Below are 72,089 nucleotides of genomic sequence, written 5' to 3'. Positions count from 1 at the left end.
ACACGATGTGATTTCAAAGGTGTTCTCGAAATTTTAGATTAAATGTTTTTTATCACGATCGATCGGCTGAAAATAATCAATAACAACACGCTACGACACAGGAAGGAAAATCTAACCGTAACTGAGAAATTAACTGGGTTAAAGCCTATCATCATGTTTAGCTAAAACTAATTTTGCAAGATAATTTTTTTTGTTAATATTTTGCCAAATTTTATTGGATTTCGCTTTTTTTCGTAACTAAAATCAATAGTTTTGAATCCTGCGAAATTTAGCATCGTGAGTTTTTCTCATAATAAAAAACTAATAGTGCGATGAGTCAGTGTTTAAGATCAAACTGGCTGGTATAATTTTAGAGAATAATAACACCTCGAAAATGTTTTATTAATACACAGAGGTGTCATGAATAATTAAACATGAGGGGAAACGCTTGTCATAAATACTCAGTCTGCCCTTTGTTGGTGAATTGAAAAGATTAAAAATTAATCTACACGGTAATAAAAAAATTTAGTAACGAGATAAAATTTTGAATTAAACTGTTTTTATCATTTAATGTTGACAGATTTACTCTTAAAAATGAATAATTTCTTCTAAACTGGACTTTTAACAAACAGTAATCAATAAAATGCTCTAATGTAAAATTAAAATTAAAGTAATAATTCTAAAAAAGTATTCAGTAAATTTTGAAAACTTGAACGATTAGTAAAAACTCTTATTTCATGTAACAAATAATACTGCGATCATTACTTAAATTTTTAGTCAAATTGAACTATTTCGTTGTAATTTGACTAGCTATAATAACATACGATTAAAATTTTATTGTATTTGACTCAAACTTATTGGCTTTGTTTACTTTTTTTGGGAAAAAAAAAGTATATTAAAAAGCATTATACCAAGATTTGCAAGTTAGCTTTAATTTTTTGCAGAATACTGTAACTTTATTTTGAAAAAACTTTTTTTTTAAATTTCTTTATACACATCTTGGAAATAACTTAAAAAAAACAAATATTTTAACTTTAAAGTTTTTTACATTCACATATAAACTTTTTTTTTAACTTACTTACTATGTTTTGTTGCTAATACTTGGCTAAAATTTAGTTTTTATAATCCATATAACTTGGCATTTAAGTTTTTGTAAGTTAGTTGTTACATGATATTTTTTTCTATTCTCAAGACTAGATGCACAATTTTCGATTTTCAATCATAATCTTGAAAAAGAAACATATAACTTTATTTAACTCATATGTATGGATATAATTAAGCCAATATTTAAAAAAAATAAAACATATTGTTCACAACTACTTTATAATAAAATAATAAAACATTCATACGACTAAAATTTAAAACTTTTAGAAAAACAAGCTTTGTTGGTAGCGTGCTAAAGAACTTTGAAATAATTTCTATAGCTCTTTTAATGAAACAAAATGTTATGTAATTTAATTAAGCTTAACTTTCTTTATTAATAACTCTACTTAGACACTGTGTATAGACTCTATTTTCCCATCAAAATGTCTATAGTAAAACATTAATTAGCTACCCAAAATATTACGAAAGCATGTTATAACTCTAAAACTCGTTAAAAGCTAAAAAAATTCAATCATTTTAGTAAAAATATTCGTGTCAAAAACACCATAGCTTGGCAGCTAATGTTTTTTTCAGAAAAATAGTACAGTTTAATAAAACTAAAACAGTTAAAATTGTATATTAAGTTTTAAAGCAATTTTTTGAATGTTCTATACTACAGCTATATGATCTTTTCTAAAAATGTAAATCCTTTAACAAAACGTTTATATACCTTTTTTTCTAAATCTTTCGACTCAATTTTGTTATCTATTTTGTGCCAAACGCACTTTTGTACTTAAACCTAGTTTACCTCAAAAGCCTCTTAGAACAAACTAAACCGTTTTTCTTACAACACTTAACCCACATAACTAGACAAAAAGCAATATTTGTCATTTGGAAACAAGACACTTTAGTCAAATGAGACGGCAGAGCTGCTAAAAATAGCTGAATAATTCATAAGCTGGGCTGAAGTGAATAGTTCTGTTTTCATTGTTGTCCAAACTCAATGCTATTTAGGTGAGGAATCAATTTATACAAGCATGTATAATTTAACAAGTACTTTTTGTTTTTTTCGTGAAATTTTTTTCTAAGGTTTAAGAGTTACTCAGAACCTCATTTTGCTCTACTTCTCTTAATTTTAACACTAAAGTTGTGGTTTTTTAGATCTTAGTTTTGATTGTTGTGTTGCACTTACATATCAAGAGAAACAAGTGTGTATTTGTTCATTTTTTTTTTTTTTATTATATCAATAAAGTATTTGCTTTTAAAAATAGTATTAATGCATGTCATTCGTAAACCCTGCAATTAGCATCTAAAAATCTTAGAAAACACACTAAAATTTACACTTCTTCAAAATTCTAAAATTACGAAAGCTCACTAAGTGGTTAAAGTAGCATAAGCGTCGATGTCTTTATTAGAAAACGTTTAATCATTTTTACGATGATAAAATTAAGCAAAGTTAGTAAATATGTTTATATAAACATCTAATTAAAAAAAATTCCAATAATCATACACGTATACAACTTTTGTTTTCTAAACATACAAACATTTTGGAGCGAATTTTTTTTCAATGTGTTTTACTGAAAACATAACTTCAATGAAATTAACACTAAAAAAATAGATTCTGAAAGGTTACAACTACAAACTAAAACTTGACACTTGAAGTTCATAAAATTTTAAACTTTGGCTAACCACTGCACTATAAACTTTAAGCTAAGTAGCAATGTAACACTGCATCATAAATAATAAACTTATATACTTTCCAACAAAAGCAAAAACTTTACGCTATATTAAAACGGTCATAGAAATTTGCAGTTGCGTTTGAAAACTTTAGCCAAATGCGTTCTACTGCTTTCATTTTGCATTTTTGAGCTTTTAAATGTTGTAATTGTTAAGTTTTTTTTACATATAAAAACACTAAACTGTTCTATAAATCAATTATAATAAAAGTTGCAGCAAATTAAAATTGAATTTGGATTTTTTGCTCATAAATCTGAAATTATTTTCGTATTTAGAAAAAAAGATGATTTATACGCTTGCTAGCTTTGTTTTTATATTATAATTTAAAGTCTTAATTTTTTCTTAGTATTTTTCTCACGATTCTTGCCCAACTTATTGATGTGGTAAAGTTTTATATTTTCGAGGAACCATATCTTTTTAGTTTTAGGTGTTTTATGCTAGTTGCTTTGACGCTTTGCTTAAGTTAAACAAAAAGCTTATATATTAAAAAAATCATTTTCGTGATACTCGAGTATCGATTAGTTTGCTGGAATACGTTTTCTGTTAAATGTTTTATGAATAAAGCTAATACAAAATAAGGATTCTTAAAACAAATTGTTATCAGTTCAAGTTTTCAAACAAACTTTTTGCTATTTAAGTTTCAATGATTTAAACAATGTAACAATCACCTAAAACATAAGTTTTAGAAATATAAACTTAATTAAGCAGTGCGGCACAATAATAGTTCGTTATTAACAAGAATAAATTCAACTTTAATGTATATTATCAAGAATTTTTTTGTTGTTGTTTAATCCAAACTGTTGAAATATCAAGCTTGTTTCTGTTCTAAAAAATGTTAATAACAATTTTTTTTGTCAGAATGTTGTAATCTATTGTAGTTGTGTCTCCATATTTTTTATCCAAATTTTGTACTCTGAAATACTTTTCATTCTATCGTAGTTTATGTTTTATAAAATCCAATCAAACTTCAGGATTAGGCATTAATGTTAGTTAAACTTTAAAAGATTCAAACTGATAACTCAAAGACTATTTAAAGAATCTATAACTAAAACATTATTCTTCATTAAAAAGAAACATTAGAACACTAAAATATAAACAATAATATAGCTATAATCGCAAAAAAAAACTAAAGGAACTAATTTTTTTTTTCTTTATGCTTATATTAATTAAGAATAAATAAATATGTGTTGTTTCCTTTTTATACATGGTTTTATGCTGAGTTAATAGTTATTATATTCAATAATTTAAACTTAAACTAGTAAAGCTAGAGATTTTGATATAAATAATGTCTAAGGTGTACTGGCTAGCTTTTTCCACGGATTGTAGTATTTAGAAAAAAAAATAATAAAAACTAAAGAAGATTTGTTATCAAATAAAAACATTTTTCATAAAAAAAAACTTTATAGCTTATAATTAAGCTTCCAACACTTATAACTACTATTTTTGTAAAGTCTAGACAACTGGAATTTTACGAGAGACTGTTTCAAGTTTTTTATTCAAGTATAAATTTATTTTGATATAAAATTTAAGCTTCATCTGTTTTGATTCGTTGATTAACATTTTTTAAGAAAGTAGCAAGCGTTAAGGAAAGCTTAATAAAACTCTTAGCTAAAATATGACTTTTCTTTGAAAAAACTCATAACTCAAGGTATTGCATTGAACTTGGATAATTTTAATTATTAATGCAAATTAAATTTCATCTGTTTACTCTAACATTTTCAAACTTTATAAGCTCTATCGTAAAACTTTGCTTAAGCTTTATTACCTCTCCGTTCATTTTTAATGAAACTTTTAAAATTTTAGTATAGGCAACAGGCTTGGTAAAAGTTTCTAAGATGTTATGAAAAAGCAACCTTATTTTTTAAATAAAAGCCATAAGTAAAAAATAATTTGTGTTGAACTTCAACTGTTTTATTCGAAATTAATTTATAACTGACTTATGATCATAAACTTTGGTAAATTGTTTTAAGTTTTTAACTTATAAGACTCATCATGTCTAATAATATAGAGTCAGCAACATACTTTTTATTTGAAAAACTTGATTTTGTTTTTTTAATTAATATTAAGTTTGTTCAAAATCCTAGTATGATTTTAAAAGCAAGTGAAAAGGTGATAGCTTGTTGAATCAATTAAAGTTTAATAAAGTCTTGAAACCGTTAGAAAATATAGTTGAAATTATTTAATAATTATATAATTGTTCTAATTTTATAATTATTCTAAAGTTAAGTATACTTGTTTTTATTTTACTTTTTGAAGTTTTTACAAACTAGTATAACTGTTCAAGTAACTATCATAAACATATTCATAAACAAACTTTATTACTACTATTCTTGAACCTTTCATAAAGTTTATTTAATAGCTTAGTAATTTCAAAACTAAATTTAGAGCTACTTATTTCTTAAACAACCAAATTGTAAACTGTTTTTATGATTTTTTGTAATAATTTTACATAGTTGTGACAATAAACAAAGTTGTAGTTAATCAATGATTTTTAGTTGTAATATTTTTTGTAAACCACTTGCAAATAATTTTTTGTTAAGAAAATTATTTAACACGTCTAACACTACTATCTGTGGCAAAAAAAAAAATTCTTTAAATTTTACATCACAGCTTGAATCTAAAATTAATTTGCTTCACTGTTGAAAATTTTAACTAAAACATAACTAGGTTCTTTATTCGAGTTATTGTGAAACATAACTACTAAAAACTAAACATTCTAACAAACCTTTAATTTTGTTTTAATTTAATGATATAAAACTGGATTTTAAACAATATAAATAAACATTTTGCACTTCAACTATTCAGTTTAAGATTAAAAATATTTTTTCTTGATACGGACTATTATTTTAAATTTAAAAAATAATGGAATAGTTAAAAATTTGTTCTAAAAAGGCAAATTATATCAATTATTGTAATACATGTTAACATTAGCTTTTTTTTAAATCACTGACAAAAACTTAAAAAAAGAAACTCAGAAAAATATTTTTAACTTTTGTGTTTGCAAAAATAGAATTGAAAGCATTGTAGCAAACATCAGCTACTGATAAAACTATCGATAGATTTTTCTAGATAACTTCTAGACTGTTATAAAGTCGGAAGACGCCCCGGAAGCATTAAAACTTTCAGAATATGACAGTTGCATTGTGACTAATTAGCATTGTGACTAAAAGTATAAGCTAATGATTTACTAATTGATAGGTTTTTCTAAACAGCTACTGAACTGTTAAAAATTGGAATAAGTCCCTGGAAGCGTTAGAATTTCATAAATACGTATGGCAGTGGCATATTGATCATTCAAACAATGGTTTATTTATTCTTATGATTTAAAACAATAGTTCAAACTATCAACGTTCACTGAATAAATGAAAAATACTTTTTTGTATCCCTTCAAAAAGTTGTTTTATTAGCTAACTAATTTAAACTAAAAGTTTAAATTTTCTAAGCAACCGAGTTGTAAAATATTTTTACAAGTTTCTTAATAACTTTACATAGTTGTGACAATAAACAAAGTTGTAGTGAATCCAACTATTTTGAACTAAAAAAAGAATTTTTATAAATCAGTAGCAAATAAAATTTTGTTATCAAGTACATTAGTTACAGCTAACACTTTTATCTGTGGAAGCATAAAAAATATGTTTCATGAAAATTTTTATTACAGCTTTAATTCCTACACTGTTTAAAGTTTTATTTTAACTAAAATGAATCTAATTTTTTTTAAACTAGTTTTGGGAAACATAGTTTGAGTTTTAGTTTAATGATATAAAACTCGGTTTTTGAATAATAAAATAAAATCATTTAGCAACTCTACTATTTAATTTAAGATAAAAAATACTTTTACTACATATCACTACTATTTCAAGAAAAAAAATGTTATACGTAAAAAAAATTGTTTCAAGAAAAAAAGTTTAGTTATTGTAACACATCTTAATATTAGTTTTGGAAAAAAACACTAAAAAAAGCTTGAGAAAACTGAAACTCAGAACAATATAACTTTTATGCAAAATTAGCATTGTGTCTGAAAGTATAAGCTACTGATTTAAAATTTTATAGATTTTTCTAGATAATTTCTGAACTGTTATAAAATTGGAAGACGGCCCGGATGCATTAGGATTTCATAAAGTTTTTGAAAGTATGATATATTGATCATTAATTCAATGGTTTGTTTGTTTCAATGATTTAAAACACTAGCTTAAACTTTAAATTGTTGAAGTTCAGACAATAAGCAATTTTTTTTTTGTTTCGAGTTCAAAAAACCATCAATAATAAATCCGCATTGTCAATAATGAAAATAGATAATTGAACCATAAATATATTTAAACTTTTTAAAACCAAGCTATTAAGATATTTACCACTATTGTTCTGAATTTTATTAATTCGGAAGCAGGTTGTTTGCAAATTTTACTTAAGCTTTTATTGTAGAGACCAGATTAAGCAAAAACTATTAACGACAAAAATTTAAGTCGAAAAACTAAAAAGTGTGGTGTACGTTGTTCAAAGTAATGTTTTTGGTACTGCTAAGTTTTGTTCTGGATTAACAATCAGAAAACCTCCTTCAATGGCTTTTATCACTGCATTTTTTGAAACTAGCAATTTAAAAGAGTACTAAAAATGTTTGATATCAGACTTTTTTATGTACTTGTGTATGATGCGAAGTTGTTCTTTGTACACTTAAACAAAAACTAGCTTTGTTTTACATTCATGAAAATTTTCTTTTAGTTGCTTTTCAAAATACTTTTTAAATTGTAAAACTTAATAATGCATACTGGCTAAACAATATTTTAATAGTTATTTTTAAAGTTCAGTAAATATGTCTTGTTATTTGAGCCTACTTTCAAAAACTACTTCCAATATAATCAATAGCTTTTAAACTTTATTGTTCGTTGAACAACAACGACATAAGTGCTAAAAGAGTTTGGTTCAAGGATCTGTAATACAAAAAACTTTTTGTTTATTTAGTCATGCACCACGGATACACTTCAAAGTTTTGTCCAGGACAAAAAAGATTGGAAAGTCAAGTTTTTAGATAAAAGATTTTGGATTCAATGTCTTATTTGAGAAGTATATATATATATATATATATAAAACCACTTTAAATAAGTTATACTCAATTACTAACATAAAATCATTTAATGCAATTTGTTCTATTTAGTTTTTAAATAATAGTTTTAGACTGATATGTAGCTAAACTAAATTTTAAACTTTATTATTACAAAAAAATTCTTACCATGTAACTAAAAGTTTCTTGAAAGTTTGTTCCAGGTTTTCTAATTTATTACTATGATGTTTCATAGATTCCAAAATATAAAATTTCTTGTCCTCTTTTTAAATAAATTTAAACTCAAGGCAAAAATTTAGTTTTAGTGCTTTAAATTTACTAAAGTATTGCTATTTTAAATTTTTTATTCATTTGCAGCCCGTTTTAATTATTTAATCAGCTGCTTTAACATCCTTAACAAAAGATTTTTTTTTTAACTCAGCATCGTTACAACATAAACAATTTCAATATTTTACCACAGTTTAAAGTTGATTTTAAAATGTTTGTTTTTTATTTTTGAATATTGATTTACCATTTTAAGCAGTTCGAATATTTATTAAGTTTATGATATTCAATCATCATCAACTCAAACATGTAACATTGCTATCATCGTTTAAAAGCTTTAAAATAGCAATCCAAGTTTTAAGAGGGTTTCATTCGAGTATATAGCTAGTTTTCACATATTTTGTCAGTTTCTCAATGATCAGCAATTCGTTAAGACAGATGAAAATTGCTTCTTATATTAGGAGATGTAAATCGACAGAGCAAGCGGGTATGTTTATGGCATTTGGTTTAATGTTAAAACATTTGAAATTTTTTTTACTAGTGTACAATAATCTAACTACTACATTGTATAAAAAAATGTATATATGATTCGTTTTTGAAGCCTAAATGAACGATTACTTAAGCAAAATATCTTAATAAAACAAAAAATTACTAAAATTGATTTTATTCTTTTCGTTTAAATTAAATATTTTACTAACGGTTTTTTAAAGTAATAAAAATTGATTATTGTAAAACTTTTTGCATGTTAATTTTTGTTAGGTGGAAAACTTTAAAAAAATAGATAACAAAACAGGAGCATTTTTATACACACTGTAAGTTGTTACATTACTAATTGTAAAAAACCTTTTACAATAAAATCCTTATTTTTCGCCTTTTTATACTTATTTACAAAAAACAAAAAGTTTTTGTTTATATTTTTTATGAAATAACTTGACTGAAACTGTATTAAGTTTCTGTTTTAAGACAGATATTTTTCCTTTGTTTTGTTAGTGATAAAATTAAAAAAGACAGTGTAATCAAAAATTAAAATTGTTTTGTGTAGGATAAGATTTTTTAAAGTCAAACCATGAAAAAGTTGTTTAAGGAAAACTTTTTGAAAATACTAACATGTTCCTTAACTATAAAACAATGTAACATTACTTTCGGCCATCATATTTCTTTATAAAATATTAGTTAATACCAACTATTTTTAGTAAAGCCTTTTGAGCCAAGCTTAAATAAAAACAAAGTTGACAGGTCTTAGTTTTTGTAAGGCCAAAACTAAAACATAAAGCTTTAATGATAGTTTCCAGAATGCTAGTTCAAATTAGCATACTTAGGAAATAGTATTTTATAGAGATACATTTGAAATTATTTAGTTACTACAGCAACAAGTATATAAGCTGTTTTTAACAATGCTAAGACAAGTAAACCATAATTCAAAGAACATACTAGTACAAATAACCTTTGCTATAATTACTTGTAGCAACAACTAATATTTTGAACAGCACCCTTTCCAAACGCTCGGGCAAGTTTTCAATTTCCTAAATATCGGGCGAGCCTTTACGGCTGAAAGTACATGCTAGTAGTTTTATATAGATTTGTTGTTTTGTTATTATCTGTCCTGGACAAAACTTTTAAAGGTATTTAAGTAGTGAGCGACTCGATAACCGAAAAGTTTTTTCGTACACCAGTTCTTAGAACCAAGTATCTTGACTTAAATTTATGTCATTCATTAAACAATATAGATTTCAGTTTTTTTCTATTGCCTACTCATTGTGTTGGTAAGGATTATATTCATTTAAAAAACAATTTTAAATCTAAATGTTCACTATCAGGCTATATTTGTTGCTATAACCTGCTGTTTACCGTAAAAACTTGTAAACCAAGACTGGCATGTGTGGGGTATATAGCGGGGTTTCCGTAATTAGCAAAATGTCCCCTCAAAAAATAACAGCCGTTAATTACGCCAAAGACCGATTTTTTTTGCTTTGCAACATCAACTTCCAGAATATCAGAATTCAAATCACCTCATGGCCCCCCTCAATTTTTGTAATGGCAATAACAAGGGGCCACTTGCCTTGCAAACCCTGTTCTGTAGTCATTATATAAAAAATACTTGCCAATAAATTGGAAAGCTGAGTTTTTTGCTCATGGTTAAAGTTTGGCCTTAGCGTTTGTAGATTTGTACAGCCTGCCTATGATATCCCAAATTAAAAAAGCGGTTTAATAAAGTCATAGTTTGTTTTCTTGACTTCAGATGACCGCAGAACTTAGATAGCGTTATAGAAATCAGGGTTGCCACTCTTTGAGTAAAAAATCATCCTTAAGTGACCAGAAACTTCCCTGCGTTTTAAGTCATTAGAAATTTTATTCATTGAAAAGTTACAATGTTATTTCGTAGAATATTTAAGAACTAGCCAGAAGACTAGAAAACTTCTTTACAAGCACTTAACATTTTAAAATCAAATATTGAAACTTGATTAGCCAAATCTTAATCTAGATCCAGAAAAAAATTTACAATAATTTATTAAAAATCTTAAAATTTCCCAGAGTGTGTGGCGACCCTGAGGATTGGTTTACTAATTATAGATTAATTGGATTAACATTAGTGTTTTAGGACTCGCCAAAAATCTACTTTTGGTCATTCTGCCAACAAATATACGATACTAATGTAGTTTACCTGGGCACGCGGACATAATTTTTTTATCTACCAATTTCTAAACTTTAATTATGATAGAAGTCTATAGAAGAATATGAACAACTTCTCTGGTCGACCAGAGGGCTGACCTCAATTTATTATTTTTGTATGAACTGCTGGAGTGAAAATTTGGAAAAGTTATAAATGACAAGCACTGTAAGTCAATATACTTCAAAAAAGGAATACTTTAAATTTCTTGATAAGGATTATTTTATTTAGATATAATTTACTAGCCAAATAAAACCTTTTCTGTTGGTAGACTTATGTTGAAAGATTGTTCTTAAGGTGCTATTTACTTAAGAGAAATTTTAAAAATTAATTTTTGAATTAGGTGTAGTAATACACTAACACCCTAATTAACGGTATATGATCATCATTCAGTGCTAGTATAATTATGTATCTATCAATTAATTTAATTTGACCATAGAATTTAAAGTGACCTTCGTTAATGTTATAACTTTATTGATCCTAAATTCTATTTCTAACTATATATGCTTTAATCTGTCAACCCAAACACTTATGTTCAACTAAATGTAAGATTAACTCAATTTATTATTAGATCGCTAAGTGAGTGTAATTATCAATTAGGAGACAATAACTTTTATGAGCACAAATTTATTTTGAACGACAAACAAAAACAATTAATTTAAGAACAATGGAATACAGGACTCAAGTGGTTGTTTTCTTTTGTCCGGTGACTGAACTGAATCTGAAAATAATTGAATTTAGTACAAGGTCAATTAAATTTTGTTGCGTTCTGCTAAATATATATAGCAAAAATACAAGTGATCTTTAAATGTTATTGTTTTTTTCAAAATTACTTATTTACATTTAGTATGTTAGCAAAACATTAGTTCTTTGAAAAAATTATCTATATTTCAAAGAGTGGAGAACTGCTTTTAATTTTCCTCCCCTTGCTGACACAAATTTAATTGAAAGAAAAATGTGTCATTAAAAGAGGTCTGAATTTTAAAATAATAATATAACTTTCAAAATAGCTTACTTGGGTCAGGTGAGTGGTAGGTGACTAGGTTGGGACGGAAAGATTGGAAGATTTCTGTGAAAATTATGAATGTGAATTTAAAAAAGTTAAGTGTATTGCAAAATTTATTTTTTATTAAATTGTATCAGGTTGTCATAAAACTAACATCAAAATTTATATCAGACATATGCTTGTCAAGAATCATCATTACAACTATTTTTAATACTATTGGAAATAAAAATACTGAATATAATTGAAACAAGTTACAAACCTCTCGCAGGCTTTAGAAGTGTCGATAGATTCCCAATTGAAAAGTGGTGCCATCACAATTTTTTTTACAACCTGAAAAATAAATTACTAGTTATACATTATATAGAAACTACTGTTTGTTAACGTAAAAAGATATTTTTTTTATATCAGAGAGTAAGCCGCAATTTTTAATCATTAGAAGAACTTTATACGGTAATTCCTGTTATCATCATTTATTAAAACAAAAATTTCAGCTAGATTAAGATTATTTAAAATACTTACCTCGATCATTTCAAATTATGGTCTTCATATTCGTAGTTGCTTGGCACTCTCTTACCTGTAAAAGGATAAAATTTTAAACATGTATAATATTCGATTTTAGATTTAACAATAATATAGTAATTTTAAGCAGCTATAAGATAGGGGCGAAATCTAGTAATCATTCAAATTAGTAATAAAGACTAATCCAATCATCATTTAGCAGAAAACAGACATTAGTTGACTTATCTAAATTCTTATTTACCTTAATAATCTTATCCAATTGTGAATTTGATTCTGTATCACATGGTCTTCTTTTCATTCTGAAAAATTATGATATTCATTAATTTTAAATTTAATATTGTTTGGTCTTTCGACAAAACATTATATTATCTCAGAGAGTAAGCCGCAATTTTTAATCATTAGTAAAACTTTATACGGTAATTCCTGTTATCATCATTGATAGTAATGATTTTTTAATATTAAAATATTTTTTAAATTTGCTCACATTTAATTCCAAGTGATTTCATAGTCCAACCAGATTAAATGGTGTAAATCCTTCTGTTAGTGTGGGTTCTAAAATTGTATATTAAATTTAGTTTATATTCTTGAATAAATAAAGAGATTTAGGTAAAAATAATTAAAACAAAGCTTCTAATAATTAATTCAGTTCACTGGAATATAATTAACATATATTATTAGTTATTCAATAGTTTTTAACAGAAGAATGTTGTAGTTAATTTTGTAAAACAAATGTCAGCTTATCATTAGTTCTTTGAAAAAACAAAAATTTGATTCAAAGAGTGGAGAAATGCTTTTTAATTTTCCTCCCCTTGCGTTACACATTTCTCAATTGAAGCAAGAATATGTCCTTGAAAGAGGTTATCAATATTTTTTTTTTCAACATGTTTTGAACTTTTTTATTAAGTTAAGATATAACTCAACTTACTTTTAATTTCCGGATGAATATTGTTCACTGATGTGGAATGAGAACAGTGCCTGAAACAATGGGTTATTTCAGTAAAATGAATTCAATAGTATTGATTATCTTATATACAAACCATTAATTTTTAGTTGTATCAGGTTGTCATAAAATTGGCATCAAAATTTATCAGACATATGCTTGTCAAGATTCATCATCACAACACAAAATTCAGTTTTCTAAACAAAAAACTAATAACCTTCTTAAAATTGAGTTCTTCTTCGGATAAGAGACTAATTGATGTAAACTCCATGAAAGACCTGTGAAATTAAACTTATTATTTTTTAACAAATGGATACAATGGTTTACTTAATTGTTTTTATAATATCAGAGAGTAAGCCGCAATTTTTAATCATTAGAATGAACTTTATACGGTAATTCCTGTTATCATCATTTATTAAAAAAGAATAGTTTTATATAAACAATATCTAACTAATTACTTACCTATACTACGCATCAATAAGCTTATTGTGTTCATTGGTTTGACTTCTAAATCTGTAAATGTATATCAAATTATTTTTTGTATCAACGTATAGCATTATTAATGGTTTAGAAATAATAATTTTAATTAGCTATAAGATAGGGGCGAAATCTAGTAATCAATCAAAATAGTAATAAAGACTAATCCAATCATCATTTAGCTCATGTACATAAGAAATCAACTATAAATAAAACTTACTTTTACAAATTACTCCACATTTTTGTCCTAGAACCACTACTTCAGAATTCCTTTTCGATTGCTATAGAATAAAAGCATGGGTTATTAAACAATTTATACAATAAGAAATATGATTTATTTTTTATTTACTTATCTCAGAGAGTAAGCCGCAAATTTTAATCATTAGAAAAACTTTATACGGTAATTTCTGTTATCATCATTGATAAAATAGCTAAAAACCAAAAATAAAATATTCAAAATAACTCACTTCACTGTTATTTCCTTACGACTGGACTTCAATTTCAATGATCATTTAACTTAGTTTTGGTCGTGTTTCTGAAAATAGATGATACATTTATTTAAATACTTGGTAGATTAATTATATCTCAGCAAATTTTCAAGACATAAAATTATTTGAAGTTAAACAAAAACTTTCGGCATTTAATTTATAAATACTTAAAATTGTTCATACTACTATTTAAGTACATAATAATACTGGTAGAATCTACTTCAATCACACAGAATAAAAAAAACTTAGTTTAAGCATTTTAAAACCAAAGAAAATTGAAAAATTGTAACTAATTTAATGTCAGCTTATCATTAGTTCTTTGAAACAACAAAAATTTGATTCAAAGAGTGGAGAAATGCTTTTTAATTTTCCTCCCCTTGCGTTACATATTTCTCAATTGAAATAAGAATATGTCCTTGAAAGAGGTTTATTTAACTACTTTAAATTATTTCTTTTTTAAATACTAGAACTTACTCTCATTTGAAAATGGTCGAGTTGGTCCATATTCAAGATGTTCTCAGTGTAAACCTGAAATTTAACACTTAATTAGAAATGATTTTACCCAGGCATTGTTAACAAATGGCTACCGAATTGTATCAGGTTGTCATGAAATTAACATCAAAATTTTATCAGACATATGCTTGTCAAGATTCATCATTACAATTAATCAAATTTTTTAAGTTCTCTTAAAAATAAACAATTACTTACCAATAGATGTCTATATTTTTGAAGGCAGATGCGTTCAGTTCCACAGTTCAATCTGAAAATTAAAGCATTTTAATGATTTAAATTACACAAAAAAATTGTTCATAAGGCTTATTAAAGATCAGAGGTTTCGCTTCGTTTTTATTTTCATTGAACTCCGGAAACTTACAGTCACCAAACAACTCAGGCTTAACAAACATTTTTAATTTTAATTAATAAAGAAAAAAGCCAGTTGCTTGAAATGAAAGCTTGCTTCCGGGCACACATCGAATTCGGCACATTGTTTTGTCCTCATTTCTTATTTCAATTCATTAACTATTTGAGTAGTTTTATAAATAACTTTATTTAAACACTACTGTATTATTTCAAAGTTTCAAATAACCTTGTTAGTCCAATGTGGTTGTCAGGAGTTATGTCAAGGATGACCAATGATGATCTGAAAGTTAAAAATAAATTTTTTAATCAAGTTTATAGAATTTAAAATATGTAGTTTTAAAACTGTTATCAGAGAGTAAGCCGCAATTTTTAATCATTAGAATGAACTTTATACGGTAATTCCTGTTATCATCATTTAACCATGACACAAAATAAACATGACATTTATTTGTAACATACCTGACACAATCATTCTTATGTGATTTGATTCTGATTCTACGAAAAGATGAACTGAACTGTTCAAGCTGTTGAATAAATAAATAATTAGTATTTAATTATTTATAAGGTATTTTTATGTTATAAAACAATATGCAGCTATAAGATAGGGGCGAAATCTAGTAATCATTCAAATTAGTAATAAAGACTAATCCAATCATCATCTAGCCTAGATATTTAACTTAAAAAAAGTAAGAACTTAACTAACTTTTTCTTTTCTTGATCTTTTGAATGTAATCAGGACGAAATAATCTGTAATAACAAAAATTATATTATTGTAGATAGTTAACATAAGGATATAATCAATCAACTAACCTTATAGATTAAGATTAATAAATAGTATATATTTAATCCTTAAAGTATTAAGCAATTTCCTTGAGCTTTTTTATTTTTAAGAAATGAAATTTTCAAGACTCAAAAATAATCAAATGCATTATCATTATCATAATCATTAACAATATATAATTATTTTATACAATAATTAAATCTGAAGTTATTATAAGTTTAGTTTAGGAATTTAATAATAATTTAAGATATTGAATGTAAGCAAAACATTAGTTCTTTGAAAAAATATTGTTTGATTCAAAGAGTGGAGAACTGCTTTTAATTTTCCTCCCCTTGCTGACACAAATTTAATTGAAAGAAAAATGTGTCATTAAAAGAGGTTAAAGTATTTGACAAAATCAGATATCAATTAACAAATTAATTCTTAATAGATTGAAAGTAAATTTACATATTTTTAAATATTATTGAACTGTTATTAATATACTTTCAAGTTGGTAGTTAATCTGCTCTTCCACTTACAGATCTTTTTGTTAGATATAATTTTCATTCAAGTATAAAAGTATTAAATTACTTAAAACTTGATATTCAAAAATTTTGTTTTAATTTTTTTTTTACTGTTTAAGTAGATGGGTTATGGATAAGGGAATAAATATAAAAAAAAATAAAATAAAAACTTTCAGAATATTTTGCTGACTCAGTAAATAAGCAAATTATTTGCATAATTTTCAAGCAATTTAAAAACAGTAGTGAAAATCTGAAGCAACCCTAAATGACACTGCTTCAAGTTCATGTTAAGTTTCAGTTTTTAAGACTGCTACTGTATAGTGTTATTTACACATCAATTCTATAAGCATTTAATCAAGGTAAGTATTTAACTATCCACTGAAATTTGTATGATTAAGGTACTGACTAAATAAGGAAAAGGTTTTATTTTATTTATGTAAATATCTGGAGTAAAAAGTACTTGAAAAAAAAATTTGGTTCAAACAAGCACTTACCAACTGTGGGCCACTATTGTGTGTGGATGGTATTTCTTTATGGTTTTGTTCTTATGATCTGTAAATAGTTATTTCATTTAAATATCAATCAATAATATTGTTTGTTAATTTATATTATATTATAGCAACTTCAGGCAGACATTTTCAACATAAAAATCTGAATTACGTCCCTGTCTGGGGATAACATCAGGAGTTGCAATTTTTTTTAATTTAGGTTAAAGTTAAATGGATGAATTTTACATGTTAGATTATTATTCTAGTCTATCATTTTATTTGTACTTTCAGATTTTTACAGCATATAAATTAAATAGATATTGAGTAAAACAGTTAGTAATAATGCAATGTTATATTTAGAAACTATATTAAATTGGTATAATTTAAGTGAGTTCAAATTTAATTACATTAAACAAAACTTAGTCAGTGGAATTAGATATATAAAAAAATAAATAATTTTAAAGCCTGCAATACATTAAATATTACAATTTTATATATCTATTCAAGTATTATATTATAAATTACATGGCTTGTATTGAACTAATAAATAAAATAGTAAAGTAATTCAATGTTTTAGAGTGCATGCAGTAGGTATTTATAAATTTTGTATTTATATAAGAAAACTACTTACCGTTTCACTGAAAAGACATTCTTATAGGTACATTTGGATTCTAAATTTGAACTCATACTCTGAAAATGTTAAATATGGTTATCAAATAGTATTATTTAAGTTAACATTTTTTAATTTCATATTAGCAACTTCAGGCAGACATTGTCAACATAAAAAATCTGAATTACGTCCCTGTCTGGGAATAACATCATAAGTTACTTTTATTTCATATAATACTTTAACTTTTTTTTATTTATTAAATACTCAATCTTACCTTGCATTGGCTGAGGTTCTGAGTGAAGAATTAGCTTTTTGAAAATAAAATAGAATATTTACCAGCTTGAACAGCAAATAATGGCATAAAAAGATTAAGAATATGTTTGAAATCAGGGTACTCAACAATATTAGTCTACAAGGGTTTAAAAAAATTAAGAAAAATAAGAATTTCTATAAAACTGTATTAGCAACCTAAAAATACTACTCCTAGGACTAAAACAAATTGTCTTTTTTTTATTACTCACCACTAAAAAAAACTATTAAGAAAATCAATAAATAGCTAACCATGTAGCAAAGTTGCCAAAACTAAAAAAATAAATAGTTCTGAATACTGAAATAATGATAGTTTGCCTTAGCTTAAAATTTCATGCTCGAGTTATTGTGTAACGATATACTGATAAAATTTTGGCAATTATGCTATGTACAGTAACATGTCTATTCAAATAACGACAATTAAAATTCTCAATGTTTTAATTTCTTGAAAAAAAAATTAGAGAACTACATCTAAAAATTAACTAATGTTTTTCTAATTTTCATGAAGTTTTGATTAGAAAGAACAAAAAGTAAAAAAAGCTAAAAACATATAAAAATATAAATTTAAATAAATAGTTTACATTCACAATAACTAAGAATTATTAGAACATGAATTGTCAAAATTTGAATAGTCGTGCTCGTGCACCTGCCAGGTAGGTAGATTAGACATTTTAAACAAAAAACTACATACAATTGATTTTAACTAGTTTTTTGCTATAAATTTAAAGTTAAAGAATAAGTATGTTTAAAAAATAAACCACTATTTTTTTTTCTTTTATGTTAAGTCATAAAAATATGTAGACTAACTTTTAAAGTCGCACAGTGCAGTTTTAAGACTTCAAAAGCTAATACAGTGCATTAAAGTATTTTCTACAATCTAGACTAAAATGAAAATATATAAGAAAAAATATTACTAAACCTTTTATTTAAATATCAGTACTATAAAAATTAAGGAAATCTGATTTGACCTTTCACTCTGTAATAGTGTTGTCATTTTTAATTTACTTGATTAACAAAAATATCTCGAGCATGAAATTTTGGCAACCCTGCTCTGTAAAATTTTATTATTTTCTTTAAAAAGATGCAAACAAAGTGTAACTATTTAATCAGATGCAGTAGTTGTGTAATTAATTACATGTAAAGACTTTTATTGAAAATGTTTTAAGTTTTTTATTTGAACACTTCTTGTAGTTTTTAAAGACTTAGTTCAATTTAGAAAGACACAAATATCGTACAAAGATATTAGTTTTCGAATAAGCAGTTTCGTTTATAACAACATAGCTAAAAAAATAACCCATAGTTATGATTCATTTACTAAAAATTATTTTTTTTAGTTAAATGTTAAATTTCAAACAAGTATAAATGCTTTGTTACAACTATATCACATTAATGAAAGTTTTTTGAAATATATGCGTGTTGAACAAAATAGTTTCTTTGTTTTAAAATATACTATTTGTTTATTGAACGAAAAAAAAGAGTACTCCAAATATTTTGTCCCAAGACCTGGTGCACAAAATACCTTTCGGTTATCGAGTTGCACATAACTTGGATACCTTTTAGCGTCTTGTCCAGGACTACAAACGGTATAAACTATTATACTCTGTTTCAAAGTTTTACCAGTACAGCTGTCTTTCAGTTGTATGTTTACTGTTATAATTATTATGGCTAAAATCAAATATATCTGTTACTGTTATTAGACAAGTTATACTTTAGGACTTTTAAAATTGGATGCTATATACACAAATTTTAAAACTTACTTTAAAATTAAGTTTAGGTATCTACTCTATAATTTTAGGAGCAAACTGTTTTGTATCCTTAATTATTTTAAAACTAAGCTCTTGCATAACTAATTTGAGTTTTTCAAACACCTTTGAAATACTTTTTTTAAATTATTGCTATTTCTAAATTTAAAAATTTGAATACTTAGCTTATGTTTATAAAGTAAAACTTTTGCTCTCTAATAAAATCTGTAGGAAATTCTATGACAACAAATGCTTAAATTTTTAGTAGATTGTAGATTAATGCAAATAGTATAAATTGTAAAGCATACATAAGTAAAAAATTTACAGTAACTATGAATAAAATTTAATCATAACGTAATAGTTTTTAGTTGTTTATTAGTAGTAAAAAAAATTCAAAAACTTATATATGCTATATTCTTAAAAACAATAAAAGTTAAATGTTAGGTTAACTATGAATAAATAAAAACAATCTAAAACAGAAAATGATTTTAAAGTTATGCGCTTGGTTTAACTTCAAACTAGTTCAAAAATATCTAATACTAAAGTTGGTGAACATAGCAAAAAAACTGTTTTTCAAATTACTTATTTTTTCCAGTCTGCCTTAAAAATTCTTATTTTCTTCAAATTTATATCGTGCTTTTTTCAGTTTTTTCTTAAATAACAATCTTTGTTTTGTCTTAGCTAATTTATTATTGTATAATAGTTTACGGTCTTTAGAACTAAAAAAAATATAATAAACATAAAAGATTTACTAAAGTTTACACATTTTATCAAAAGAAACGAAAAACCTAAAAAAACTAGTGAAAAGCTTAAACATATTTTGGATAATGTTGTAAAAAATCTGTTTATAAACAATATTCAAAGCTCGTACTTAAAAAAATAAATATTTAAAAATGGAATATAAAATTTACTAAGTTATCTTACTAAAGGAGATCAGAAACACTTTTTAGTAAATTCTAACAGACATTTTTATATACTTTAATAAAAGGTAAACTATAACTTTGTGTTTCAAAAGATATTGACTTAAATTTGCAAACTGTAATTAAATAACTAATAAAGACTAGTAGCAATTTCAAATCTATAAAACAAATTTGTTAAAATAATTCTAATTAATTGCTATCAATTTTTTTTTCTTCTAAACTAAATTGTATATTTAAACTTCGTATTTGAAAAAAACTAATGATTATGATAAGTCTATTTTTAACAAAGTTTTAAAAGAAAAATTACTGTATTGAAAAATTAATTAAAAGAAACTTTAGTATAACTAAATACATTACTTATGTTTTAAGTTTGATTAAAATTAGAAAAAACCAAGTAGTTGAACGTTTATTGGTTTATCAAAAAAAACCACAACTAAATAAATTTTTATTGTTGAAAATATCTGAATATTAAACAAAAAAACTTGGTAGCAAACAGAATTCAGTGGTTTTATTTATAAAGCACATACAGTTTACAAGTTAAAAAAATAAATAAATAGACATTTAGTGATTTGCTTTAAAAATTTAGCATTTGAAAAAGTTGATTTAATAGTTGAAACAACTGAACGACTTATAAACGCCGTATGCTGACAAAATTGTCAGCAAGAAAAAGTTGAAGAAGCCCTCCATGCCCATTTTGTGGAAAGTCTTGTTGGTTTTCGCCAGGTCCTCCCACAAGGAGGCCTTCTTGTTGTTGTGGGGAAAGGGGATTTCCGGAACGGGGAGATCAAGGAACTCGCAGATCGGTCCCCAACCGTCGCCAAGTTTCCAAATAAGAAGTTTGTCTTTAGGCGCGTGCTGTATGTATTAAAAACTTAATAATTTTTTTAAAAATTTAGTCTAAACATATTACAAGTATATACAGTAAGTTAAATGATTTCTAGTAAAGTTTGTAAAAACTAGTGCCTTTTTATATAATACATATGAAGTAGATTATATCATACATATGAATTTATTCTTTCAAGAATTTATTTTACAAATTAAGTTTCGGTGAAAGATTTTGCAGTGATAGATTCTATTTGAATAAGATTTATTTAAGCACTGACGAGGTCTTTGACCGAAATTTAGTTTGTAAAATAAATTTTTAAAAGAATAAATTCATTATTTCTCCTCTAGTAGTTGAGATCTTTTTATTTGTGTTCTTAAAACCAAAACATATAATAATCATACATATGAAGTAAATTATATCATACATATGTGATAAGTCATTTCTAATTAGTTTGTTGTCTGTTTTCAAACTAAAAATAATCAAAAAAAATTGCAAACATTCAACTATGTTGAAAATATTTTAGCAATTTCTACTTATGCCTAAAGTAAATATAAACACTATAAGCTATATAATTTTGTTAATTATACTAAATATACATTGTTTTTATTGTGAATAAAAGTAACAAATAAATTTAATATAAGAAAATAAAAACTTATACCTAAACATTTGTTTTAAATTAAACTGTTTATAAATATTTTCTTTGCGTAAAGCATTTTGCATAATTTTATTAGCTTAAAACATTAAATTAAGTCTAACAAGTTTATTCCTAAATACCATAAAAATACACAAAATTAATGTTAAAAACATATTACATATACAGTAATAAATCTTTTAATAATTTCATTATAAAAGTTGTAGGAAAAGTACATTTAAGGTATAATTTTCAGCTTAATAAGGACAACCAACAGTTTATAAATACTAAAAATATCGTCAAAACTAAAAGTCAGTGACTTATTGAACTCGTACTTAAAGTTTTACTGTCTTAGATCAAGTGTAAAATCTAGCCGTTAAACATTTTTTACCTTAAAAAATTTAATAAATTAAATTGTTGCAGTAAAACCAACTTTACTTCACTAGAATAACTAATTTATAACTAACATTTCTGACATAAGAGTTGTGTTTTCTGTACATCAATCTTGAAACTGGCTCATTGACCACTGCCTTCCTTGACCACAAACTATCTTTGACTTGAAATCCAATTGTTGGCATCACTGTTAATGACGAATGTACAGTATTTTTACAAGTAAAGTGAAAAACAATCGACTTAATATTAGACACTTGAAAAATTGTAACCTACAGAAAACTGCAAAACATATACCTTTTTTAGAATAATTTATTTACGACAAACTTTACTAATGACGGTTTAAAAAACACTTTTAAGTCCTAAAATAAAAAAGTAAGAATATAAATACTATTTGATATATAAAACACAATTATAATTTGTAATTTATAAGTTGAATATAAAGCATTGCACAGTATAATTTAATAGTTTTTACTTAACTTATTTAATTTAGATTTTTAATTATGCGTTCTTGTCTTTGTTCTTTCAATAGTTCAAAAACTCAAGTTTTAACATTTTTTTTGACGTATATAGCATAACTTATGTTACATTAAAATTTTATGTTCATATTTATTTATCTATCACTAGTATTTATTATAGCTAAAACTTTAAAAGAAAAAACTTGTTATATTTTAAATATTTCTCATTTAAACATAACAAAAGCATCAACTTACTAATTTGATTGCAGTATTGAACGAAGGGTCTGGCGTATACAAACGACAGTCTTCCAATCAGCTTGTTGATGAAGGGGACGTCGGTTCCGGACCTCATCTGTCTGTCGTAACTTTTGTACCACTCGTCCTCACTGTCCCGTTCACAATGTATTATCTGATGAAAAATAATTCATGCTTAGTATAAAAGTTTAGAGTTAAAACAATCAAGACATTCAGGTGCGTTTGATATTTTTAAACTTGTTTGCTGTTTTTAAACTTTCATCAACGGCTGTGAAGAGAATTAAAACTAAAAGATAAAAGAGTAACCATATTTAAATTTATTCAACTAAAATGTGTTACTCAGTAATGAATCTATGCTCAAAGTAGATAACCCCAACATTTTTTAGCGCTTGTTTTTTTTCGTTCAACAAAAAATAACATCAGCAAACACTGTTTATACAACTCAGCTTTTTGTAAAACATTACAGTTTTACACATTCAAAAGTTGTGTTTGGTTGTTTTTCTTAAAATTAAAAAAAAAAGCTTACTAGTACTATTTGTTTTAGATGTTTTATATGATTACAAAAATGTTATTAACAAACTTTAGCGTCAGGAAACGCTTCCAATATCTGTTCCCAGAAAGCGTATGCGGGCATGTCAGTCACAGCGTCCACCCCATCCAACATCTCTCTAATTTCATCCGCTTGGAGTCCCTCTCTGCACAATTTCAGCCAATCAGCGCCGTTGTATTCGTACTGCTCCATGAAGTCGTGCACGTTCAATCCCAGGTGCCTCAGAGCTTCCGCCATGCTCTTCGTTCCGCATTTAGAGAATCCGGTGTAGATTACTTTCATATTTTTAATTTATTTATATACTAATAACAAAACTGCTGCAAGTTTATATTGTAGATATAAATAATAAAATAAAAATTGTTTTGCTTTTACGCACTTAGTTCAGAACATCCGATTTAATAAGTTATATTCTTTTCGTTATTTTATGTTAATAATATAATAGGAATAAAATTGTAAAATTAAGATTTAGAATATGTTAAATTTTTATTTAAGCATTTTGCAGCATATTTCAGAAATTAAAAGTTTCTTCAACTGTTTGTATTTAGATATAGTTGTTTTTATTTAAAACATCCCAACATACTACATATTTTATTAAGTATACTCAGCTTTTATTTAAAGAAACTTCCTGTACTTATCAAAAAAAAAATTAAAGACTATACTAATTATATTTATAGATAAAGAACAGTTTTTACCTATAAATAATTTAAATAATATTAATATAATCTAAATTGAAATAAAACCTTTCTACTGAGCATTCTTCGAAACAAATAAAATTTAAAAGTTTCGGTATGCCTGTTTCACTTCAATATAAAAAATATTTTCATCGATCACTTTATGCTTAATTGTTCAGCCTACAAACATAATAATAAGTTATTGATGATGTTTTAAAATTTTTTGTGTAAAACTCACTAAAATATCTACAATAAAGATACTATATATCTACATACTATCTAAAATATCTGTCGTACTTGAACTTGTATGAAGTTTTAATTTTCTATATTTCTTAAAAACTTACGTTTTGTTTACTCTCATGCTAATAATACTGTACATATGTAAAAAAAATTTTCTCGTATCACTTTGTTTTATAAGCTTAAACAAATTTTAAAGATTAACAAGTTTTTGAGTTTTTTAATTTATAACAAGAATTTTCTAAACAATTCAGTTTATGTTTTGTTAAAAATACGCTTACTTATCTTCAAACTAACGGCATTGAAGTAACAATACCAACACAGTTTAGTTTTTTTTCTAAATCAAATATCAAGTATTTCCAAGAACATTTTAAAATACTTGTTGTTATTTCTTAACAAAAGGTGCGAACGAAACAAGTTATTTGGAATGCAACAACAAATTTTTTTTTTAGTTTAAACAAAATAATAAAGTTCACAGTGTTTTCTGTGCTAATTTAACAAAATCTTAAACAAATAAAAATTTCAAGAAGTTGAGTGTGTATGTGTTTCATAACTAATAATACAAACGTTTAGAAACTACTTCAACAAAAACAAAAAGTTAGATAACTATTTATAAATCTAACCACCTATTCTTAATATTAATCTATAAATGAAATTTCTAAATCGTCATTCACAAAATTCCAAACAAGAAAAGTTTATAAATATATAGCACAATGTATAATAAAAAAAAAACCTCATACAAACTATTTATTAACTAATTTATAATACTATAAGTACATTTTTTTTCATTATCTTATTTAAAAAAAGTTGTTTATATAGTTTTTTTATATAAGTATTTTTATTGTATAACACTGACAAAACTCAAACTCCTTATAATTAGTCTATTCCTTAAAGTACTTATACTTTTTGATCTCATAGAACTGTACTATACAATTTCAATTAGCAAAGAAAACATCGTAAGTTTAAAAAAACGAAGTACTCTCAAAAACTTTATTACTCAGTATATATTTTTTGTTTTCAAAAAACATATTAGTTTTATGTAAAATAAGTCAAAATAACAGTTTTTTATTGTTATACAAATTCCTTCTGTAGTATTATTTAAACCAAGTGTAACAAAATAAGAAACACGTTACAAATACATCAACACAATTAATTCAAATAAAAGCATATGTTTGCAGAGTTATTAGTCTTTACACTACTTTTTATCTGATGAAGTATTTTTGCAGTAAAATATTGTAACTTTATTAAGGATAAAATAAATTTTAGTACACATCAATTGAACTACTTTTTAGAACAATATAGTTTTTTAGTTGAACATCTTTATTTCTTAAAACTTTCAACATTTAATCATATCTTCAGTTAAGTTATTTATTTTGCAGTTTAGAATATACTTCTAAATACAATTTAAATCTTAAAGCAACAAATTTGAAAATAGATTAATTTTGTAGCCAGAATTTTAGTTTAAAAGTTTACATGAACTTGTTGAAATAACTACAATTATTCATTCGTTTACGTATCAAAGTAAAGCTTTACTAAACAAGTTAAAAGACATCAAAGAAAAAAAATATAACTACAACTGCAAAATTCAAAATTAGGTAAAAAGTGCAAGATCATAAATGCTTTCTTTTATATAAAACAGTCGTTGTTTGTTAAGCACACAGCATAATGAAAAAAAATTTCTCACTTTTATACCACTAGCAATCGATCTGATCTAAAGTAAATAAAGAATAGCACAGCATTTATGCGATATTGCTATTTGCTGTTGGTTGTAAAACTAACGTTTGCTTAAGAAAATGTTCATATTTGGTATTCTTGTTTTAAGTATGACCAAAATATATTTTTAAATATTTTCTCATCAAGTTTTTAATATTTAGACTATATATGGTAGCTTTGAACAGTACACGTTCTTTTATTATTTACTTGCATCAAAATTTAAAAACGAAAAAAAGAAAAAAAAAGTAATATTCGTTAGATAATTTAGACTTTAAGTATTTCATGTAATATTGTATTTCGAAGTGAAATATTAAAAAAATTAATAATCAATTTTAAGCGTTATTGTTACAACTAGATCTCGATTAATTACTAAAAAAATTTGTGTTTTAAGACAAGGGTCAATAAATTTAAAAAAAAAAATTGTATGCTTGAGTTGTAGCTTTAATTTTTTCTCTTTATAATAGACGTAAAATATTATCAAGATTGTTAACTTTCCCTTGACTGTTACCAAGACTTTTTTTCTCTTGGTTTAAACTTCGGAATATCATGTTAGCAGGCCGCAGGTTTTACCTTTCATGAGCCGCATTATCATTTAAAATTAAAAAATGCCCGTGGACTGCAGTTTGCCGACCCCCGTAAAAGATTAAAAAATAAAAGCATAACATTCAAACCTACAGTATATGGGTGGGCAGTGTTGTTAGTCGTTGGGCTAGATGATGAGAAAATTAGCCCTTAGTGGACCGAAGCGCTTTAATTCTGAAAAAATAATGAAAATACTAAACTATCCAATTAGTTTCGACAAACTTCTGATTTTATATGAACTTTTCTACTACATCTAATATAAGTTTTTAATCTTCCGTAAATTGTGCCTAAGACCTTTTTGATTTTCATTTCATATCCCATAAAATATAGTATGATTGAATATTTTGTATCAGTGGGCAAGATTTACATGCTTATTGGCCGTAGGTTAACCTTTCGTGGACCGGATTCCACTAAACATTTGAAAATTTTAGCGGGCCGTAAATTTCTTAACCCTACTGTAGTACAATAGTTAAAAGGAAAGTTAAGGAGCTATATTAAACAGTGCATTAAAAATTACCAAGTAAAACATTGTATTGTTTCAGGAAAATTCAGAAGAAAAACTTTAAAATAGATCCGATAAATAAGAGTCAGTACGTAGTTTTAACTTGGTTAATTTTTTTTTTGCTAAACAGTAAGATAAAAAATGAAAATTCGTTCTGTTTTCTTTAACAATTTAATTTAATAACTAAGTCAAAGATCGAAATAAAGTTATACATCTAACGATAAAATGTAGCTTTTTTAATCTTTTATTTGCCAAGAACATTTTAAAGTAAAGGTTTTTAATCTGAAATTTAATCATTAAAAAATACATATGCCGTTTGCATCTGTTTAAAAAAGATTAAAACCACTTGTTTTGCAAAAAGTAAGAAAACTTATACAAATACTTTTACATAATAAAAATTTGTGTAGAATAAGCTTTTTTAAATAAGCCAAACCTAAATTGAATAAATATACTAACATAATAGTTTTTATAAATAAATTTCGATAAAATAGTTATCTTTTGTGTAAAAACGATGATAGAAAAAGTTTCACCTAGACTGTATAAACATCGGTTGTTTTTTTTATTGTACCTTTATAATAAGCCAGTTTAAAAACAGCACAAAATTAAATCAGCTTAAGTTTTTGAACAGTTCGTCCAAAACTTAAAAAAATAATAAAACAATTTCAGAAAAACTATTGCTTTTTTTGTTGGGAAATCAGACAATTCTTTCAGGCTTAAAGTCGAAAAAAAAAACTGTACAGCTTTGATGATGCACAGCTTTATTATACCATTAAATTTAAATAAACAGCTTAAACTTAAGTTTTACAAATAATTGAAGAGCGCAAATATTTACTTCATTTCATTAAAAATACCCAAATTAAATTAAAAATTGAATGAATAAAATCGAAAGTATTTTTAAAACTCTATAGGTAAGAATTCTAATTTTTCTAAAAACTGTTTTTTTTACTCATATTTAAGTGTAAACAGTTTATTTTATAAATAAGTAGTTTACGATAAATTCAAACCTCGCTTATTTGCGAATACAGGATATATCTAATATACTAATTGAAGCCACTTTGTTTTATACAACCAATCATGATTAAAAAAATTAAAGTGAAGCTTAAAACTACATTAATTTTATATAAATATTAACCTGAAAATAACTCTTGACTATCTACTGAAGATAACACTTATTGGAAAAGTAAGTTAAGTTGTATGTGTTGTATACTTAAATGTTAAGCTTATATATACAAATTTTTATTTATTATTTTAAACTTATTTTGTCAACGAAAAATGTAGTAAATTATTTTATATTTCAAAAGTTTCTAATCAAATGTTCTATTTTGTTTAAACTCAATTTATTTATAGTTAAAAATCTATTTAACTAGTCTAAGCTCTGTCATCTCTAAGCTACTTAAGTACAGGGTTGCCAAAAAACATTTTTTACATGTAAAATAAAAAAATTTTAGTTATACGAAAGTTATTCATATAAAATAAATTGTTTGTATCATTTAAAGTTTTATTTATTCTAACTCTTATTTATAGCATTACAGTATCATTTATTACTTATAAAATATTCATATCTCCTCCAGCAGTTGAGATCTCTCTATTTGTTTTCTTAAAACTAAAACATATAAAAAAATATTTAAGATAAATTCATACCTTAGATTTAGAATATACTAAATTAAAAAAAAAATCGGTTTCAAAAACCTGCAAAATATTGTAAAAAACTTCTTAAACTTTGTAAGTATAGTAGTTAATTAAAAATTAATAAATGATAAACCAGAATTTTTTATTTGGTGTTATTTTGAGCTTGTTTTTAAACGTTACAAAAGTCAAATATATCAATATAAAATTACTATCACTTTAGTATAACGTTTTTTAACTTATGAATGCTTATAAGTCTGTTATGATTAACAACCTAATTTCACCAACCAATTTTAAAACAGATGAAAAGTTCTCAACTTTCACACAAAACATTTTTTCAAAAATTATTTTTTCCCATTTGATTTTGTACGCTACACACCACAAGTCTTCACCATTTTTAATCTCAAACATATTATTTGCAGTTAAACAGCAGCAATGACTCGCACCTATAGAAAATATCCAGACAAAAAGAAACAGAAGCGTCTAACAAGGAAGCAGCGAGAGAGGCTCGAATACCAGTTGGAGGGGAGAACCGTTCCGAGGATCCTTGGTGATCCGCCTGTACCACCCCTGGAGTGTTTGGTCAAGTATTGCAAAAGTAAGAGGGTGTGCGGGCATTACTTCCTGCACTACGATCATCGTGTGAAGAAGTCAAGATGTCAAGATGTCAAGACGGTTTGTTGTGTTGACCGGTTTCATTGTCAAGTTTAGAGAGTTCTCATATGAATTTCGTATTGTACGCTTTATATATATGCATATTGTAATATTTCGTTAACGAGTTAGTGCAAATAAATTATGTTTTTAAGAACTAAAACTTGTTTTTGTACTGTAATAGATTAGTCAAGTGTTTAAGTTTTGGCGTAATGAATGATATAAGTCTGAACAATAGTTCATATAGTTCATATCAAAATAAATAAGAATTTGGATAAACAATTTATTATTTAAGAAGCCTGAAATTAATTCAGAGTTAACACATGAAATTTTTCAGGATTTTTCGCTTTTGTAATCTTGTACTAAAAGTAAAATTTTATAAAGCTTAGTATTTGAGAGTAACAATGTTAACGCGGTATCAAGTTAGATAATTCAGCTTTTCAGGAATTTAAATTGATAACAACTGCAACGTTTCCAATTTATTTCTGTCTGCAGTTATCTTGCAAGTTTTTTTTTTATCACCTTAGCTAGAAAATACAATACTTGTTGCTTGATGGAGATTTGAAAAAAATTAGTGAAGCAGAATTAACTAAAAACCAAATTATATACGTTTTAATAAATATTAGATTATAGTGTATATTATAACATCACGCATACAACATAGCAAAATGTAAAAAATAAACTGGCAATAATAAAAATGTTAGCTGCTCGATCTCCAATTTTATATAATGACAAATTAAAAAAATTAGCTTATATAAAATATGAACTAAAACAAAGTTGTTGGCAACAACAAAATGATAGATAAGTTACACTTAGATATTGACAGGTATATTTTTAACATGTGAAAAATTAAAATACTGGAATTCTATCAACTCTATGATAAACAACTTTAGTTTACATTTTATAACATCTAACAGCTTGAGAGGACTGTTTCAGAAATTTCAAAATGATCAAGAGAAATTATAAAAAATATAGATGCTTTTAAACTTAAATGTAAACTAAAACCTTCATTGAAATAAACTTTTTAAAACTCTTGGTTTTTTAATCCAAACAAGTTATTTTTTAAACTAAAAACCACTCTACAACTCAATCTTCATAAGTTTTTTGAGATACAGTTGATATGTGTAACTAGAAAAAACAAAAACTAAAACGAACGAAATCAATGTGCTTAATATAAGAGCGCTTAGTGTTAAAAAAAAAGAAATGATGAAAGGGTAAGCAGCTTAAACAAGAATATGTAGTGCAGTAGGTACGCATTTTAAGAGGCATTTTAAGAAGTACGCACACGAACAAGATTTGAACTAAATATCGAAAATTATAATCAATTTAACTTAGAGTTTTTTAGGATAATTTAAAGGTAATTTAGACGAATATACAACTAAATAACTTTCTGAAAATTGGACTAAATATTTTCAAATACAAAAATCTTCGTCTTAAATTGATTTCTGTTTCTTAAATCTGTTTAAACTACATAATTGTATTAATTTTAGACAGCATACTTACTATAAAAAAAAGTCATTTCCGACGTTATAGTTTTAGTATTTGAAACCTAAAACTGTTCATATTTAAAAGTAAACTAAGTTTTTTAATAAAAAATTTATACGTTGAAAAAGTACTACCACTAGTGGTATATTTAAAAAAGGTTATAGTATGGAATGGATACCCAGACAAAGTTAAAGAGTTTGGTTTGGTAGAAATACCAGAAGTCTTTATCAAGAAGAAACCGGAAACTTGAAAAGCAGCCCGTTTAAATAAAAGTTTTGAAGTAACTTTTACGTTGTCACTCACGCTAACAAACGCGATTAAGAGTTTCAAGATTCTTTTAGATGCACTCTAAGTAAAGAAGAATACTTTTGCGAGCTAGAATGCAAATGCACCTATAGGATGTTGTATTAAGCAATTCCTAAGTTTCACCGGTTATGACTTTTTCGTTCAGATTTAAATTGAACAAGCAATTTAGATCTCGATGCAAAAATACTTAAACTCAAATACTTCACTTAATCTTTCTTTTTCAATAAAACGACGAAACTCCTTGACTGAGTCCAGCTGTGGCACTGACGACTTGGTGACTCCGTAAGCAGTTTTAATTGCTATAGTGTCCTGGACAAGACGTTAAAAGGTGTTCGTGATTTGTGAATAGATAACTGAAAGGTTTTTCGTGCACCAAGTCCTACGACCAATTATTTATGAGCGTCTTTTTTTTGTAGTTCAATAAACTATAAATTTTGCGACATACTTGTGATTATACAGCTTTTTTGCCATGAAAATGTATTTATTTTTGCAAGGAGTATTGTACTTATTTTCAAATACAGAAGACAAGTTGATGAGATTTGATGTAACATGATGATTACAAAGTTCTTTATTGCAAGGATTATCTTAAAATTGGAAATAAAAACCCTGGGCAAAGTTTTAAAAAGTCTTGCTAAAAAAAGTTTGTAAGCTGTTTATTTATCAAACTTAAATTGATCTTATGCAGTATTTGCTTCATGTTTGCGATAACAACTCAATTTATATTTATAAATTCAAAATTGTATTGGAAATAAATAGTCAAGTTTTGAAATACTTCTTGAAAAAAAAAGTGCTTCAACATATCTACATAAGTATATAATAAATTTTATGTAAATAACTGATGAAATAAAATAAATTATCTATTTTAAATCAAAAGTTTATTTTTATTGTAACTATGGAACAGTTTATTGAAATGTCAAGCAATGTTTTATTTTTAAAATGTAAATCAAAACAAATTATCGTTTAAAGTGTTTTTAAAAGCGTGAATAAATTTGTGCAAAAGTTATAAAATCTTAGAATCGTTCATATAAATTTTTAATTGTGTAAATAAAAAAAAAATATGGCATAATAAAATTTGTACAATTATATAAAAAAAAGTATATTGTTTATAAAAAAACAAATTTTCATATGTTTGTAAACATCAAAAGTTCTAAATTATAAACATTTTTGAAACGTTCTAATAAAATGAGTTAAAACTCATCTTTCTTTTTCTAATTTATAATTGAACCGAACGTTTATTTAAAGAAATATTTTAGATATGCTTAATATTTTATAAACCTATGAAGACAATTTGTTGTTAACGCATGAGTGCCTAATATATAATAACAACATTTATGTTAAGCATCTAAAATGCTAACTGTTACTAAACTTTATGCTTATGATAGCAAGCAATTATGTTTTGGATTCAATTTATACTGTATGACTCCTGCTTTTTTATATCGGTTTGTTCATAAAAAAAATGAGCTCTAATATTTTTAGTTTTAGGAATTAAAATGTGTGTTTAAATTTTTTGAAATGTGAAAACAAAAAACTCATATTTTAGTGATTTATTTCAAAAGTTATTAATACTTACTCAAACAACAAAAAAAGACACATTTATTTGGTTCTATGACCTGGTACACAAAGGAAATTCCGGTTATCAATCCACACCACAAATACCTTTTAGTGTCTTTTCCAGGACATTAAAAAGGTTTTGTTGCAGACAGTCCTGGACAAAACATTAAACTGTATCTGTTCTCAATTACTGAGAGGTTTATTCATACACTAGGTCTTTAGACCAAACTTTTTGAACACTTTTTTTGTTGCTGAATAAACTTGCAAATACATTTGTTTAAGTATTCTTCAGAAACGTTTATTGTTGTAGAGGGGAGAGTGAGTTTCTTCTGATGTTTTTCTACCTTAAAAAAAAAGTATTAAAAATATTATGTTGAATTTCGTCCTTGTTTATGTTATTAATGTTCTATCTATTCAAGCTTAATAACAATGATATTTTAAAAGTTTTTTGGCTTTTAATACTTTTTTGTTCAACATTTTTCATAAAATCAGGCTAGTTTGATGTTGCTCAGGCTTGCTTTTTTGCTTCTAAGAAAAGAACGTTTTGTAAGAACACAGCTATGGTTGAAAACTAAATGGAAAATTATTTTGGAAAATTACTGCACACATTAATGAAATTTGTATACATCCTATCGAAAACTAAATACGTTACATTGTTTGAATTTAAAGTTAAGGCCATAGGGGGGGGTAGGCCATGTTTTTTACAAGTTGATCTTATTTTATAGAGTTTTTACTAAGCTTCAAGTTGCTTTTTACTATTTTTAAAAATTCGAATTAGTTTTTGAGATATGACCGGCCGCATAACAGGTTCCTTATGGGGAAGGAAAAACTAAAACGGCAAAAAAAGACTAATGCGTTCAAAATCTATCTCCTCCTTCATTTTTTAAGCAATCTTCTTCAAACTTTCACAGTCTATTCTGTATACAATAAAAAAAAAAAACGTTATTTGTGACTTTAAAAAATTTCAAGTAAAAATATCTTTTTTTTTGAAAAAAAATTTTTTTTTGATAAAAAAACACTTTTTTTTTTTTTTTTGTCATAAAATTTTTATTTTTTAAAATTATTAAAATTCACAAATACTGTTTTTTTCTCATAATGTAAGGAACATTTCCTGAAAATTTGAAGAAGATTGCTTGAAAAATGAAGGAGAAGATAGATTTTAAAGCTTGTTTTTAAAAACTCGAGAAAAACGGCTTTAAAGTTACCCTTTATATATCCTTTTTAAAGACAACCCTTTATATAACCGGTCATAAAAAAAAAGTTACTTAATATTTTTAAAATCTAAAAAAAGCATCTGAAAGATTATGAAATTTACTATAATATAAGTCTATATGTTATTTTTGGTCAAAAAAATGGCTTCTACACCCCAATGGCCTTTATCCAATAAGTAAATATGATTTCTTAAAAAAAGGAAGTTGTAAAAGTTCTCAGATAATATTTTTATACAAATTGACTTGGAATTTTAATAATTTAACATAATGATCTTTAATGTTATAAAAGTGTATTTTTATAGCTATATATTCAGTGACTTTTCCAAAAATATAGTTCTTTATAAGAACTGAAGTTTAACTGTCCTTCAATGAGAAGTCTATTCAAAGAGACCCTTACTGTTAGAACATTTATAAAAATCATTGTTAAATTGTACTAGCACCTGATAATTAAGTCATTGTTATACACAGATACACATTTTTACTTAATGTTTTCAAAATAAATCAAAATTTGTCATATAATAATTTCACAATTATGTGAAATCAGTAAATCATGAAAGTTTATGTGCTCACTATATTAACTTTATTAAAAAAAAAGGAAACTAAAAAGGAAGAATAACAGCATAGTACAAACTTTTATATTTATATCTACATAGCTTTTCTTAACTAAAATGTTTGACAATTAGTCTTTTAAATAACTCTTTAACTATTTAAAATTTGTTTATTATAAGATAACAAAGTTTAAAAGTTTTTATACGTTATTCAACTACCATTGTCTTTCTGTCCAAATAAAGGTAAGATAAAAATAATTGTATAATTTTAAATAACAAAATTTTGATATCAATTGGTAATCCTTTAAACTTTGCACAAAGTTTAACCTAGTGCTTTCTTACAACTTATAAGCACATAGTAGTACTTCAATTTGTTACTTGAACTAGTATGGTACTTACAAAGGTTAAGTTACCTACTTGGTTATTTTTGAGTTTATCCACAAATCAAATAATGTTTTTTTATGTTTGTTTGTTTTAAGTATTTTTATCAAAATAGATTTCCAAAATAAAACAACAAACAAAAAACAAGAAACTAAAATGTTTTAAAAAATTTACCTTCTAACTTTTTTAATTACAAATTTCAAAACTTAGTTTTATGCATTTAAGCTTCAAATGGTAAAAAGATAAATAAGTTTTTAGCTAAAGTATACATACTATATTTTTAAACAATGTGAACAATTAATTTTATAATTTTTTTATATAATATGTTTATCAACACTTTTAACCAAATAGAAACTGTATCATCTAAACTAAAAAGTATTAAAAAAATGGCAACTAAAAATTTAAAATGTCACTACTAATTGTTTTAAAATGTTTGAGTGAACTGCAATTAAGGGTATAACACTTTTTTATATAGTTTTTACTAAGCTAGAAGATGCTTTTACAGATTATAAAAACTCAAATTAATTTTTGAGATATAGCTGGTCAAAATTGGAGGCAGCAATAGGATCCTTATGAGAGGTGCAAGCTAAAACAGCAAATTACTATGAATCACTAAAAATCTATCTTCTCCTACGTTTTTTGAGATAGCTACTTCAAATTTTCAGGAATTGTTCCTTGCAATATTTATAAAGTTTTTTGGAAAAAAAGTTAAAAAAATTAAAAATAAAAATTTTATAACAAAAAAAAAAAAAAAAACTCTACCTGAAATTTCCAGGTAGTTATTTCAAAAAACGTAGGAGAAGATAGATTTTTAGTGAAATAGTCTACTTTTGCTGTTTTAGTTTGCGCCTCCCATAAAGATCCTATTGCTGCCTCCAACTTTGACCTGCTATATCTCAAAAATTGTTTTGAATTTTTATAATCTGTAAAAAACATCTTGTAGCTTAGTAAAAACTAAATAAAGTAGGATCAAATTTTGAAATAAAAATTTTTACCTCTCCTCCCCCCTATGCCCTTAATTGTCTCTTTAAAAGAAATGTGAGTTATTGTAGGTTAGTAAATCACTTTATGATAATTTAACTAAAACTATTATTTTTAAAATACAAATTTATAAGAAATTATTTGAAAAATACTCTTCAAACATATATTGATAAAAACATAAATCATTTGTTTGATACCGATATTCTACTTAAAAATAGTGCTGATGTAATTTAAGTGTTTAATAATTAAAATAAATTAAAACTACTATATTATACTGAATTAAAAATAGTTATAACTGATGGTAGTTCTAAAATTGAAATTAGTTGGGCTAATATATTCAATTAAATTTATAATGTAACATACCATTATACTCAAAAAATTTAATTGAAATATAATTTTTTTTTGTAATAATCCTAAATAAATTTATGTTTATTCAATGAATTGTTGATAACTAATTATTACATTTGTTATCACACTTTGCAGCTTTTATTTTTAATTTTCACTCAAAATGGGACAAAAAACCTCGAGATTGAGACCTGAAGAAATAAGGGACCTCACTCAAGCCACTGACTTTAACGAGTACGAGCTGCAGGGTTGGTACAAGGGCTTCATCAAGGACTGCCCCAGTGGAATTTTAAACTTGGAGGAGTTCCAGAAAATATACTCCAACTTCTTTCCCAATGGGGACGCGTCTCAGTTTGCTGCCCATGTTTTCAGGACATTTGATAAGAATGGTGATGAATCAATTGATTTCAAGGAGTTTATTGTGGCATTGAGTATCACCTCCCGTGGCAACCTGGACGCCAAACTGAAATGGGCGTTTTCAATGTACGACCGAGACGGCAACGGCACTATAAGCAGAAACGAGATGCTTGATATAGTGAGGGCAATTTACACAATGGTGGGGTCCACAATGAAGATGCCGGCAGACGAGGCCACACCTGAGCAGAGGACGGATAAGATTTTCAGGCAGATGGACAAGGATTTAGATGGCCAGATAAGCTTGACGGAGTTCATAGAGGGGGCGAAGAGCGACCCTTCGATAGTTCAGCTGCTGTCTTGCAGTCAGCAGACCATGGGAATGTAGATAAGGACAGTTTTGTGGGATAATTTGTATGGAACATTGTTAATTCAGTAATTAATTTGATCAATGAACAGTTTGTGATAATGCAGTCAAAATTTTCTCATAGTATTAAAAAAAAGAAAATTTAATTTCAGCATATATGATTTTTTTATTTTGTAATCTTTGTATTTGAAGATAAATAATCTTTAATATTTTTATAATCTTTTTTTAACAACTTTTTAATTTTTTTGTAACATTACCTTGTTTTCAAATTCCAGTTTTATACCATAGAATTATATCTGCAAACTTTTTGGTAATGTTTGAAACAGTGGATTTAATCATTTTTATACAAAACTCAGTAATTTGACTACTCTTAAATTTTCGACTGATAAAGTTATTGTTTTTAGACAAAAGTCTTTTTTTATAATGTTTAACTGATATTTCTATATTTTTTGTGGTTTTTTATTTGATTAAGTGTTCGTAAAGCATTTAATGTAAGTTTTCTTTTTAAAGAGTTTTCATAATAAAGCTTCATATATAGTACAATCAGTAATATACACAAATAAAAATATTGAATAAAGTGTCATTGTGGCTAGAAAGGGTATTAGTGTAAGTTGTATAAAATGTCCAAAGTTTTGAAAGAAAATAAAAGCTCATGTTTTGCAAAGTAATTATGATGTCATTCAGTAGTTTAGTCAAACATAAAACTTTTGTTATATACTTTTTGATAAGAAAAACTAATAATGTAAGTAATAGAGGTTTGTGGTATTATAAGTTTTTAAGTTGTGTATTGAATAATCATTAAATTTATGATAATTGTTTAGTCACAGTAAATGTATCACAACCATATTATAAAGGAAATACTTTTTTAATGTGGGGTTGCCATTTATTCAAGCTACTCTAGGAAACTGAGGCTTTTGATTGATTTTTTTTAGCAAAACTCAGGGTAGTTTGGAAGTTAAAAAAAACATCTGGCTGATTTCTTTGATCTTAAAACTTTGTAAAAAATTGTGTTTTCATTAAGCTGTTTTATTATTGTTTTGGGTATTTAAGCTTCATTAGCATTATTTTTTCCTAACTTTCTTATAGACTCAGAAAAACTCAGGCTAGTTTTTGGTTACTCAAACTGTCATTTTTGTCTTAAAGAAGGGCAAATGTGTTAATGTTTTAAATTTAAAGTATACACATGCACTTTTACACAAATATATGTGCTAGTTTTTAATATATATTTTACAGTTTAAATCAGAGGTTCTTAAAGTTTAAAAAAAGTTTGCATTCTTGGTCACTCAAAAATAATGTACTGTGCAAAGTTATTATGCACACATTTTAATACTCGTTACTTTATTTATTTTTTGATAACAAATAAGTAGTTTTTATATTTTTGAGTTATTAAACATAACTTTTAGATATATACATAATAATGCACAAAATATTTCTGTGTAAAGAACGTGATAGAAAAGTAGATTATAAATTAATTTATATTGTATTTTCAAACAATAATCAACACATATCTAGCTATTGAGTTATTGATTAAAAAAAATGTTTTATGTATTTTTAACATTTCAAGCTTACTTAGTTGTTTTTTTCTCTGGCTTTTACGAACAAATTTTTACTACAGTATTTTTTTATTTTACAAGATAGTTTTTAGCTTATTATTGTTTTTTTTTTTAATGTTCAAAAATACTGATTTTAACTACTTAGTTTTCAAATTATGTACTTTACTGTTTCTTTTAAAGGTTAAAGTGTAGTTAAGTTTTCTTAAAAACACAAACTGTATTTTGTAAGTTATAACAATTGTTTTATTGCTGACACAATTTCTTTTTAATTTAATTTTTATTGCGATATACTGTCTGAAAGTTGTGTAAGAGATTTTTATTGACATCATTATAACTTCTGCAGTAGTCAAAATAAACACATTTCATCTTGTTAAACTGAAGTAACTAATAAAAAGCTGGTTTATTGACTCAAATGCATTTGCTACTAGTTATGTTTAAAGCGCTACAGATTTCACACAACTTGTTTGATTTTAATATTTTTTATGCAGCTAAAATATCAAAAACAAGTGATCAAAATAAAAACTATCAGTTAACCAAATTTTTACTTCTTTTTTTTTTTGCAGAATGTCTATTTTAGTCTGCCCACTAGAATTTTCGCTATCAGTGTTTTTCTAAATACTTGACAAATTTTTTTCAGTGTTGTGATTAAAATGGACGCTTCAAGCTTCAAAGACATAACGTTGCTGAGTGATCTGCTGAGACCTGAACAAGATGACTCGAGCGATGATGAAATGGTAATAGTTATCACTTTTATTAAATAAAATTATAAAGTTATTGCTTTTTTACATGATTTAAAAAACTAGTTATTATGGTTGTTTAAATTATTTGTTTTATTTTTTTCAGTAAAATTAGTTATAAATCATTTTTTAATTATAAATTTTATTTATATATATTTTTAAATATAAATTTAGTTATCACTTTCTTAATTAAGACGTTGTTGTTTCAAAATTTCTAAAAAAAAGATTTTACGACTGTTTGAATTAATATTTTTATTTTTCAGTAAAATTTAGGTATGGTTTTTTTGGCTACCTTCGAAACAAAAAAACATTTTTTTAGTTATAAATTTTATTAAAAAAAAAAGTTATATTTTGATAATCTATTTAGCAAAAAATCTTTCAGTAATTCATACCGCCGTTCGGTGCGGTTTAATGGAAGGTAAATAACCATAAATTTTTATTAATTTTTTTTCTATTTATTTATAAGAACTCCAATGCACTAACTATATTAATCCTAATAAAATTGCAGCCAGAAAGAGGTCCTTCAGCCTTCACTCCGGCCATGATTGGCAGAAACAATGAAAAGGTGAAGCCCTCACCCTACGGTTGGATTTTTACTTTTTTAAACTTTAATGTTAAACGTGGTTATGTTTCAAATGTTTTATACCTGTTAAAATTTTTAATTCAGTTGTTAAAAGTATGAAGTTATGGACTAAACTTTGTTAAGGGCATAGGGGGGGGGGGGGGGTAAACACCCTTTTTTGGTTTTTGATCTTATTTTATATAGTTTTTACTAAGCTACAAGATGCTTTTTACAGATTTAAAAAATTCAAAATATTTTTTGAGATATAGCCGGTCAAAGTCGGAGGCAACAGTAGGATCCTTATGGGAGGCGCAAACTAAAACGGCAAATAACTAGAAATCACTAAAAATCTATCTCCTCCTACGTTTTTTGAGATAACTACCTCAAACTTTCAGGAAGTGTTCCTTGATATATTTAAAAAATTCTGTCGCAAGGAATTTTTTAAAAAATAAAAATTTTATAACAAAAAAACAAAAAAAAAACTGTTTTTTTGTTTATTTTTTATATAAAATTTTTATTTTTTATTTTTTAAAAAATTCCTTGCGACAGAATTTTTTAAATATATCAAGGAACACTTCCTAAAAGTTTGAGGTAGTTATTTCAAAAAACGTAGTAGAAGATAGATTTTTAGTGAAATAGTCTATTTTTGCCGTTTTAGTTTGCGCCTCCCATTAGAAACCTACTGTTGGCTCCGAATTTGACCGGCTATATCTCAAAAATTATTTTGAACTTTTTCAATCTGTAAAAAGCATCTTGTAGCTTAGTAAAAACTATATAAAATAAGATCAAAAACCAAAAAAGGGTGTTTACCCCCCCTATGCCCTTAATAAATACGAAGCTACCATTTTTACACAGCTTGATTCTATTTACAAAGTAAAGTTTGTACTGAATTCTAAACCAATATAGTTAAGGCTATTTAAAAGGAGTTTAAAGAAGGAAATTTTGAAAAATGTCTTGTAAAAATTCCTATTATAAATAGACTTATTTCTCGCGTAAATTTCAGAGGGTTATTTGTTAAATGTTGTTATTTCTACTGGTAAAACTCTGATAAAAGGCAGTGAAGTTTATTAGCTTTAAAAAATGGCCTTAACAACAAGACTTATCCTTTTTTAATCAATTTACTAATTAAGTCTAACATAAAATTTTATGATTATCACCGAACCCCATAAAAGTATCTCATGTGAACATTTGTTATTGAATTATAAAATTCACAAGCGTCAATAATATATTGTAAGAAAACATTCTAGTAGACGTTGCATTATGAATATCTTACTATTTACAAAAAATTCAAAGTGGTAACAGTAGTGATAAATACTTATAATTTAAATTGAACCAGCTGAAGATTAAAGACATTCTTTTTTTGTCTTTATGAAACATATGTTCTGGAATTTTAAAAATTTCATTTTCCTAATAAATTACTTAAAAACCCTTCAAGTGGGCTCTGTAGAAAGTGATTAAGTTTAAATAATCACCTTATTTTCTATATATACATATATATGTATAAAAGTTTACTGTGCTCAACTATAAATAGCAACATTGCTCCTACATATATATGTATATATATATACCTATAGATGTATCTGAATAATGTAACTTGTAAATTTACAAGTATATTTATTATCAGATTAAATGTGTTTGTTTATATAATGTGTTTTTTGTTTAACTTTTGTATCATTGTTTAGGAAAGTGCTTTTAATTTCAAACCGTACTAGCTGAAGATTAAAAACAATTTTTTGTTTTTATCAAGCGTATGTTCTGTTTTTTTTTTTAAATAAAATATTATTTAAAAGCCTTTCACAGGGTTGCCACTTTACCTGGAAAAACCTGGAATTTGACAATTTAGGCAAAAAAAACCTGGAATTTGAGAAATTTTGAAAAAAAAACTGGAATTTTGAACGAAAAACCTGGAATAACCTGGAATTTTAACAATTTTAACATGTTTAGTAGTAAAATTTCGATTTGACTCAAAAAATCTATCATATAGACAAAAAGTTTTTGTCATCATCAACATTTTTATTTGTTTAAAAACAAATTTAAAGTAGCTTTACGGTATCTTTTCAATATCTTTATACTATTTAACACAGTTTCTTAGCTTAAAATTAACTTTAAACTAAAAATAGACCCAAAAACATACTTTTAGAAACCTGGAATAAATTTAGAAAACCTGGAAAAATTTTTGAAAAAACGATTGGCAACCCTGCCTTCAAGTGGGCTCTGTGGAAAGTGATTAAGTTTAAATAATCACATTATTTTCTATATTTTGTTATAATTATTTTACTGTTTACAGAAAAAATGCAAAGTGGTGACACCAATGACATATGGGCAGATCACGAAATACAAGACATGGGCTGGCAAGATGATGAAGATGAAGGAAAAACTACCCCCGAGTTGGTATAATAACTAATTGTTTATTGTTTAAGTTTACGGTAATGATGTTTTTATACCTAACTTCTTCACCTAACTCTGAAGATCCTTTTTTAGGTGAAACCGGGTTAGTAAGGTTGCAATTTTTGTCAATAAATTATTAATTAACTTAGCTCTCTATTTCAAGATTGAGCACTATTATTCATTTGGTTTCCAAATTATACAATGATGTTTTTAGCAATTTTTAAAGTTCGGTTAAAATGTTTTTTTATAAAAGTGTGTTTTACAAATAATTTTTCTTATATTAATCTCTGTATAAAAGTAATGAGCAATATTTTTAACATATATGCTTTTTATATTATCCTTTTTAGCTCTATTTATCCTCATTCTTAATAGGTTTTTCATTTGTTATTTTCAACTATTTTTTTTTGTACACGAAATTATGGTATGCAGAGGTTTTTTCTATGATATAAATAAAAAAATAGTTTAAAAATTACTGCAAAAAGTAAAAAATATATTGAGTGGGTGTACAAAAACGTATGCTTAAAAATATTTGATAAGCTACTTTATAGTTTATTGTGCTGTATAATTTTAAACAAGAATTAATACTTTTCTGCTATACACAAAGCACCTTTATGCTTTTAACTGCTTTTTACGATAAAGTCTGTTTGAAGGTAGTTTTATTGGTTTACTATTGCATTCTCAGAAACTGCTGTTGTAAAACATCTATCATGTTGTAAAAGTTGCATGAAAATGTACGTTAAATTGAAAGCTGGGTTGCGTTTTGGAAAAGCAAATTTTAAAATTTCAAGTTTATTTCAATTAAAACGATATAAAACTGATTTTTTTTTTATTACTTGGTTGAAAATGTTAGACTGTATTAGATACTTGTAATTATTAGACAACTTAAAAGGAATAGAACGTATATATTTCGTCTTTAAAAACTGCTTATTATTAACTACCTAAAATGTTTCATTGAATAGTTTGTGTAAGTAGATTTGAGTATTTGTCAAAGTGATTATCAATATGAAATATGCAGTATAATTAAACTATTAATTTAGCATAAAGATGCATTAAGCATCAATTTTGAAAAAAATGAAAAATAGTACCTGTTTACATAACTGTTAATTTGATAGTTTCTACAAATAGTTCTGAACAAAAACTTGAGTAATTTATTTGTATAATGTTACACATTTTTATTTAATTAATTCATGTGGTTTAATTGTAGGCTTAGTGTGTCCTTTAACTTCAATACATACTTGAACTTACAAAAATTTCGAAAGCTAATTTTCCTTAAATTTTGCAAATTAGTTTTCCAAAACGACATCATAATTATACATTACACGTACTTAATATTGCAAAAAGATTTTATAAATTATACATAGCTGCGTGAAATTAAATTTGCTGATCAAGATAGACATCTTTTCACATCATTAGTTTTTATTGCTGAGTTTTCACGATGTCTGCAAGTTTTTTATTTTTAATTGAGTAAGCAAAGCATGACTTAATTAACCTTGCTAATAATTTTTTGTATTTGGTTTGTTTTGATTACTTTGCAAAGTTTAAATTTTATGACTGTTTTTTACGAGATGACTATGAAGTTTATAATTAACAATGTGATTGCGTTAATAACTTTAAACAGTTTTTTTACATGTGTACAATGTTTTTAGTAAGCCAAAGTTATAAACGTTTTATTGATCATATCTTAAATTTTTAAAAGTTTATAAAGTTTAATAAAGTTTCATTTAATTCTAGTTTACTTGTTGAGGAATGATAAAATATAGTTTAAATTTTGTGTTCAATACTTTTAGTAATAAAAAAAAGTGTAACAAAATTGATAATTCAATATTAAATATGGTAACAAATATATGAATTAAGTAATTGTTAGACGTTTAAAGTATTTTAATACTAATATGGCCGTCAGAGTTTAATTTTAAAAGGGGAATTCTATTTATTTATAATATAGTATAGGTTAACTTAACCTAATAAACATTAATAATACCTAATTAACCGTTAAACTGCTTATGATTATTGCGACAGTTTACTTTTAACTCTATAAAGTGTGTGCTGTAAATATTATAAACTTTTAAATTTTATTAGTATAAAGTAAAGTATGCATAGTAGTTTTTAAATTGAATACACTACAGAAGTTGGATTATAAAAATGTTTATATAACAGTTATTATAGTTATTCTAATACATCTTACTTTTAAGAGCTGACTTTTTAGTTCTTTAATAATTTTCAATATATTTTTTATTGTTAAACACAGTAATGTTGGGAATGTTTAACACTAAAGTTAGTTGTAGTTGTATTATTCTTCGTTAATATAGGTAAGTAGTTAACATTTTAATGCACAGATGTTTTGTTACTTATTGTTATTTCAGCATCGAAAAAAAATTAAGAACTAATCTCAAATACTGGTTTTTGAAAATTAAAAACGCCACGCACAGTATATAGCTTTAGAAAACAGTTATGGATACTAGACTATTAATCAAATACTTTTGTTAAAACAAAAGCTACTACTACCACTGTTTGATAAGTTTTGTTTGTAGTTATGTTTTTATTTTTAATACATGTTAATATTGTATTATTAAAATTATCTTAAATTCATTATGTATAATGAAATTTAGTTTAACAATTATATTTTTTAATATATTTTTAATTTTTTAATATTTATTTCAATTTAATATACATTAATAATATATATAACTTAAGATATTTAGGAAAAAAGTTTGATTAAAAACATTATAATGGTTAAAAATTATTTATAAAAACAGAAGTTATGATTATTGAAAAAATCCATTTTTTAGTAAGTTAAAAAATTTTTTTAGCCATACCTTAAAAAAAGTTTAAATTAATAAAAAAAATAAAAAATTAATGGGGTCAAATTAATAAGACTAAATTTTAATAACATTATTTGCAATATAAAAGAGATAAGTAACAATAACTCAGAATTGTTAGAGTTTTAACTGACGGAATTTGAAATGTCAGAATCTAAACTGTCCTGTGCTGTTTACATCAAAATTTATTAAGTGCAGAAACCTTTAAAATTACACAGACAATTGTTTTAACTTTCAGATAAAAGACCAGGTACAAGCAGAAAGAGTCTTATTAAGATTCTTACTTTTTGAAATGTTTACATAGCTCTGTTTATCTCCAATAGATGCCCTTCTTTTTCCTGGCTTTTTAATTGAAAGAAGGCTTCAAAATATTAAATACAAACTTATTTTCCCAGATACAAGACCGGGTACAAGCAGAAAGAGTTTTATTAAGATTCTTATTTTTTATAATGTTTACACAGCTCTATTTACCTTCAATAGATGCTTTTCTTTTTCCAGGCTTTTCAACTGAAAGAAGGCTTCAAAATATTAAATATAAATTTATTTTCCCAGATACGAGATAAGGTACAAGCAGAAGGTGGGAAGTGAGGACATGTTCCTGGGTATTGGCGGGAAAACGCCCTCTAGTGCCTGTTGTGAGGACATGGTGGTACTTGTTGACATGAAAGATTGCCAGCTGAAAGACGTGGATCTCGATATCAAGGATAACTTGCTGGACTTGAGACATCCTGTATAGTTAGTTTTTAATCTAAATGTAAAAAATATTTTTCTATTAATATGTTGTGGGTCATTGTAAATGATTTTGATGGTTCATATGCAAAAGAAAGTTTTGATTTTGTTTGTCAATTTGACACATTGTGGATCTCGGTATAAAGCAGAACTTGCTGGACTTGAGGCATCCTGTATTGTTAGTTTTTAATTAGCTTTATGTTGTGGACTAGAGTTTTCCAAAATGGGCAGTTTTGGCTATCAAGGTAAATGTTTTGATATTACGATTAATCCTGCAAAGTGAGTTGTTTTGAAATTCAAATAAAAATGTAGACTTGTAAATAATACCTTTGCTGATATGTATGCAAATGAAAATTGTTCTTGATTGTTTATATAACATCTTGTGGACCTTGACATATCAAAGATAACTTGCTTGATTTGAGGCATCTTGTATAATGAGTTGCTTTAAGCAGGTTGGATGCTTATTAGTGATTGAATTTAGAAATACATTTATAAAAAGTACAACACATAAGATTCGTGTTGTATTAAACTATAAATAAAGCTTGAACTTTACATTAAATTGTCTTTGAATTTAAATTAATAAAAAACACATTATGTTAAACACGAGGTACAAACTAGTTATTTCAAGCTTATTTAGAATAATTTTTGCTGTATTATGATAGGTAGGTACGAAGAAAGACATTTTGTTTTATTTAGTTTGTTATATATATGGTGTTTTTGTCTTAGGTAAAGACTTCCTATTTAAAAAGTTTTTACTCGTAAGAATATGGTTTAAAAAATGGTTTGAAATAGTTTATTATTATTTTCTAAAGTATTGGAAAAAATGTCTAAAAGCAAAATTTGCTTAAGAATAAAAAAAAAGAAAAAATATTTTTAAACGTTTAAAAGACTATGAATCAGTAAATTGTTACTCAAAACTGTACTTAAAAAATGCAAGTTCTTAAAGTTCGTTATTTTTTCTTGAATAAAAATCGATATTTATAGTTGATAAGCAAAGATTTAAGAAAAAGTAATTTAATTATACATTCTTTCATTGATTTAAACAGTTACAGTGGTTGAAATTTTCCTTGAGGTTTTAAAAATTTAGGAGAAAATTTTTAATCGTAGCCTGAATACTATAAATGAGTGTTTCTCAAACTTCTGAAAAAATATTTTATTGTTTAAGAGAAACTGTTGCATAGTTAATTACTATATATAGTTTTTTGAAAAAGGATAAATTGTACATCTGTTTTAAAACTATTTTTTTTATTCACCAAACTTTCTGTGTTAAACAAAAAAAAAATCATTCGCACCTTTATCACAGCTTTGTTTAAAATAAGTTTTTTTATATAGTTTTTTTTTACTTTTTAGAAAACTAATTTTGAAACTAGTTGCAGAAGTATTTTGGAAATCATAACTGCTATCAATGATTTAAAGTATCACAAAAGTATTTGAAAAATATTAAAATTAAAAGCTGTGTCTACAATAAATTGTTAGTTATTTCAGTACAAGACAAAGTGATTAGCTTTCAAAATTAGAAAGACAATATAACTTAAAATAAACAATGATTTTATCAAAATATAAATCAATAATTTTTTGGTCTGTTTAAAGTTTAAACTTTGTGTTATTAACCTTAGATACTAGTTAAAGTTTTACTAATTTAATAACTGTAACAACGTTTAAACTTTAAAAGCTAGTGAATATAAAATTAAATAATTAGATAAAAATAAGTGTACAAAAATTAAATAAGAGTACTAGTTTAACCAGCGAACAATAAATAGCAGAAAGTAAGAAAAAAGTTAAAAGCTTATCTAATGATAAAAAGATTTAGTTAAGATATTTAAATACAAGTTGTAACAAGTTATAAACATTTGAAAATTATGTCAGAAATTAAAAATAACTATGTATCGTTTTTTTTTCTAAATTTATTTATACTTAAAAAGTCATGTTTATTTATCTGCAATTTATTTTAATTGTCATGAGTTTACACTAATCAAAAAAACATATTGCAAATGAATAAATTTAATCATTTAATTTATATTATAAAAAATTAAGTAAGTATGTATATTTAAGTTAAAAAGAATTAAATAATAACACGTCTCTTTTTATTTATCTTTAGCAAATATTTAAATTGTTATGAGATTACACTAATTAAAAAACATACTTCAATCAATTCAGATTTCATCTGACACAATTTAAGAAACAATTCAAATATTCCGCATCATACAAATGCAATATACACATATATATATATATATATATATATATATTTGTATTATATTAATGAGCTTTAATGAGTCATTAATTATTTACGCAACCCGTTTATTTGTTTCGACACTTCCTTAAGACTTTTTAGGCTGCTATATGTTTGTTATAATGAGCAATAAGAAGTCAATTTGTTCGCAACATTAAAAACAACTCGAGTTTATTGAAAACTGAAAATTAAGTTGCAGAGTTGAAAAAACTTAAACGGTTTTGCTAAGGCACAGTAGAAAATTGTTATTGTTTTGTGTATAAAATATATAAAGGAAGTAAAGGGTGATGAATATTTTATAATCAATTTGAAAGTTACCACTACGGCCTTTTGCAGTTTGTTGAGAATTCAACCACAATGAGTTACATTGTATTTTTATTGGTTTCGTATTTCGTGTTTAACATGGTTAATTTTTAATTTAATTCTAATTTAACGACTTTTTATTGTAAAGTTTATGTTTTATTTATAGTTGTAGACAACACGAAACGTATGTATTGTACTTTTTATAAAGCTAAATTGAATAAAAGGTTTTTAAAGTAAGTTTTTGATGTTTTGTATTTTAATTTTAAAACTGAATGAAACTGAAATTTTCATTTACAAAAAACATTAACATTTACAAAAAAAAAAAACAAAGTTTAATAAATCAAATAATGTGCGAACTTTTTTAAAGCAACTGCAAATAAATAAATAATTTAGAAAGTAGTCTGCCTTTACAAATTAACAATATAACATTTAAATTCACAATTCAATAAAATCATTGGAAAGTTTATTTTACATCTTTACCCACATTTATAGTTGCCTAGCTTAATTGTACAAAACTATTTCTTTAATATTTTACAGCCGATAAAACGACTCATAATGATCACTAGTTCTATCTATGTTAACACTTTAGAGAAACTTAAACTTTTACAAAAAAAAAATTACTTAAAAAAAAAAAACTTTTTGTACCACATAATCTTCCATTTTTTTGGTAAATATACCAGTTGACAAAACAACGAGGTTTATTAAAATTTAATGTGCACACCATTTATGCTGTTTATCTTACAAAAGATTAAATTGTTGTTTTAAAATTTTGTCCACATTTGCATTTCAAAAATAACTTAACTTGAGTAAATCTACAATAAAACTAAATCTTTGTATGCTCGTTTTCAGCTTGTGTTGTTATTGAAGCACTTGCGTTTTGAACAATTCAATGTTCGATTTGAAATATTGTATTGCTACCATTTAAAATACACACAACCCGCAAACATCAAAAACAATACGCACCGAAAAAAAAACATGTTTTGATGCCGCAACAATTTCGAATTCAACCCATTATTGCGTCACTATCCGTTGTTATTGCTCTTAAACGGTTACGAACGACGTCAAAGCGGCTCTTACTTACTACTATGCGATCTCCGCATTACTTATTAATGAAAAATTTCACCTCTGACATTATGGCGGGTCTAACCGGTCGACTATCTACTGGCTGATCAAGTCTTAAAGAATACATTAGCGGTTTTAATTCTTTTGTTGGCTCTTTTATCATTTTTTCCGAAGCAGCTCGTTTTTGTTTAGCTTTTTCTAATCTGATACTGCCACAAAAGACGTGTTACGCACTTTGAGGGTGTTTTGCTGGTTTTGTCGTTTTGTCGTCAGCATGAATACTGAAATATGCGCAGAGCAGTTTTGTGTTAACAGCTTGTTATTAATTCTTTTGTATTTTTAGTTTTTGTCTTTTTTTATCTAGAAAGTTTCGATAATGTAACAAAGAGCGTAATGTAGAATTTGACGCATTTTAGGGGTCTTTTTGCTGTTTTTTTTAGTATTTTTTTGTACAGTTTATTAGATTATGTGCGTAAAATAGCTTTGTGTTTTTAGTAGCAAATTTTAAGGTTTCATGTATGATAAAATATGTAGACAAAAATTTTACCCTAGGCTGTAAATTCCATGGTTTCTATGCTGATTTTAAATAAAATGTTTTACAATTATACATTGTCTGGAATTTTGAAATACACTTTTAAGTTTTGGTGTATTTCATAAATAAACACTATAAAACTAAATATAAAAGACAATTTTAAAAATAAACTTCATGTTAGTACCTAGAAGATTTAAGTTTTAAAATTCCTTAGATATAAATTAAAAGAGTTTGTTTGTTACAAAAAATGTTCTAAACTTTGAAATTTTTTTCAAATGTCAGCGCAAACCAACAATGAAAAACTGTCAATTACTTTGTTACATATCTTGATACATTTACCTTTTAGATTTGAAAAAAAAAACATCAAGACTGGTATGATAATTGAAACGAAACAAGCAAATTTTTCATGTTAAATTTCGCTTTTAATTAACCCGAATAAGTATCTATAGGCGCCCATACATAAAAAATGCCAATATTTTCTACCTCCAGGTCACAAAATTCGTGATTTAATGGAATTTTTAAATTAAGAAACTCATAATTTTCTTGCATAATTGAAATTTGTTGTATTATAACGACATATACGATTATTATAAGAGTATGACTCATTTTGTTATACGTAAACAACAAAACATTCTCATTAGACGTTGTTTTTTACGTTTCTTTGCTTAGAATTATTATTTTTAAAATATATTTTATTATAAAACATTACTTTCAAAATGACTTATAATACAAAAACGTTTACATGTTAGTTAATGGAACTCTGTTTTAAGCCTTTGTAATGTCAAAATTAAGAAAAAAGTTTTGTCTGTGATGACAAATAATTATGAATTTATATATAACTGTAATTGAATGTGAAAGGTTAATTTAATTATAAGGAAGCACGTAATTAAAATTTTTTTATGCTATGAAAATTTTTAAATGTGTAAAACAATTAGCAGTTGCTCTGCTTATAATAAAACATTCAAAACTGAGTTCCAAAAATAAATTTAAATCGGAAATTGAATTTTTTTTAATGTGTTTTGGTGCATATTTTCTATGGTATGAATTGTAGTTGAGTTTTAGAAAACAATGTTTATTGTAAGTTTTATATGTTTTATTTAATTATGAGTACTACAAACACAAAATTTAAAAGGTAGTATGGTCTACTAAAGTTTTAATTTTTAAATAATTAACTTTTAAAATTTTTAAGAAAATATTAGTTTTTCTAAAAAAAAGTTTTAGCTACCAGAGTAAAAAAAGAAACTATTTATTTAAAATTTTTATTTTTGAGTATCGAAAAAAAAATCTATATCACTATGTTTATAACTGTAACTGGCTGTAAAGGATAGTTTAATTAAGAGGAAGTTTGTAATTAAAAATTTATAAAAAGCATTTTTATGCTATGTGATTGATAAAATGCGTGTAATAATTAATAGTTGGTTTGCATAAATCAAATATTTTTAAATTATATTATTAAAAATAGTTTCAAAACGGAAATAAAAAAGTTTTTATGGAATTTAAATGTATTTTAGTGGATATTTTCTATGGTAATAGTTATTTTTAATTTTTGTGTAACTATGTTTAATGTAAGTTTTATATACTTTAATTAGTAAAGAATACTACGAACACACAATTTTAAAAGTTCGGATATCTAAAGCTGTATTATTTAACAATTAACTTTTAAACTATTGAGAAAATATTAAGTTTTATTAAAAAAGATAGTTAATAGAGTAAAAAAATGTATGAACTTATTTAAAAAATTTTGTTTTTTATTATCAGAAAAATAAATCATAAGAAACAACTTTATGAACTTCTTTGTAAGTTTTTAAACAAAACATTTACTAAAAAATTCAAACAAAATTTAAAAGATAAAACTGCAGCTTCTAGTTTATATACAGACTTATTATTTTAATAAATAGTTTTTGTTTTGGTTTTTTGTTGGTGAAAAAATAATTTTCAAAAATTTGTTTATACATTTTTATAAACCAAAATACTTTAACAATAAACAAAAACATTATTTATTAACAGTTTATGTTGTTTTAAGTTTTTGTATTTCAAAACAAACATAATTGTTTCTAATTTCAAAACAACTATTATCATTCTTAAAATACTTTACTTCAAACGCGCGACCACTCAAAATCCCCAAAACAATTTTTTCCAACAACTCTTATTAATTTCACTGATATTCAAACTTCCATTAAAGCAAAATGTAATAAATCTTCCATTAAACAATCCGATATTTATTCATTTAATTCCATCAATTTAACTCCTAATGCGTTCTAAACAACGTCAATTGCTGCATCCGCATATTAATTTTACGAAAAAGTAGCTACTTTTAGGGAAAGCGGAAAATTTCACCCTCAAACGGCTTTTCTCAATATTTTGAGCGATATTCTTGGAAGGATATATTGACGGCAGAAGTGCGCGGTGTGTAAGAGAGTTGCAAAACAATCAATGAAAACTTTCTGCCTTTTGTTTCACTTTGAACACGTTAACGTTTACAATATTGCTTAAGTTGTGTTTTTTTGTGTTTGCAAACGTGTGTGTTTGTCTTGAGGGTTTGTGATTTTCTTTTTAAGTTGTAAATGTTTTGTGCATGTTGTTTGCAATTGCTGGTTTTAATTTGTGATCTTCTTATAATTTTTTATATCGCCCGTAGTGAATAGTTTTGAAAATAACAGTGCAATATATCAAAGTTAGACTAAAAAATTTATTTTCTTTAAAAAATGTACTTTTAATTACAAGAATTTTACTTTTCAAGGTTATAGATATTATGTATTACGAAGTATACTAAATATTTTATGAAAAAAATTAAATCAAACAATAAAATTTTAAACTACCTTTTTACAAAAAAAATATAAATTATAAGATAGTTTTTATAAGAGTAGCAACTTTTAGGTTGATCGTTTAATAAATGAGTTTTCAATAACTTGCCAAACTTCTAATGATATACATCTGTAAAAACATCAGTATATTTTTATAACCCAACTAAGTAAATTAGCTGTTATTTTATGTATGAGAATTTTTATAGTTTTATATTTTATCAAACGATTTTAAAATAAAAATAAACGTTTTTAATGTTTTTGTTATACTTAAAAAAATTTAATTCCTATATTTCCACAATGTTTACAGTTGTATATAGTTTAATCTTAAAGAAGTTAAAAGATTTAAAATCCATGTATTTAGTTTATTTCATTTGTTTTATAAGCTTATTTTTTTATATGCCTTAATTAAGAATATTAAAAATTGTAACGTTTTCCTAAAATTTAATCAAAGTGCGTTTTTGTAACTTATATTGCTTTAATAGTTTCAAAATAACTAAACCTTTCAATTTTTTTACAGCATTATGTTTCAATGATAGTCAAACCAGCTTGAGTTTTTCGAACATTTTTTTTTCTTGGCACACATACAGTGCTTTTTACCACGAAATATCGCAAAGCACCCCTGCATAATTGCAATAACTTGAAGTTTTTTAGGTTTACCAGTTGTTAATCAAATTATTTCCTACACTTGTAATGTTGAGAGTACAGTCTTGGCTACTCAGGTCGAAAGTATGATTTACATAACCCAAGAATTATAAAAGCTTAATTTATAACTCTTACATGGAAAAAAACATTTGAACTTGGTCACTAAATATAGTCAAATGGAAACTATAGTAGAACTTTGTATATTTATTTAAATTACTAAAAGGTGAAATGAAAGTTGTTGAATTTTGAAGTTGTTTAAAGTTCAGCAAACAATTTGTAGTGTATTTGACTTAAATACTGACTTATAAACTTTCATTTACTGTTAAGTGAAGGTATTTTTGTTAAGTTAAAATAAGACTTTAAAAATCGTATTGGTAGCGAAGATTAATCTAATATAACCATGTTGTTATTTGAACACATTAATTTTTCTTTTTAACCACGCTTTTACTTTAAACTTTTTTGTAAACATTTCAGCAAACGTTAGTGCAGTTCATCAGTTCAGAACTCGTCAAGTGAGCAAAAAACAAACAAATTTGTTAGATTGTTATTTTCAAAGATACATTAGTGCTTGCTGTTTAGTTGGCAAAAGTGTTGTCACTCGCATTTAGCTGTCTACCTTAAAAGCAACCCGATTGTCGTTAGCTTCGAATAAATGTTTTACACTTTCTCAATATTGCATAAAATTGAAATACTTTTAAATTAAGTTTTCAGTTTTGTAGGCTACATGTGTTTATAGACTACAAATGTTATGTTTTTTTTAAGGCTATTTATGTTCCCAAAAAAAGTGTCTGCATAAGATGTCTTTGAGTAATGAGATCTAAATGAATTTTTTCAGTTTTCTTCGAAATATATGTACTCGATTCTTTTTAAATTTCAAAAATAAGATTCTTTTTTTTTTGTTAAAATGTGAAAAAAATACTGTGCTCATTAGATCACTACTGAAATTAGAACATCTACTGAAAAGCAAATACTGTTTTTATGATTCAGTTGTTTATGTATTGGTATTAAATATGATGAAAAGTATCAAAAAAATTAGTTTACACAAACTATAATAAGAAATAAACCTACCTAAAGGTATTTTTATAACTCATCAATAACTTCTTTGCAAAGTAATAAGTTTGTTACAAATAAGTGTGTTAAATGTTTATGAAATACAGCATACATTTTTATCTAGGTTTTAAGTTTGTTTAAATTATACTTGATTATAATTTTTCACACAGTTGCTTGCACTTACCCCATAAAAACTATGAAACTTCGCTTTTAAAATAAAATAATTCAATTGGAATCTTTTACTCTTAAAAAAACTAGTTTCCCAAAAAAAAATTGTGCTCTTTTGAAAATTATACTAACAAGTTGATAATAATATTTCCAAACAGTCGCTTGCACTTACCCTTACCCCATAAGAGCTACAAAAACTATGAAACTTCGCTTTTAAAATAAAGTAATTCAAGTAGAATCTTTAACTCTTAAAAAAACTAGTTTCTCAAAAAAAATTCCGTGCTTTTTTGAAAATTATACTAACAAGTTGATAATAATATTTCCAAACAGTCGCTTGCACTTACCCCTACCCCAATCTGTTGACTCGAAATAGCAAATTGTTACAAAAAATAATAATCTAGTCAACACTTTTTCATCTAATACTTTTTCAGAGTCCTAGCAAGTTGTTATTTTCCCACAGTTTGGTAAACACTTATCAACGAAACTCCATTTTTCCAAGTTACGAAATTACACTTAATTATTTAGTTTTATTTATATTTACTTGATAATATTTTAGTCGCTTGCACCTCCCCCTGCCCCATCCCGTTGACCCGAAGTTGAGCAAAGCTGAATGGTTGAGCAACAAGTCGCAACTGAGAGTCACACTAAGGATGAAGCGGGAGTACGACTTCATCAACTTTTAAACTTTAATTGAGTTTAACTTTATATGTAGCTGTGACTTTATCAATTTTCAGAAGTTTTTTGATATTTTTATTTATAGCTGTGGTCTCACAAAAACGTGCTCTTAACAAAAAACTGTGATTTATTTTTATATTTGGTATTAAAAAAACTTTGCACTTCATTGAAACACTTAAAACTGTGATTTATTTTTAATTTTTTAACATTAAAAAAACACTGAAATACTGTGATGTAACTGGTTTATTTTTAGTTTTTTTAACATTAAAAAGAAACTTTGCACCAACAAACACTGTAACTTTTTGTTTTCTATTTATGTTTATAGCGAACTTTCCTAAAAGGTGAAATAAAAGTTTATATCGCTTTCTATTTAGCTGCAAACTTTTTATTATCGATTATCTGCGAACAACACAGGCAGCTTGTGTAAAATCGAACAAATGTTTTTAAAACCGAACACAATTGATCTTTCAGACAATATTTATTGTTTATTTTTAGAACCGTTAAGCTAGAAGTTTAAAAAATTTGATGGTATTTTTAATAAAACAAAAGTTTTTGTATTAGGTATTGTTTTATAAGTTATATATCTTTGCGACGAAAAATTGTTTGTTTAAAAAAAAAAATCTTTACTGTTTTTATCTGTCGTAGTTGTAAAAGTTTTTTTTGTAAATTAGTCATTTACTTTTATATTTATAATCGTTATTAGTTTTAAATTTTTAACAATCTAATTTATTATTTGCTAGTTCCATTTGTTTAACAAACACACATTAGTTTTAGAAAATACCGAACAAAAAGAAAAGAAAGTTAATCGAAAAAAAAACTTTGAAATTAAAGTATTTGAGCTGAACCAAAAAAGAATTCCCGAACAAAATCTTACATTACTACTTTATTTTTGTTTTTACTTAATTCCAAAAAAAAAAAAAATTATACAAACTTTATATACGCTTTTATTTAACTAGATAAACTTATGGTAAAAGTTTTAATTAATTCAAATACTGGTACTGGAATTAATTTTTTTAAAGCTGTTCTAAGAAGTAAGTATTTTAAAACTTGTTGAGCTTTAAATGTTGAATTGAACGACAAAAAAAAGTTAGGCTCAAAGACCTGGTACACGAAAAACCTTTCGGTTATCGAGTCGTAAACCACAGACACAGTTTAATGTTATGTCCATTACATATGTTAGACATTGATATTTTAGAAAACTGTTTTAAAATGTAAGATTATATTAATGATAATACTAAACTTTATTATTCTTTAAAAATTCATATTAATTAAGATATAATGTAATTAGACTAATTTTTATCAATTTGAAAACAACTTTATTTAGCTTAAATGAGAAGATCTTTACTATGAATAAGCTCCAAGAAATGATGTTTCAAGCTTGATTTTTACAGACTATAAAAGTTGTTGAAAGTATAATTGCAAAGTCGTTTATGTTATGTAACTAAATATTTTTGATTGTACTTAAAAATACTAGCAATAAAAGTACTTTAAGTAAAATTATGATTAATTTATACAAATTACTTTAGTATACAATAAACATTTTTAATAATCTACATGAAACTGAAAAATATGATTTTAATTTATTGAGGAAGTTTAAAATATATCACTTTGTTTTTATAAAAGACGAGTAATAACTTAACCTAGACTACAATCCAAAAATACTAATTTATATTGTTGAGTTCATATATAAGATCTCTTGTTTTACAAGTAATTATTTCTAAAATTACATTGAGTTATAAATTTCTCATGATTTTTTTTTTGTAAGAAAGTTTTATCATTAAGAGTCTGTTATGTCAGTTATTGAACATTAGAAAAAAAAGTTTTCAGTATATATATATTTCTTAATATTTCTTGGTGCTTTATAACAATCTAGGTATAATTTTTTTGTATATATATATTTCTAATATTCTAGATAAAAGTTTGTAGACAAATGAAAAAAAGATTATGTTGAAGTACAATGAACTTTTATGATTTATTGATTGTATTTATACCGCAAATATGAGATACAAAACTAAACTAACCTTAACTCGTGTTCTTAGAATTAATTCAAAAAATTAAATTTAGTTGGGATTTTCTTTGGGGTATAACTGTTATAGTTTTTACTATTTTTATTTTATCAACTTTCAAACTCATAAATTTTCTTGTATATAACATTTTACTCTCACATAAAACAATTTTAGAGGGCGTAGTCTATGATAGAACGGAAAAGATTTATAATGACAATAGTGTTTAACTTGAAATTTAAAATACTTTTTTTAATAAATTCTACAAAAAACGTACTGTGTACTAATTTCATAAAATTATTTTTAATAGTACAGTTTTATATTCTTGCTTTTAAACAAAGACTTTGCAAATAACTCTCAAAATATAAAAAATTTGAGTATTTAAAGTACTTAAAAGTAAAAGATAATAAAAATTGGGTTAACAAAGTCATGAATCTTTTGTCATTTTTAGTGTTTCAACGTATAAAAACCTATTAAATCTACTAATATTCAATATACATAAACAGTCTACTATTACTTTGGCAGCCCTACTGTTGTTAATTTCCGTGAAAAAATCACATTCTCTATTTTTACAACTTTGTAAAAACCTTATGTATCATCAAGACTGTGGTACAAACAAATTAAGGTATATTATTTTTACATCTAACACAAAATATATCTAATACTTTAGTGTAATTATCATAATTCTTAGGTTTAAACTTGTTTAAAAAAATAATTTTATATAAATTAAAAACTTATAAAAAATTTTTAACGGCAAAACTAACTTTTAAATCTTATAATATCAGGATCAAATTTTAGTGGTTCTAATAGCACATTGTGCTAATTGTAATAGGTAGTAGTAGTTTAAGTTGAAAAATTAAAAAAAAAGTTTTAAAGCTGAGAAATTGCTTGTTAAAAACTAACACGTTCTAATACTTAAAAGTTGATAAACTTAAATAACTTATTTAAATTTTTGTCAAGTTCGAGTTTTGTGCAAAAGTAAAAGTTGAAACTATTTGATGTTTTCCTTGACTAATTAAATTGTTTTTGTAAGATTTCGTAAGTTGTTTTTAACAACATAAATCAGTTTCTGAAGGTTTACTAAGACATAAAAGACTTTTGGCTGATTTAATTTGTTATTTAATTCATTTAATTAACATATTTTACTTTAATCTGTTTTATTAAAAGTGCCAATGCTATTAATGACTGTAATAAAATATTTCACATCAATATATCATTTTTTTACATACTCTTCATGTCCCAAAAGAAAGAAACAAAGTTAAACTGGTTTTGATACTAAATTGTCTTAAAAAATAATATTTTTTATTTTTTTTTATTTTACAGACCTTTTTCTACTAAAAGCATAAATATTTTTTGAAAAATAAAAGCATAAAGTAAGTTTAGTTTGCTTTTATTTATTTATAACAAACTACTATGACTAACAGTATTTTAGATCTAAATATAAAACATTATACTTTTTATATTAAAAGAATGAGAAACTGTAAGTTTTTGATTTATATATATTTTCTATCATATTTTTATTCTTCTTTGTGTATTCGTTTTTGTCAAAACAATACACCGTTTTAATTTAAAAATAAGATTTGAAAAAGATTACCAAATTATATATAGATCTATATCAAAGAAATATCTCTATAGAATGTTTTTAAGAAACTAACGTCAACAAAAACAATAGGCGACACTTTTTACAGTATTTATACTTGTAGTTTGTTAAAATTTTGTTTGTATCAGTAGAGCTATACGATATAACAACAAAATTTATCATAAAAATAAAGCTAAGAACAATTTCAAAGATTTACTTGAAAGAAATTCATCATCATAACAAATTTAACAACTGTTAGAAGCTGGTTTATTGTAAAAACTAAACAGTAATTTTTTTGAACATTGAAATTTGATTCAATAACTAACAGTTTTTTAAGGTAAGCAAGCTTTTATTTTATTCACGAAATACTAAAGACTAAAATAATAACTAAAATAGTTTAAAAATTGATAAATAAAAAATAGTAAAAACTGTAACAGTAATACCGAAAAATAGTTCCAACTAAATTTAGTATTAGAAACTTAATCCGAGTTAAGGTTAGTTAAATTTTGTATTTCATACTTTCGGCATAAACACAATCAATAAATCATCAAAGTTCATTGTACTACTATATAAATTTTTTTTCACATAATTACAAACTTTTATCTAGAATATTATAAAGATCTATACAAAAAAATATCGACCTAGATTGTTATAAAGCACCAAGAAGTATTAAGAAAATCTAAACACTAAAAACTTATTGAAAGTATTTTTTTCTAAACCCAATAACTGACATAACGAAATTTTAATGATAAAAATTTCCTTAAAAAAGTTTCATGAGAAATTTACACCTAATTGTAATTTTAAAAATAATTCCTTGTAAAACAAGAGATTTTATATAGGAACTCAATAATATAAATTAGTATTTTTGGTTTGTAGTCTAATTTTTAACCATTTATCAGAAATAATAAGTTATTATCGTTATTTATTAAAAACGAATTGATATATTTCATAATGATGAATGTTTGTTTAATTATTGTAAGTTATTGGTTTGTTTACTGGTACATATAGTTTGTTTTTACAGAAAATACATATTTATCTTAAAATCTTTGTCTTCTATTCTTTGGAGTATTTATATTTTTCAGTACTCCGTAAAGTTGTGTTATTAGTTTAACGTAGAGAAATGTCGTTGATGGTAAGTATATATTATACACGTTGCTTTTAGACAACTGTTCAAATTGATGTTGTTAAGTATTAACTTACATAAATCTACTTGTTATCTTTTACTAAGAAAGAATAAATACTCCAATAAGACTATTTAACCTTTGGACAACTTATTGCGAAAACTAACATAAAAAACGGAAGCATAAAACATATAGCTAAAATCTGTTAAAATTTTTTAAGTGTGTTTTAATAATTTTAAATCATAAACAATATGAAGAGTATGTTTTTGAAATTCAATAAACAGTAGAGAGCAATTAAAACTATGAAAAACAAAGAAAATTTCTCTAGAAAGTCTTATTTTATACAGTTTTTTAAAACAAAAAAAAAAGTTAATGAGTTTTCATGTGATTTTTTCTAGAAAACTTTTAGTGTAATTGTAGTAATTATCTAATACTTTAATTTGTTTAACAACCAGAGCGAAAAAAAAAATTAAAATAACATCAAAGAATTAATGAAATTTAAAGAATGTTTATCACACTGTTGTTGTTGATAATTTGATTTAAAAATTAACTATAGTAGTTACACGACAACTCAAATTCCGGCAATTCAAATTAAAAAAAAAAAATTATATCTCAAAAAATAATATAAATTTGAAAAAAAAAAGTATATCTTATCAATATCTACAAGCCACTTTTTGTTTTTTTATAGATCTTAAAATCTTAAATACTTTTGAAGATATTTTAAAGTTACTAAAAATAACTTTTTTTTTTCTTTATAAAAGCCATATCTTAAAAAATATTTAATGCTTTGCAAACAGAAAAAAAAACGGATATTAAATATTAATAGGACCTACATATGTTTTTTTTATATTTGACAAATATATATACTCTTTTAGTTGTGACCCTTTCATTTTTTTTAAAGATTTTTAATTGTCCGAATTTGAATATTTGTGCACCCAACTACTATATTGTTTAAATACAGCTTATATAATATTTTCACCTTAGAGTTTTCTAAAATCATTAGTTTAATTTCAATTTACTTTTTAAAAATAGAAAATTAAAAAAAAAAAAAAATTTGTTCTTTCAGTAAAAAAACCCTCAGTGTCAATTTACTTGGCAAACATTCATAAATTTAAACTAATCTTAAGTAAAAAAATAAGAAAGACCCAAAGCTAAAACTTACCAGAGTTACAAAAATGACAACATGTGTAACTTGACTGTGTAATCACCAAAGTCAACGAGAAAAAATGCTGAAAATTCAGCAACTTAAAAATTTTCAGAATTTTTGTTGATATATACACCGTAGCTAATAACAAAAGCGTCATGTGATTCATGCAATAATAGTTTTAAACTTCGTTGTCGAAAATTTTGATGAAATTAACTTTTTTTTATAGAATCGTTCTGACATACTTAATCTTAAACAGGACTATTCGCACACCACGGATACCTTTTAACGTCTTGTCCAGGACAAGCCGAGTTTCGTGGTAAAAAGAAACTTTATTCAATGGAAAATAATTTTTGGCGTGGTTATTAAACGTCAATACCAGGGAAGTATAAAATGTTTAATTACAATTTTACGATCTAAAACTGGTCAAATGGTAAGGACTTACAACAACTCATATTTTTATGTACTACAGAAAGATCGAGGGATTTTTTTGGCTTAATAGTTGTATAGTGGCAACACTTTGGATATCTTCAGTAAAGCTGAGATGTTTTTCAATCATACATCTCTGCAATATAGTGCTTTATGATAAAGAGTTTATAAAAAACGTTATAGTGGTAATTTTTGGTCGTGTTAGAAATTTAAGAAGAAAATAGTTTGTTGTTCCAAAAACTTAAAAGTTTATGAAAAATATGAAATTTATGAAACATACTATTGTTTACAGTTTTTTAGGCAGTTAAAGCAACGATAAACATTAATTCATAGATAAAAGTATTTTTACAAGTACTTAATTTTTTATTTGTGTTTTTTTTATTAAATTAACTCAGTTTAAACTTTATTAAACAAATACCTTAATATAGATTACAAATAAAGCATATCCTAAGAATTTGGTAAACAAAGTAGTTTTATAATTTCAACACAGAACTAAGAAAGGTTTGGCTTATGGGAAACATCTTAAACTAAGCCTTAATAAAACCAGAAGCATGATTCTACATTAATCGAAAAACAGTGTTTGGAAAAATATAGATCTTAATGTAAAAATAGGTAAAACAGTTATAAAAACACAGATGGCTATAAATAGTTGGGAGTAATTTTAGACAGAAATTTAAAATGGTCAGAACACATAGAAACTATAAAAAACAAAATTACAAAAAACTTTGGGTGTGTTATATAAAACCAGACACTTCTTGAATGAAAAAGCATTACATTGATCTTAAATTCTTTGGTTATGAGCAATGTTAGATATGTCTTGTTGTGCTGGGGAAGATAAAATAAAAAATGTATAAATGATATCAATGTTCTCATAAACAAAGCACTTAGATGCATACATTATAAGAAATATGATGATTGTGTAAGAGAATTAAAAACTCAAAAAATATTAGATGATGAAAGTCTATATCTGTATGAACTAGCTTTGTTTATGTTTAACAATAACTTGTTACCAGAGAATTTTAAAAATTACTATAAAAGTGTAAAAAATGTCCATAACTATCATACGAGGTCTTCAGATACAATTTTTCCCTACCTAGATTTATTAACTAAATAGGTCATAAATCGCTGTCCTACCAAGGAAGTAAGTTATGGATTAAGCTACCAATATGTTTAAAAAATATAAGTCATTATGGAAAGTTCCAGGATGAACTTGAAAGTTATCTTTTAAATAGTGATTCTCAAGGTCATTAGTGATCATTTCTACTCGTCTAATTACTTTTGTTTTAGGAGTTAATAGTATTTGTCATTTAATAACCAAAATTATTATTATTTTTTTGCTCAAAAATTGATTTGTTTGGTTACAATAGCAGTGGCTTAGTCTAGATTGTAGCATTTTCTATCTAGTTATTCTTTAAGATTACTATTTTGAATTAAGTTCAGAATACTTGAAAACTTTTTTTTTAGCATACAAATGTAAAAAAATAGTTATAGATGTTTATACTTTAGCAGAAACTTAAGTATTTAAATAGTAAGCTGAAATAACTGTTTCAAGCAAACTTATGTAAAAATCTTTTTTTTTGAGAAAATTAAATTTTTTTTTTTAATGTTTGAAAATGTTGTTTGCTTTCTATAATTATAATTTTAGACTTGGAAGAAGGGTATTCAAAATATAAAAAAGTATATTTCAAAATAGAAGGAAATTTGTTGTTGTTAATATATTATTGTTAAAAAAAGTATTTTTGTTTTTTCTTAACAAAATCAATTTTACAGTACTTATCTTAATATTTTCATTTATAAAAGTTAAGTTCAGTTATAATAGAATTCACTTCTTTAATATTCTTAAGAATAAGTTACAATAATTTAATTATCTATTCAAATGTAAAACTATTTTTACTGTTCAAGTTAAACTATTAAATAAAACAAAAATTATATTTTTATCACAAAATACTGATAAAATTTGACGTAAAAATATTTTAGCGTATTAAATTTTCATTTTCTTTAAAAAGATTGTAACCTATAATTCTAATATTCACACGTTTGCTATTAATATTGTTTATTTCCTTTTATAAGTTAATTTAAAGTTATATATATTTTTTAGTTCTTTTTTACTAATCAAGATTTATAGTACATTTTTAAACACAAAATTCAGTTTATTTTCGTTTATTTTTCTTTCATTTCGTTTAATTAATTGTTTTATGACTAAAGATTTAAATATTTAAAGGATAAAAAAACTACGTTTAATAGCTCGTAAGAAACTTTATAAGCATGTACATGCATGTGGTGTACGACTCGATAAACGAAAGGTTCCTTAGACCAAACTTTTTGAGCGCTTTTTTCATCGTTCAACAAACAATATAATATACATAGAAATAAGCATACAAAATGAAAACTTTATTTCTAATATTTTTTATAAAGTAGTTGAGTTATACTAACTAAAAGCTTCTTAGAACTAGATAGAAAATGATATATTAGTTAAAATAGACATAAAGTTGTATAATAAAGACCTTTTATTTTGTTTTTTGACCATATTCTAGCACTTAAATGTGGGAACAGTCAAAATTGCACGAGACTAAATTGCACGATGACAAAATTGCAGGAAGATAATTTTGCACCAAGGATCGATTTTTCACGAGTTACAATTTTGCACGGAGGGTAGTTTTTGCACGAGAGTAAAAAATAAACTAAAAAAATAAACAAAACTCAAAAAAAAAATACTCAAAAAAATTCAACTCGTGCAAAAATATCTCCGTGCAAAATTGTCTGCCCGTGCAAAAGTATCTTCGTGCAATTTTGTGCCCTTGTGCAAATTTGACAGCTACCCCTTTAAATTTAACCTGTTTTTAAGTTAAATTGATTAATATACAAGCTTTTCTGTAATAATGATATAATAGATAATTTTAAGATAAATTGAAGTTCAAAAGCACTTAAAAATATAAGGCAAGTAAAACAAAATTTTTAATAAAATGAGCAAAAACAATCAGTAATATTTAAAAACTCTTTTACAAACAAGCTTTTAACAAACATTAAGACATGTTTTTATAATGATTAGGAAGTGTTTAACTATAAGGATCTAATTTAAATTTTACCTGTTATAATAATTATTTTTAATTTTGATAGCTTGCCTTTTTTGTTAGTGAAAACAATATTTATTGCAAGTAAATTGTTTTTGTTTATACACTCAACTTTACTAAAAAATAAAGTTCCAGTATTAGTTGTTTTTTTTTCTTAACTATTTCCTTAATTAGATTATTATCGAACTTAATACAACCTTCAATTTGTTAATGCTAACAGTAATTAACTACCAATAAAGGCAAGATAAAGTCATTTAAAAATCTTTTCAATAATTTTTATGCTTAGAACAGACATAAATATTTCAAAAACTAACATTTTGTGGTTTTAATAAAAACTTAAGGTCACACAGGTTCAGTTGAGTACATATAAGCAATTTTACATGCAGCTGATTTTTATGCATGCTTTGTTAGTAAACAATGCAAAGTATTTTGAAAATTTTTACTAACTTATGTTGTATTTATCAAATGTTCTTAAATATCAAAAAAGAAAAAATTGCAAATGAAAAATGTTTTAATTCATTCGTAATTTTATAGAGCTTTGAATTTATTCATTTAAACGAACAAAAACAGTGTAGGTAAGGATATAATTTTAGCTAAGTTGACTGATCAACAGAAACCCTAAAAATGACTTAATAAAACTTGGAGCAATACTATTTGAAACATTGAACCAATTTAATTAAACAAGCTGAAAAAAATAACGTGAAGTTGAAATAAGTGTATTAAAAAAATTGGAAATGACTTGATAGGTTGTTGAAGACATTTTTTAATTATAAAAAAAACTTAAATGTATAGGATGGCAATGGTTACATAACAGTCCAAATTCTAAAAAAAAATTAAGATAGTGTATCTTGAAAAGTATTATATATTTAAAAAGTATGCGCGTTGGTCTAATTAATATCTACAAGCCACTTTTTGCAAAAGCTTCAATATTTTTTAAGATAAAATTACTACATTTTGAAACTTAAGTCATATCTCAAAAAGTATTTTAAGTTTTGCTAAAAGAAAAATGCTTGTAGATGTTAATAAGACCTACATACGTATTTTTTCCAAATATATTTTATTTTTTGAATTGTGGCCGTCTTTTTTTGAAGAATCGGAATTGTCCGAATTTGAATAGCCGTGAAACTGATGTCAATAATACACATAAAACTCAAAATTCTTCAAACATAGTTTGTTATTAATATAAAAATGCACAATTACAATAAAAAAATGAGATGTTTTTTTAATCGATTAATTCAAAGTATTTTAAAGTGTTAAATAAAGAACTAGTAAAAAACCACTCAAAATTCATAAGACCTGTATAAATTTGATGAATGAAGAAATAAAGTTGTGGAATAAAAAGTTGTTGTTATTTTATAAACTGTAATTGTTTTAAATAGAATATGTAACCTATGGTAAGTTAATAATAAAATCTAAAAATAAATCGAAACTTTCAATAATTGTATGTATTTCGTAGAAAGCAAAACGATTCACCTTATATTCATTAGCATATTCAAAGAAACTAAACTTTACACTACTTATTTGAAAAAAGGAAAATTGGACTAATAGATAAAAAATATTTGGTAATTTTAAGTCTAATAAAACTATCTTAAGATTTTCTGTTTAGTTATTACACCTGAAACAAAAATTTAAAACTGGTTAAATAACAAACGATACGGCAACCAATCATATTGAGCTGTTTAATTTTTAAATTTTTTCTTAGTAACTTTGAAAAGATTTCAACACTATTTTGTATGACTAAAAAAAATTGCCAGTCACAAAAGTTTCCGATCACATGCGAAGTAAAGTTTCTTACTACTGTTGCACAAGAAGCTTATAACGAGCATGAAGTCGATTAGCATTAATTATGCAGAACTTTTCGCGAGCTTTTCATATTGGCCTATTAAAATTACATTTGCAATGAAAAATGGTCCACCCTGTAATCAACTTTTTTATTACTGATCTACTTGTGTTTATTTTTTTGACGTGCCATTTTTAAAGGCACCATTCACAATTCAAAGTGTTTTATGTGCTAACCACTTTTAATGTAAACTAAAAATTTTTTTAATACATTTATTAAAAACTTGATTTTTAACCTGTCTTTGAAAGGTAATTTCAAGGCAAAACAAAACTTCAAAAAAAGAAAATTAAGTTTTCAAGATACGCTCAGTAAACTACAAAAAAAAATTAAAAAAAAGTAAATACCAAGGTATGCAGTAGCTCGGTCGCATATTTCACCATATCGTAGCCAATGGCGTTTTGAGAAGGTTTTTGAGAAAATGAAATTGTGTGGCTTCTTACTATGCAAGTAAGCCTAAAAAACAACTTTTTTTTAATGTAAAATTATAGCTTTTTCTACATGAAAAAAAAACTTCTAGGTGAATTAAGTAAAGTTTTTCTTTTAAACATATTTAGAATTTTTTAAACTTATCTAAAAATATAATTTATTTGACAAACATAGCGAATAATAAAAAAACAAAAACAATGGAATATTTCAGAAATTAGAATAGCCAGAAAAAAAAAACTAGTTGTAAATATCAGACTACAAACGCGAGTCAAAGTTTAGCAAAATAGTAAAAAGTAAAGAGAAAAAATATGGTGGCTAGTAAAAAGTTGAAATATTTCGGGCAAGTGAAAATAAACTTATTACACGAACACGAACCAATACATTCGAATAAAAAATTCGAGAAGTTTTTAGATATTAAAAAAAATCAGTACTAATACTGTATAAATGTGACATTTGAAAAACAAAGAAACCGTAAAAACTAACATTTATGGAAGGTACCAGATAAAATGTTAATAGTGTTTTTTTTACAGAGTAGAACATATTGTTTTATTTGTATATTTAACAGTTAAAACTTCTAATTTTTACTTAAGTTTAATTGTTTAGTTGGTTAATCATATGTTTCCTATAGTTTATAAAATGTTATATTTTTCATACTTTTGATGCAAATAAAAACGTTAAATAAAATTCATACATACTAGTTTTTAGAAAATACTTTTAAAATTACAAAACAAAGTTTATGATACAAATCTATTTTTAGCTAAATAAGAAAAAAAAACAAATGACTCGTTGTAAATAGAAATTCATAAAACTTATATTATAAAAAAACCTAGCTTTGCGTTTTTTAAAAAAGTCATTATTTCATATGTAGTATGACATTTGAAAAAAGGTTTTAATTGAAATCAAAAACGTATGTAACAACAAAAATTAATTGTACTACTCATTTGTAGAAATGAACTTCTAAAATAACACAATGATATTTTGTGACAAAATAAAAGTTTGTAGTCTATAACTAAAATCAATTTCGCTAGGATATATTTTAAACAAAATACAAACTTGCAAAGTTAATAAAAGGTGTTCAACTTTGAAAAATTATAAAAAAAGAAACATTTCTTTAATATACTTACTTAAATATTTAAATTGCTACAAATTAACTTTTGATACAAGTATTCAAAATAAATAAAAACTTAATTTTAACTTTTAACTTCAGTAATAGTTACTTCATAGGTATCAATAATAAAACAAAAATTGTAAAAACAATTTTTTTATACAAACAAGTTTTCAATTTTCATTCAAAAACTCATTCTAAAGTTATCAACAACTTAAAATGTTTAAACTAGGTATTCATAAAAATATTTAAAATACAATAAAATCAATATAAGATAAACGTAGTTTTCCATAGTTTTTATCCGAAATAAATATTAAAAATAACTCAAAAGGGAAATAGATAAATGTCAGTTAATAGATTATCTTCATTAAAAGTATAATTACCAAAAATTTTATTTTACTCATACATTTGTAACATTTCAGGCGTGTTTAATATCATTTATACACATTAAAATGTACAAAACCTAGCTTACAATTTTCAAAATACTCAAAATATTGCTGTATGGTTGGCTCCTACACAGAACTGATGTAAAGTATTACACATTCGAAAGCAAATTCACCAATCGCAACTAGAGATTATGATTGCCCTGAACCATCTGACTAATTGAAAAGTGCCAGGTTAAATAGCAGAAGTCAAATCTGACACCTTTAAAAACGCTCTTGTCTGAACAGAGCAGTTTGAAAAGCATCAATACTTAATGTTTTCTTTTTTTTTAAATTTTAAGTATAATTTTAACTGTTTTTATGGTTTTAACCTACAAAACCTTAATTTTTGGCTTCATTTTAAGTTGTACGAAAAATTGCAGTTGAACCACAAACCACACCCAGTGTCATTGGGAGCGCACAGTAAAAGAAAAAAAAAATTAGAAAGTAAATTATAACTCACAAAAAAGAGTTTATGTTGATCCCATTAAACGGTTCATATAGTATGACAATCCCCCCTTCTGCTTTTCGAAAACATCGTTCAGTGCTTTCAGGTAGGCGCTCAGCATCTGGTTTCTCACCGTCTGCAGTCTCTCCCTCCTCCTTTGCAGTTTGCTCTGGTACTCTGAAGCTGTTTCGTCCGAACTGCCACTGGATGACGCTGTTTGGTTGCATGGGACTTGAGCTGTGGGTTTTGGCGCCGAGCTGTTGTGGCTCTGCTGCGAGTCCAAAGTGGAATTCAACAAACTTGGCTCGCTGCTGGCCATGGAAGAAGTTCTCCTTACTCTTGCTTCCCGTCCTTTTTTCATTGAAGATGAGATTGGTGGGACAAAGAAGCTGCTGGGAGAAGAGCCGATCATCTGCCAGCTGCTGCTGTATCCGCCCAGAGAGCCACCAGTGATTGAAGCGCAACTGACGCTCTCATTGGTTCTTGTTATACCATTCCTTGGCACACTTTTGTGCCCATTGTTGTTGGTTTCACCCTCAAGAAGGCACTCAGCGCTTGATGCTTTAGTGTGGCGGCTGTTTGTGCTGCTGGGGACGCTGATGGGCTGGCTCTTCAAGCTTGTTCTGGTGTCCAGTGAGCTGGCCAGTCTGTCGGAATGATTTCCGTTCATGTTGATTATTTTGATGGCTCTGGTGTCACAGCTTTTTGAGAGGGCTGCAGGAATTTTGTGGTTGCTTTCTGTATCATTGGTATCTTTGCTGTTGTCTTCTGATGTGCTGCTGTCATTTCGACTGCTGTCATTATCAATGCAGACGTTTGACACATCTGAGCAAACCTTTTCCAAGTCAGTCTCACCGTTTGAGCTGATGGGTGGTAAGCTTTGGTATGATATGCTCATATCTGAAGTGCCATTTGAACCATTTACTTCTTGCTTGGTGCCGTTGTTGTTTGCATGCCCATTGCCATTTGCTGTGTCAGAATCATTTTTGCTGACACCATTACTGCCATTGCTCCAGCTTTTTGAACCATTAGAGTTACTTTGCAGAGGCTTGCCACTGTATGAATTGGAATTGACATCAAAACTGCAGTTCACCTTTTGGTAGTCCTGAAAGTCGTTTATGTTCTCACACTCAAAAATTTCATACTCACTCTGAGTGGGAGTTCTCTGACCTTCACTGCTGCTGGTTGCTTTAAGATCTTCATCTTTGAGCAAGGAAAACTCTGGCCCGTCAATGAAGCTCAAGAACTCAAAGGCAAAGTGCATGATTTCCTCCTCATTTTTAATCCTGTCATGGAACTGATGGTGAAAGAGGAACCAGTCGTAGGTCAGAGTCAGGTAGAGCATCTCCTCAGAGTCCAAAGACTGGTGAATGAGACCGTCCGCCCACAGAGAGAGCCTCAAAATAGACACAAACAGCGGAGTTCTGTCCCACCCAGATATGCAGTGGACCAGGAATCCCTCCTGCTCTGGGTTTTTAATGCAGGAAAGCATTAGTTTCATGTAGTTCTGGGTCATTTCCACCAGATCCCAGGACTTGTACATGCACCAGTCGCTTACAGTAGACTGTTCTGCTATTTGCTCAGGTATGGTCAGCTCAGCGTCGTTCTCCTTCCCAGTCCAATCAAAACACAGACCCTTGCCATTGTAATTGTTGTTCTTGTATTTTTTAAAAAACTCGCACCCAGGGTAGGGAATGCTTAAAAGTTTGAATTCATTGTATCTGTTCTGGCTGTCCACTTTCTCAGAGGAAGTTAGGTTCATATAGAACTTTACCTTCCTGTTTTCAACCATCAGGTCGCAGATGACCTCAATGTTGAGCAACTTTAAGATCTGGATGTCAATCTTCCTCATCTTGTCAATCTGCCACTCCTGGGCTACCTCCTTGTCCTGAGCCACAGTTATCTGGTTGCGCTCTTCCACCGGCGGTCGCTCATCAACTCCATTGTTCTCTTTGACTTTTGAGCTGAAACGCACGCTGGGAAGGTCAGCTTTGGCTTCCTTGCTCTTGTTGTTGGCCCACAGAAAGCTGGTGTCAGTGTACTTTCTCAAGTACATCTCTGCAGAGTTTGAAATTGTGGCGGAACGGCAGATGTTCTTGCTGTTGACAATGAAAACGGGCACCGGAAACCTGTTCCTTGATCTGGCGTACTTACCCTTCAACAGAATGTTTGAGAGCTTGTCCATGGGAAACTTTGATTTGCCATTTTCAGCTTTCTTTTCTCTGACGGGCACAATTATTTCTGCAGGGTAGCTTCTACAGTACTGTCCTTGAGAGTTGTCCAGCAGGACACATTTGTAGTCCCGCTCATACAATTTCCTACACTTTTCTAAATGATCCCTGGCGTATTTGCAGTTTGATTGGAACTTTGCTATGTCTTCAAAGCCTGTGGTGATGATCTTGTATAAGTCTTCGACTGTCATTGTATTATGTATTTACATATATATATATATGTATTTCTGTTCATTTTAAAGCTACTTTATTTAAAACGTAGTAAAAAACACAATCATAAAAACTTTTAGTATACTAGGTATGTGGTTTTCTAAGCTGTTAAAATCTAAATAAAATACCTAATTAAAATTTTTATTTTTATTAAGTAGGTTTAACATTGTTTTTACTACAAAATCTATTAAAACTTGTTATGAAAAAAAACTATTACTCATAAAAACTTCTGTACACAAGTGCTTACTTTTAGATACAGACTAGTTTAGAAATAATTTGTTTAATGAGTTATTTACCAATTACATACTATTTATTTGTGTGACTTAAAAAGTAAATGTACAAAACTTAAAATAGATCAGTCAGATAAAACTTTAGTTACCCAAAATTTAAAGTGCTTAGCTTTTAAGAAGTCCAATAAGAACATTTCTCATACAGATTATATTTTGAACTTGCTTAATAACAAAATTAAAACAAAGTTTGTACTTAATACATGTGATACTAGGTTATGTATTAGATTAAGTTTTTAATTTATCAGTTATAATAAACAAATAGCTTTGGCTATGGTCTTTGTGTTGCACAAATAAATGATTCAGCTGAAAAAAAAAAATCAAAAACAAAAGTAAAGTGATTTCGAAAAACTGTATTTCTACACTTTTAAGAGTAAATTAAATTATCTGACTTACATAAATAATTAAAAAAGAAAATTTTAATGAAACATCATTCATTTTATTTTCATGATAAAAAATTAAAAATC

General features: G+C 25.7%; 4 protein-coding genes across 4 annotated transcripts; 2 read left to right on the top strand and 2 right to left on the bottom strand.

Annotated features, from left to right (window-relative positions):
* Positions 1-13,718: 13,718 nt before the first annotated feature.
* LOC145845177 (uncharacterized) lies at positions 13,719-23,823 on the bottom strand. The gene is made up of 13 exons (XM_082952599.1): positions 23,572-23,823; positions 22,992-23,145; positions 22,356-22,468; positions 21,052-21,286; positions 16,861-16,914; positions 15,782-15,825; positions 15,538-15,602; positions 15,305-15,358; positions 14,926-14,977; positions 14,692-14,745; positions 14,197-14,264; positions 13,950-14,010; positions 13,719-13,765 (listed from the first exon to the last, which is right to left on the bottom strand). The coding sequence occupies exons 1-11, from the start codon at positions 23,821-23,823 to the stop codon at positions 14,247-14,249; spliced, it is 1,095 nt and encodes a 364-aa protein (XP_082808725.1). The 3' UTR covers positions 13,719-13,765; positions 13,950-14,010; positions 14,197-14,246.
* Positions 23,824-36,473: 12,650 nt separating this feature from the next.
* Positions 36,474-38,503, top strand: LOC145844102 (neurocalcin homolog). Its single transcript, XM_082951451.1, has one exon. It carries the CDS (start codon positions 36,495-36,497, stop codon positions 37,071-37,073), a length of 579 nt encoding a protein of 192 aa, XP_082807577.1. The 5' UTR covers positions 36,474-36,494; the 3' UTR covers positions 37,074-38,503.
* A 743-nt stretch (positions 38,504-39,246) lies between these two features.
* LOC145844103 (dynein axonemal assembly factor 6-like) lies at positions 39,247-55,792 on the top strand. The gene is made up of 5 exons (XM_082951452.1): positions 39,247-39,339; positions 39,851-39,926; positions 42,192-42,291; positions 45,661-45,843; positions 55,188-55,792. Exons 1-5 carry the CDS (start codon positions 39,256-39,258, stop codon positions 55,312-55,314), a joined length of 570 nt encoding a protein of 189 aa, XP_082807578.1. The 5' UTR covers positions 39,247-39,255; the 3' UTR covers positions 55,315-55,792.
* A 12,379-nt stretch (positions 55,793-68,171) lies between these two features.
* On the bottom strand, positions 68,172-71,348 carry LOC145844505 (uncharacterized). Its single transcript, XM_082951904.1, has one exon. It carries the CDS (start codon positions 71,314-71,316, stop codon positions 68,920-68,922), a length of 2,397 nt encoding a protein of 798 aa, XP_082808030.1. The 5' UTR covers positions 71,317-71,348; the 3' UTR covers positions 68,172-68,919.
* Between the last annotated feature and the right edge of the window lie 741 nt (positions 71,349-72,089).

The sequence above is a fragment of the Thalia democratica genome, chromosome 9 (assembly GCF_965202585.1).
Source record: "Thalia democratica chromosome 9, ktThaDemo2.hap1.1, whole genome shotgun sequence".
NCBI lineage: Eukaryota > Metazoa > Chordata > Thaliacea > Salpida > Salpidae > Thalia > Thalia democratica.
Note: the sequence above shows the minus strand (reverse complement) of the source record. Positions and strands in the feature narration are given on the sequence as shown.

Excerpts from the sequence above, each read along its gene's own strand:
- LOC145845177 (XM_082952599.1), bottom strand. The coding sequence starts at position 23,823 with ATGAAAGTAATCTACACCGGATTCTCTAAATGCGGAACGAAGAGCATG. Across the intron at positions 15,826-16,860 it reads ACACACAATAGTGGCCCACA|ATTATTTCGTCCTGATTACA; the intron begins GTTGGTAAGTGC and ends TTGTTATTACAG. Across the intron at positions 14,978-15,304 it reads AACCACATTGGACTAACAAG|ATTGAACTGTGGAACTGAAC; the intron begins GTTATTTGAAAC and ends TTTAATTTTCAG.
- LOC145844103 (XM_082951452.1), top strand. The coding sequence starts at position 39,256 with ATGGACGCTTCAAGCTTCAAAGACATAACGTTGCTGAGTGATCTGCTG. Across the intron at positions 39,340-39,850 it reads ACTCGAGCGATGATGAAATG|CCAGAAAGAGGTCCTTCAGC; the intron begins GTAATAGTTATC and ends ATAAAATTGCAG. Across the intron at positions 45,844-55,187 it reads GACTTGAGACATCCTGTATA|TCGCTTGCACCTCCCCCTGC; the intron begins GTTAGTTTTTAA and ends ATAATATTTTAG.
- LOC145844505 (XM_082951904.1), bottom strand. The coding sequence starts at position 71,316 with ATGACAGTCGAAGACTTATACAAGATCATCACCACAGGCTTTGAAGAC.
- LOC145844102 (XM_082951451.1), top strand. The coding sequence starts at position 36,495 with ATGGGACAAAAAACCTCGAGATTGAGACCTGAAGAAATAAGGGACCTC.